Source organism: Peromyscus eremicus, chromosome 16_21, assembly GCF_949786415.1.
Source record: "Peromyscus eremicus chromosome 16_21, PerEre_H2_v1, whole genome shotgun sequence".
NCBI lineage: Eukaryota > Metazoa > Chordata > Mammalia > Rodentia > Cricetidae > Peromyscus > Peromyscus eremicus.
In genome coordinates, this window is record NC_081432.1 from 59498489 (window position 1) to 59568958 (window position 70470).

Consider the following 70470-nt stretch of genomic DNA (forward strand, 5'->3'; position numbering starts at 1 on the left):
ATTACGCCTGGCTGTGGGTGTAACGTCCCCACCTGGGGAATCCATTCCTCACCTGTGTAGTGGGACCAAGAAAACCTGCCCTTCCAAACTGTGTGTTCAAAGCTGGAAGAACAAGAGGTGAACACCATTAAAAAGCTAGAGACTGGGAAGGTGGCTCAGAAAATACCTGCCATACAAGCAGGACCTGAGTTCTAATCCCAATAACCTAAACAAAAAGCCAAGGATGGCGGGGAGACACACAGGCAGATCCTTGAAGATTGTTGGCCAAATGAAGGGGCTTCAGGTCCAATGAGAAACTCCCAAGAAAAAATAAAATTGAAGCCGGGCATGATGCTGGCACATGCCTTCAATCTCAGCCCTTGGGAGGCGTTCAAGGTCAGCCTGGTCTACAAAGAGAGTTCCAGGACAGGCAGGACTACACAGTGAGATCCTGTATCTAAATAAATATAAATAAATAAATAAAGATGGAGGGCTGGTGAGATGGCTCAGCTGATGTGGGGCACTTGCTGCTAAGTCTGACAACCTGAGTTCGATCCTGGGAACATACATACACATGCGCAATTAATTAATTAATTAATTAATCAGTGTTTTAAAAGAAAAATAAAGTGATTGAGGAAAAGATACTCGACATTAACCTCTAGTCTACACACACATACACACACACACACACACACACACACACACACACACACACACGCACACGCACGGGGTAGGGTGAGAATGATCAGGGATACACTTAGCAGTGACCTCTGCCTCACCCCCGCATGTGTACATGCACAAGTGCCCACAGCCACATGCACGCATCAGAAGTTGGGGAGACAGTAAAGTGTGCCATGTAAGCCTGAGGACCTAAACTTTATCCTGAGCGCCTCTGGAGTGGTGGCTTGTGCTAGGGAGGTAGACTCTGTGGGTCTAAGAGTAGAGAAGCCACTCTTTGAATTGAGGTAGAAATGTCTTGATTATTTTCTTTATTTTGTTAGCTTTTTTGAGACGGGATCCTGCTGTGTTACCCAGGCTGGCCTCAAACTCATTGTCAATACCCCTGCCTCAGCCTTAGTGCTGGAATGACAAGTGTGTACCAGACATCACATCTAACTCTAGAAAAAAATTTGTTTGTTTTTTGAGAGAAGGTCTCACTGCGTGGCCCTGGCTGTCCTGAACTCACCATGTAGAGCATGCTGGCCTTGAACACATAAAGATCTGCCTCCTGAATGCTGGGATTAAAGGCATGCAATGCCCCACCCAACTCCTAGCAATGTTTTTATTTGAACACTCAAACAGACTTTGTGATGAGCTCTGTGGGTCAAAAGCAGAAAAGGGCCCACTGAGACTGAGGCCCAGCCTTCCCCAGGAGCTAACTCATCCTTGTCACCGCCACTTTCTTGTTCAGGTCACTTTCTCCATCCCTTCACCTCCTCCAGGCCTGTCAGAACCTATGGTCTGACTACGGAGAGGCTGTAGACACAGCAATCTAGGCAGGGCCTGATGGTCCAGCCTGAATGGGCTCAGAGCTCCCCGATTCTTACAAGGAGGAAGAGAAGGGGATGTGGGCTGGATGTGGTAAACCTCAAAAGGTCACTGGAAGGTCAACCGAGCCAGTCCAGTTGGGGACATGGGAAGGACAGAGCCCACCACAGTGGCCAAAGGGTTAAAAGGAATAGATTTTTCACAAGGCTATTGTATGGGCTACATCATATGCCCAGTACCAGTGAAGGAGTCTCTTCATGTCACTATCAGTCCTTGTCACCCTGCTTCCCAAAGCCAGGGGAACAGAGATGGGGGATAGAGGAAAGACAGGCTTCTGGGAGGTGAGATAGGGAGATGGGGTCCTTCCGAGCCTAGTGATGGTGTGAATGGAGGCTGTAAGTAGCAAGGCCTGCCTTCCTCAGGTCTGAAGATACAACCTCACTTTTCATTTGCCTGGAAGTCACCCCCCTCCGTGGTGTGCATCCTAAGCCTGGCATGATTTCTCTTCTGATTGCTCTCCTGTCAGAGTTGGGGGCAGTACCTAGACTTTACTCTCCCTCTGGCTCACAGGTTCTCTGGGCTCTTCGCCATTAAAGACACAGAATTCTCTTCATGGCTCCGGGCCAGACAGCAGAGCTCTGGGGTAGAGACAACCCCCAAGGGGATGAATTCCAAGGAAGCCTCCAGGCTCTCCTAAGGCCAGGCACTGCTCTGTCACCGATTCATAACCAGCCACCCGCTCATCTTCACACATGCCACCATCTGGGTCTGGGTGACCCAACAGGTAATTATTAACCCTCTGAGAGGTACTGGCCCTTTAAGGCTGCCATGGGAAGAGATGACAAAATCACCCCATTGGACTTTGTGCCTTAGGATGGTGGGGCAACAGGGCCTGGGAGCCCTGTTGAGAAGGGCTGGAGGCCCGCTCCAAGGGCAACTGTACAGTTCTTCATCCTACCGCCTCTACACTGTGGCCCTGCAAAGGAGGGTAACTGTAACCCAGCATGCCAGAGTTCCAGAGCCATGCCCTCTCCCTGGACACCCTCTCTGCCCACTGACTCGGCCATGCTCACACCCTCCCTCCCTCCAACAAGGCTCTCAGCCTGAGCATGTTTCCAGTGCCCACCCATCAGTGTGCAAAAAGGAAAGCTTGTCAAGGAGGGATATCCTAACTGGGCTAAGTACCCAGCCCAGAGCCCCAGGTGCTGGGTCAGCAAAAAAGGGCTCTGGGCTGGTAGAGGCAATGCCAGGTGTGCAGTCTATGAGAGAGCACAAGGACGGCTCAGTTCCCGGGCATCACAGAGTCTCAGCTGTGCCTTGCTCCAGCTTTGAGCCCTGTACACCTGTCTACAGGGAAAGGGCCTCTCGTGGTCAGTCAGTATTGGTGGTTCTGACAAACACAGGAAGCAGGGATGTAGAAGGGATGTAGAAGGGGCATGAGTGGGTCACCAGGCAGGGCTTGACTGAAATGGACTCAAGCTCTCCAAACAAAAGGTCAAGTAAGGATTTGTCAAGGGATTCGGGGGTCACTACCTCTCTAGGAGATCTTCTCTGAAGTCCTGACCTCAGGCTCCAGTGCTTGGGTGCCACCCTGGCATATTCGACATCTCTGGCACCACCTCCACCTTAGAGCCAGATGGACACAGAGTCCGACACTTTGGAGACACATAGCTACCAGCTTTGGAGAGAATAAACGAATGAGCGTCGACTGTTTTTGGATGACCAGGTCTGCACAAGAGGCAGTCCCCGGCCTGAGGCATGGCATGTGGGATTTGTCAAGGGGGATGAAGAGCTTAGCTCTTCATCAAAAAAGTGAATGAATCATCTTATAAAAATAACCTGCCCCCCCCCCCCGGCCTCCTTTGTCCAGATCGCACAGGCCAGTAAGCATCCCACTGTGTGCAGATACTGGAGCGAGTGTCTGGGGGCCACATGGAGGATTAGAAGACTTGGTCTCTGTTTTGGCTGTGATTGAACACAGCTATCTGAAATCATCTGAGAGGATCAGTCAAGATCATATTGACATGCCAAAGATGGGAGTGGGAATATGTAGACAATAAGGTATTCTCAAGGGAGTTCCCAGAGGATGTGAGTTCTCAACTATAGAGCCAGGGCATTAGTCCCATCCATCCACTTATCCACCCAAATATCTACCTAACCATCTATCTATCATCGACAACCCATCCAGCTACCTACCAGTCTACTCATATATCCAACCGTTTATCCTCCCAACCTTCCATCTTCCTACAGATCTTCCCATCCACCAATCTATCCACCCACCCAATCATCAATCCAACCATCCATCTATGCCTATCCCTCCATCCTTCTACCTGTCCAATTATCCATCCATCCACTCATCTATCCATTCATCCATCAACCTACCAACCATCAATCCATCCATCCATCCTCACTCATCCACCTGCCCAACAATCCAAACATACATCTATCTGTCCACCAATTCACCCATCTACCCACTCACCCAATCATTCATTTATCCTTCCAAACACCAAGCCATTCATATACCCATTCATCTATTGGCCTATCCAACCATTCATCTATCTTTTCATCTATATCACCACCCACCCATCCAATCCACCACTCAGCAGATCATATTCACTCATCCATCTGTCTATCAACCCATCCAGCTACCCATACAGCACCCACTCACACACTCATTTACCTTTCCTTCCAACCAACCATCCATATCTTCCATATATCTATCTATCTACTCACTCATCAAGCCAAACTATCCACATCCCAACTATCCACATCTACCTACTCATCCAACCATCCATCCACCTACCCAACCCACTAATCCACTGAACCATTCATGTTTGCATCCACAAACATGCATCCATCCATCTACCCATACCCATCTGGTCATGCATCCATCCACTCATGCACCTATCTACCTAAATAATCCATCTATCCACCCACCCATCAACTCACTCATCCATCCATCCACCCACCCACCCACCCATCCATCCACCCACCCACCCACCCACCCATCCATCCACCCACCCACCCACCCATCCATCCACCCATCCATCCACCCATCCACCCACCCACCCACCCACCCGCCCATCCATCCACCTATCCATCCACCCATCCATCCATCCACCCACCACCCACCCACCCGCCCATCCATCCACCTATCCATCCACCCACCCATCCATCCACCCATGTACCCATCCACCCATCCATTCATCTACCCATCCACCCACCCATCCATCCATCCACCTACCTAGACAGCCAGGCAGGCAGGCAGCCAGCCAGCCAGTGAAACTTTTGACATTTTAAAAAGTCTGACCTGGTAATATGCTGGCAAATGAACATAATCTTTCTCTCGGCTTTCTTTTGGCCTTACTGGGTGGCCAGCATCTAAACTCTGGTGAGCACACAGTCAGATTAATACCTGATAGCTATGTATCTCACAAGTCAGAAATTGTAGTGAGGAGTGTCTCAAGATGGTCTGTCTGACAGGATTTCCCGACCCCAGGCACACCCCAAAATCTCCCAGGACCTCTTCTCCGGGAACCAGAAGGAGGGAGGGAGGGATGGAGGAGCTCGGGTGAGGCAGAAGACACCTGGCAGGCAGACCAGGTTAATGGTGACCTGTTGTTTTTCTAGGCTCTCAGTGACCTCACCTTTGACCAACAATTTCCTGGCACTGGCTCAGTCTGCCAAAGGGGGAGGGGGGCGGCAAAGAGACTCCCAGAGGAAGGTAAACAGCAGGTGAGGCCAAAGGTGGCCCTGGAAGGCAAGGGGCACATTCCAAAAAGTCTCCCAAGCCTGCGGCCTGCAGTAAAGCCCAAAGTCCAGCGGGGAACACACACCTGCCCGGCAGCTGTAGACAATGCCATAAACACTCCATTGTTCCAGGATTACCCACGTCAAGGATGCCTTCCACTGCAGAGAACGCCTCTCCTCCCCAGTCCTCACCCTCAGAGCCCCAAGTGCCCCTTGTATAGCAGGCCTGGAGGCGGCCAAGGAGTCCTACTGGGCAGTACCTTTCCTCTCGGTGTCAGAGTACCTCTGCTCTCGAAGCAACACCACCTGCAGGCAGGGACCACTCTCTCTGCACCCCAGACTCATGCTGTGGAAGAGCAGAGGAAGGGCTGGCAGCCTTGCTGGATTGCCATCCTGCTGGATGCTGCAAAGGGAAGCCGGAATTCCTCAGCGGGCAGTCTGGCTCTACTCTCTCTGCCACTCACAGGTGTCATGGCCTGGGAGTCACTGGAATGGAGGAGCACTTGTGAAGGGCTGCTAAAAGGAGGTAACATTCGTTATTCTAAATACTAGATGTTTCTGCAGGTCACACAAGACCAAGGTCCACTGGAGACTGGAAAACAGAGAACTGGGCTCTCTCTGCTCATCATCACCTTCTTCTGATTACTTATCTTATTAGGTTGGCCTTCTACATGTCAGCTCCTCAGTGTTGGGGGACACAGAGCCCTTAGGGACCTGATGAAAGCTAAGGACATTCACTCATGTACTGCCCAAACTGTAGACTGTCTCGGGGATCAGACAGTTGAAACAGAGAGGGACTGTCACAACCTTTAGATTATGCTTCTCGGGGTTACAGCCCCTAGGGTATATAGCCTAAACTTCCCAAACCAAACCTTACCCAAAATCTTCCAGAGCCCTATCCCCAAGGCCCCACAATACTTATATAGCCTGACCCTTCCCGAAAAAGCCTTTTTTGCTTCCCTGTCCCTTCCCTTATCCATTCTCTGTCATCCATCTCAACTCCTGTCCATAGTTATGTCCTGAGCTGGTGAATTCCATTTTGGTCTTTGGAAGTCAGACAGAATCTTAGAGATCATCTGTACAAATCTCTTTATCTTTTCTCATGAGAACTGTAGATGGCCCAAGGTATGCTGACTCACTTGAAGTCACTGAGATAATCAGAATAGCAGCCAGGTGACCTGACCTGACCCTCATGTGAGTGTGCTGTGGACCTACTGTGCATCCCTACAGGGCCTCACTAGGGACAGGAGGAGCCACGGGAATAAATGAGCTTCAGTTACATTGGCCAAGCACTTTGAAAATCCTTGGAATGAAAAGTGCAAACAGGGTCACCAAGTTCCTGATTACATAAGACATTGCAAAATCACTAGAAGCTCAGCAAAGAGAGGGTTAGAGCATCATTCATTCATTCATTCATTCATTCAACAAATAATTATTAAGCCCCAAGCACTACCCATGGGGACAGTCAAGACAATCACCTAGACAAGCTTCTTGCTTCCAGAACACCACAAAAGGAAGAAAGCTTATCTTTAAACAAATCAAGTCTTGCTAGAGATAAATACTATAAGGAGGGTAACCTAAGAAAACCTGATGTCATTTTTTAAAAAAAGATTTATTATTTCCCCCTACCGTGTGTGTGTGTGTGTGTGTGTGTGTGTGTGTGTGTGTGCCTGTGTGTGTATGTGTGACATGTGTGCAAGTACCCACAGAAGCTGGAAGAGGCATTAGATCCCCTGAAGCTGGAATTACAGGCAGTTCTGGGCTGCCTGATATGGCTGCTGGGAACAGAACTCAGGACTTTTGGAAAAGCAGCCAGGGCTCTTCAGACCCTGATGATACTGTATTGTGGGGAAGGATGTGTTCAAGGAGGGCCTCTTTGAACTCGTTCTAAAAAGTACAATGAAGGTATCATGCAAAAGTGTGGAGGCAGAGTGTTCCAAAAGGAAAGACTAGCAAGTTCAAAGTCCCTAAGGCAGATGTGAAACAGGCCAGCTCCAGGAAGTGCTCACTGGACAAGGGAGTAAATGGGCCCTCGAGAAAGCCGAGGCGAGGGTGAGGGTGGCACTTGCCTGGCCATGGAGCAGGTGAAGGCTGGCTCTGTGGTGAGTGAGAGAGGAACAAATTCTCTGCAAGTTCAGTAAATGCACGGTTGGGGTACTCATTCACTCATTCATGTGTTTAACAAATATTTACTGACCCTCAGTCAATCACCCCAACCAGGTTGGTTTGGTGGCACCGGTGTGTGATGTGGGGATCATAAATTCAAAGCTAACCTGGACTATGTAAAGAGAATATCTCAAACAACAACCCGAAGTTCAGGTTCTCTTGACACCCTGTGGGGAAAGACAGTCTGTCCTGAAATAAAAAGCCCAGTCCTGTCAGAGTCTGCCCCAGCTGCTGTGAGGAGCAAGGGCCAGCCACACCAGAGGGAAGCAAAAAAGCCACGGAGCTCAGGCCAGATGGCCAGATAGCAGCGAGAGAAGGACAAAGCGTGAACTCATCTGCCTGCCTGCCTATCTATCTATCTATCTATCTATCTATCTATCTATCTATCTATCTATGGGGAAGAGTGATAAGACCATGCCTCATGAAGACCAAGACTGGCCTCAAATTCGCTATGGAGCTAAGGATGACCTTAAACTTCTGATCCTCCTGCCTCCACCTCCTGAGAACTGGGATGATAGGAATACGCCATTACCACAACCAGCTTTGGAATTATTTTTGAAGCAGAACAGACCCAGGGACCGCTGGTGGCTTTGCTTATAGAGGACAGAACAAGAAGAGCATTCCCCGTGAAAGGAAAGTTCCCTGTGAAAGCTGCACCCTGCACTACCATGCAGGTGATGGCTGAAGGTGGGGGAGAGCCACAGGGACACCAAATCTGACAAGTTGCCCTGGCAGGAAAGCTCTACATGCCCTTGGTTTACAAAGCCTCTTCTGGGGCTAGAGGCATACATCAATAAGCAAACTACCTACCTCAAAAACATGAGGCCCTGACCTAAGAGCCCCAGCACCCACATGAAAGTTGGGTATGGTCACATGTGACTATAACTGCACCACCTGGGAGAGGGGGATTAGAGACAAATGCACCCCTGGAACACACTGGCCAGTGAGTCTAGCCAATCAGTGATGCTGGGTTCAGTGTGAGATAAAGTGGATGGTCAGATGTGGTAGTGCATGCCTTTAATCCCAGCACTATGGTGGCAGAGTCAGGCAGAGCTCTGAGTTTGGGGTCAGCCTGGTCTACATAGTGAGGTCCAAGCCAGCCAGGGCTACACAGCAAGATGCTTCCTTAAAAAAGGAGGGGTGAGGATGGTTCCATGATTAAGAGGAAGGGTTCAACTCCCAGCACCCACACGGCAGCTCACAACTGTCTGCAACTCTATCCGGGGCTTCTGACACCCTCACACAAGACATACATGCAGGAAAAACACTGATAAACAAAAATAAAAATTCTTAAAAGATAACCTGCAGAGTAACAATCTTGACCTCTGCCCTCCACAACATGAACACACATATGCATCTGTACATGTGCACACCTATGCATATACACACCACTGAAAGAATTCAAAGGATGCTGTAATGAGGAGGAGGGGGAGGAGGACGTGCCAGAGGCGGAGCAGTCTCAGGTAAAGCGACCACAGTGGTTTCCCCTTGGGTTTTGCAGCCTGTGTGCAGCTGGCTGGGCCTCGCCTCTGTTTTGCACAGAAGTCAGTGTGGTCAGGGAGAAGGCCACGGAGGCACTGTTCCCATTCTCCTCAGACTCCCGCCTTCCCGTCTTCTGAACAGCAGATGATCCACACCACTGGATTTTGATATTGTTCATTTTTTAACTCAAAAAAGAATTCTTTTTTCTTGGACGAAAGTCCCAGCTGGGATCATGCGCAAAACTGATTCCCAGCACTACATTCTGAGTAGTCCTAGGCATTAGGCCCTGCGGCCAAGCTTCAGCTAGGCACCTCCAAGTTAGGATAACACAGACCATCTGCCTGTCTGTCAGCAGCCAGAGGGACTCTACTTGCAAAGTCACTTCCTGCAGCCCTACCTCCTGTGAGGGTCCTACCTGTGTAGTTAGTTTTCATGTTAACTTGACACAACCTAGAGACACCCGAGAAGAGGAATGCTCCTTGAAGAATTGCCTAGACCAGCTTGGCCTGTGGGCATGTCGATGGGGCATCATCTTGATTACTAATTGATGGAGGAGGCCCCCCACCTACTGTGGGGAGTGTCAACCCTTGGCAGGGCGGGTGGTCCAGAGCACTATAAGCAAGCATGAGCGGTAGTGCACACCTTTAATCCCAGCACTCAGGAGGCAGAGGCAGGTGGATCTCAGAGTTCGAGGCCAGCCTGGGCTACAGAGTGAGTTCCAGGACAGCCAGGGCTACATAGAGAAATCCTGTCTCCAAAAACCAAAACAACAACAACAAACCTTTCTGTAATTGGTTGTTTTTACTCTTTACTCTTTGGTTCTTTGGGGGGCCCACCACCTAGCCCCCAAATAAATCACACACGGAGGCTTATTCTTTTTCATAATTGCCCAGCCTTAGCTTGGCTTGTTTCTAGCCAGCTTTTCTTAATGCAAATTATCCCATCTACCTTTTGCCTCTGGGCTCTTTCCTTTTAACTCTATTCTCTATTCTCTATATCTTTTCTTTCCTTCTTTCTCCGTGGCTTTCTGTGTAGCTGGGTGGTCGGCCCCTTGAGTCCTCCTCTTTCTCTCGCTCTTTGATCTTTCCTCCGTCTTTTTTCTTCTCCTATTTATTCTCTCTGCCTGCCAGCCCTGCCTATCCTTTCTCCTGCCTAGCTATTGACTGTTTGGCTCTTTATTAGACCATCAGGTGTTTTAGACAGGCACAGTAACACAGCTTCACGGAGTTAAACAAATGCAATGTAAAAGAATGCAACACATCTTTGCATCATTAAACAAATGTTCCCCAGCGTAAACAGACATGACACATCTTCAGCTAACATCCTGCAACACCTTTCCTTCCCTAAGCTGCTTTTGATCACAGTTTGTCTCAACAACAGAAAGCAAAGGAGGGCATCACACAGGAACCTCAGCCTAGGTCTGGGCTTCCACTAGCCCTGGCCTCAGATCTGCTTTTCCCCTAGGGCCCCACCCCACCCCCAACCCCAGACATATCCTTTGTCTGACCCTTGCAGCCAGCACCTCCTTCTCATCCGTCCTTCTTCACCACACACAGCTCCAATGCTGGGGATAGAACTAGGCCCTTACACAGGCCCGCCCAGTGAGAGCTGACCAGTCACCTACCATAGCCACATTTTACTTTTTATTTGAAAACAGTGTCACAATAAGTTGCCAAAGCTGGCATTGAACTCAGTCTATAAACCAGGCGGACCTTGAATTTACAATCCTCCTGAGTCACTGGGATTGCAGGCCTGCCCTCATTAGGTCCAGCAACAGAGGACATTTACTCACAGGACAGAATGAGTGTCTACTATGGAGCGTAGATGCATTGGAGCAAAACAGAGATACATGCATGCTGTGGCTTACACACATGCACACACACATATGCACATGTACACAGAATGTTCCTAGGATAGATATCATTGTAAGGTGATGTGTGACAAAAACTCAAAGATGAAGAAATAGGTCCTGCCGATATCTACGCACAGAACATTCCGGGCCAAGATTGTGCAAAGGTCCTGAGGCAGGAGCAGGTTGGCTGTGTCTGTAGAACACACTGGCGGCTCTTGGACGGGATCACGTAGTGGCCTTGAGGTCATCATTATAAGGGTTTGGCTTTTAATCTCAGGAAAACCAGGAGACATTGCCAGGATTTGACCCAATTGACCCAATGTGACCCTCCCATTCCTCAAGACAGGAAGTGACAGACAGAAAGTGACAGGACAAGGGGGTGGCTACTCTAGGGAAGGAAGTCAGTGAGGTCTGGGGTGGACTGGGCTGGGAGCAGAGGGACAGGGCATGCTCCTCTTTTCTTAGTCTGCCAGCCAGGGCCCAGCCTTCTGAGGTAATCATACCTCCTGCCTCCCCTTTGTGCCCTGGTCCTCTCTCCATCCCCACAGTCCTGCTTGTCAGAAGTCTCCTTCTGCCCTCGGCTCAGCCCACAGAGTGGGATGGCCCTGCTTTCGGAGCTCTCAGAAGATAGTGAGCCGGACAGAAGAACGTCACAGTGGGCCCGGCCAGAGGAGAACAGCAGATTACAGTGTCTGGTCCCAGCAGCTCACCCTGTAATCATCACAGGCTGCAGGTGGACCCTGGACCACACCCCTGCAAGGCCGGCACTTGCTCTCCTCCCCAGCACCGTCCTGACGTCTCACCTCAAGCTGACAAGCTTCCACAAGATGACATTGTGGAAGCTCTGGGCCCTCAAGCCTGTATGAGAGAAGCCTAAAGGGTACCCCCAAGGTGTTGAGGTTCCTAACAGGAAATGATACTGTCCAGAGCACACAGAAGATTTGAACCCAGGACGTGGACCAATCACAGATGCTGCTTCTTCTGGGTCAGGCCTTGGACTCAATCAGTAGGACAAGGCTTTGAAGTCCCTACCTCAAGCCAATAAGAGGAATTGCCATGTGGCAGGGCAATACACATGTAGTTTACCGTTGGATGCTGGCTTCCAGGGGACCTGGAAAATCCTTTCCTATCATGGTGACCTGGATGTCTGAGAGAGGGAGGCTTGGTCAGGACAACGTTTGCCCACCCAGGCAGGCCATGCATCATTGTGCCAGCAGACAGGCAAGCCCCTACCCTCTGTCACCCCACGCCAGCCTGCAAATAATTCCTCCTGTTCTCTAGGAACAAAGGCTCCATGTCAGCTTCCTGGGTGACCTGTCTGTCCGGGAACAGATCTGGCTGCCTTCAGATGTCACGTGCCATGCATGGCTGTGGCCTCCAGCACCTGAGTCATCTGTGACTCATGGCCCTCTACCCTTGGCTCAAGAGGGATGGGCCAAGTGGACTCAGCTCTGAATGGAATGAGACCAGCCTGACGTTCCTGGCACAAGCCTGGCCTTCCCTTCCCCCACAGTCAGACCCAGGACGAGCAGACTTCTCAAAGAGGACACTCACATGAACACACAACTTCCCACAGAGGACCTAGTGCAGGTGTGTACCCATCACAACATGCCCTGTGGCACCTTCCACCCACACCTGTGCTAGAAAAACCCCCCATCCCCAAGTCTTCATAAGTCCTGCCTGCCAGGGTAGGACTGAACTCTGCTATTAACCATGTGATCACACACACACACACACACACACACACACACACACACACACAAACACACACACACTCCCTCTCTCAGCCTCAGTCTCCTCCTCTGATCTGGGACTCACTTGGCTAAGATATCTTCTAGTTCTTAATCTAAATTACATTTATTTATTTACTCTATGTGTGTATGCTTGTGTATCTTGCACGCACATGTGTGCAGTTTTCTCTTTCCACTGTGTGGGTTGCAGGGATCAGACTTAGGTCATCAGGCTTAGTGGCAAATAGTGCCTTTACCCGCTAAGCCATCTCTCTGCCCCTAAGCAGGGATTTTAATAAGATGTTTACACACCTGTAATCTGTCAGGGACAAGAAACCCAGGAGCGTGACGGCAACATGGAAGTGGAGAAAGAAAGATGGGAGCATGGCCCTTCCAGACATCACCACACCTCTAACTACAGTCAGGCTGGGAGCATGGCCCCCAGCCTCAACATCATCACACTTCTAACTACAGTCAGGCTGGGAGCATGTCCCCCAGCCTCAACATCATCACACCTCTAACTACAGTCAGGCTGGGAGCATGTCCCCCAACCCCGACATCACCACACCTCTAACTACAGTCGGGCTAGGAGCATGTCCCCCAACCCCAACATCACCACACCTCTAACTACAGTCAGGCTAGGAGCATGGCCCCCAACCCCAACATCATCACACCTCCAACTACAGTCAGGCTGGGAGCATGGCCCCCAGCCAGGACATCATCACATGGCCCTTCCAGACATCACGGCACCTCTAACCACAGTCAGGCAGCAAAGGGTAAGAGGCTCTGGAAGATGTCTGCCAAGTCCCACTAAAGCAGCCACCTTCACAGAAGGAACACGAAGATGAATTCCCATGGGTACCATCCAACTGGGCTTCTTTGGGGGCAGTTTGACGTGGACTCCCTAAAGATAGGGCTGTGTCTCCCTCAGACTGGGACTCTATGAAGACAGACTGTGTCTCCCTCAGACCAGGGCTCCCTAAGCCAGACTGTATCTCCACTTCAGACTCTCACAGGAACAGCCCCACAGGGACAAAGCTATCCACGGAGCTGCTAACAGCTCTGTGCCATTTCGGGTCTCTTTCATCTTCAGACCCTCTGAGGTGATGTGGGTCACACCTGATATGACTCCGCAGAAGAAAGGCAGGCACAGAGGCCTGAAGAATCAGAGGTTTAGAAGGAGCCTTATAGCTGTGGGTCCTCGGCCCTCACTCTTTCTTGGTCCTGGCCCACTTACCCAGACCCCAGAACTCTTGTCAAGTACCACCTCCTCCATTTCTCAGGAAGGGGTTATGGCTCCTGCCCTCCCAGGGTGGAGGGTGGTTGAGAAAGCTAGCAAGGGAGTGTGTTTCTCCACTCTGCCTCCGTGGTGGTTTCCCAATCCAGTGTGGTTACTGGCGAAGTCAGACTGGCACAGCCAGGCAGGCTCCTGGAGCCTAGAACATTCCCCTCCTGTTGCAGTAGCCTGGAAAACCAAATTGGCCTCTGGAGGCCCTCACTCATGAGGGTCCAGCCCAAGCAGAGTGAGGGCATAGACCCCACAGAGGCAGAGCAGAAAGACAGGTATCACCTTAGAAGAGCAGAGAAAGCTCCAGAGAGGATGGTACCCAGGGGTCTGTATCCTCACCGTGGGGAACTATCAGAGTCCACCTTAGGGTTCACAGTTGCCCCTGTCACCAAGACAGTATCGTCTAGATTTTTCATCTGGCTGTAACCCATGTGAAGTCCACATTCCAGTTGTGACCCCTACAGAGCACGTGTCCACACGCCTCCACAGCAATTTCCTTAGTCTTCTGAGGCTTGCAGAGAATCTTCTGCCCGGTTTTCTTTACCTTAAAAAAAAAGTGTACCGTAAGCCAAGAGTGGTGGCGCACGCCTTTGATTCCAGCACTCGGGAGGCAGAGGCAGGCAGATCTCTGAATTCAAGGCCAGCCTGGTCTACAGAGTGAGTTCAAGGCCAGCCAGGGCTAAAGAAAAATGGGCGCCTGCCCATAATCTCCTCATTCAGGAAGCTGAGGCAGGGGAATCTAGAGTTTGAGGCCAACCTGGACTACAAAAGCAAGCTACCACCTCACAAAGGGGAAGAGGATGGAAGGGGGCAGTGGTAGTTACAAGCTTCTAACTTCCTGACTCGCCAACAGATCCTTGTTTGCAATTTGAAAATCGCTACCCTAGATCAGCAGGCTGGACATATAACCATTATACAGCAGAGAGACTGTGGCCCAGAGAGCAGATCAGAGTTCTCTGAGATCACAGGGCTAGTGGGTTATGGAGGCTCTGCCAGAGCTCAGGAGGCATGGTTCCCAGGAAAGAAGTTCACTTTACGTTTCCAGAGCCAAGGGCTTCTCAAGATGGCCGCCTAGAGAAAGAGGACTGAGGAGTCCGGGGCACTCCGGTCCATGAGGTTTCCTGAAGCTCCCCAGGGCACACCCGGAAGGCAGGTGGAAGCTGCCGGTCTGAGGTGCTGAGGAGGCTCCCAATCTGAGGGAAGAGGCCCGGCCGCTGCCCTCAGAGCTCCCAGTTAGTCTCAGATCTCTGGTGCAGGCGGAAATCGAAGCCATACCCAGAACAGGGGCTACCTATGGTGTCGACACAGGTAACTTCACCACGCAGCAGGGGGAAGGGCAGCAAAGGGCCTGAGAAATTTACCTCAGAGGAAGGCCCAGGCACTCCCACCAGGAGCCAGGAGCGTGCTAGACAAAGTGCAGGATGCACGGTTAAGCTTGAACTTCAGATAAACAATGAACGTTTACTGGGCAGCCTGTGTTTTTATTTGCTATATCTGGCAACTGCCTCCAGGATATCCCCTCTTCGGATCCAGAAGGGCCAGCTGCTTAGGGAACCCTGAGGCCCAGGGAGAACCAAGAGACAGCAGAAGGAACTCAGGTCACGTAGGAGGAAGAAGTTTCTAGATACTCAATATTGATCCAGGGTGTGGTGGGGCAGAATTAAGGTCTCTGGGACTAACCCACAGCCCAGCCTCCATGGAGCAATCATGAGATCTTGGAAGTTCCCCGGTCAAGTAGCTGTCCCCTCTAAAATGGGAGGAAACAGGGCCTGCCATGGGGACAGCCACAGGAGGCTTTTGAATAGATACGTAACGGAGGCTAAGAGTGCACATGGCCACTTTTGCCCCTTCCCAGGACATGAGCCAGTCTTCCTGGGATTTTCCCACAGGGCAACTGCCAAGGGCCAACATACCCCTAGCGTCTGGGATGGGCTGGGAGAAGGACCCCAGTTTCTCCACAGTTGTGGCTCTAGAGGGCCTTGCAGTGTGGAACTGATCTTTCCTCTCCCCATGACTTGCTCTCCCTGAACCCTTCAATTTGTGTTTTTAATGTGGCTGCTGTATCAGGTGGTGCTCAGGGTATGCCCAGGGTGGTCACAGCCGGGAGGAAGGACCCCAAGGATATATGGGCAGTAGACCCCTTCCCTGGTCCCAGAAGGCTCGAGGTAGCCAGGAACCTGCTGGGAGCCACATCCTGGAAGAGACTCGATTGCAGAGCAGGGTCCCCTGTCCCAGGCCCTGATGGCGCCCCATTACTGAGAGGCAAGGGAGAAATGACTCCCACTTTTCCCTGAGCTGCTTCTGCCCTGGCATTTGTCATGTCAACGGGACGAAACATCTAGACCATATGAGCCTTTGCCGGTTCTGTAGGTCAGCGTCCAGGGAGCGAGGACAAAGGTTCCCCCTCACCTCAGTGGCTGACACAGCACAAGCAGCCAGCTCTGGAGCCCTGGACAGAGGGAGCCAGCCAAGGTCCGTTTATTCACTAGCCCATTCACCCATTTATCTCTCCATCTATCTAGTCAACAGATGCCGTATTTACTGAGCCCCCTCTCTCCTGCAGGGCCAAGGATAAAGGCCAGGACTTGACATGTCCTAGGCAAGCACTCTACCACTGAGCTACACAGCCGACACCATTAAACCCCCCTTCATTTGTTTTCCTTCTGTTTGGGGCTTTGATTTGGTTTGGGTTTCTTTTGCAGGTGGGGGTGTGTTTTTGAGACAGGGTCTCGCTCTATCGTCCAAACTAGCCCCAAATGCTTTATATGACCCAGATTGGCCCACAACTCTCAAAACCCTCCTGTCTCAGCCTCCTGAGTGCTGAGATTACAGGCAAGTGCCACCATTCCTGGCTCTGAGCCTATCTATGTTTGTTACCTAATTTAATCCACACCTATACTTAGGAGATAGTTCGTATCATGTCAGTTATACAGAGTGACACAAGGAGACCCAGAGAGGTCTACCAACTGCTCGAGTCACACGGTCAGAAGATGCTATGTGTAGCTCGAATCTGTTCTGCTTCGAATTCTCCCTTACCTCACTCTATATTCATCTGCATGTACCCTCTTGCTAGTCACCCTCTTGGGTCTGGCTGCGTCTGTCTATACATCAGCATTCATCTCTAGAACGGGAGCACTCCTGTCTACGGCTAGTGTTGGGAAGAAGTGATACTGGGTACACAAAATGCTAGGAAATCGATATAATGGCATCAGTTTTACATATGAGAACAGATTCAGAAAGGCAGTTTTGCCTTAAGACAAAATTGGAGTTGTGTTTGTGGATTTGGAACCTCAGGATCCCGAAACAGCAGGCAGGATTTGAACTTGGGCAGTCAGGTGAGCAGGGCTAGAGTGCCTTCCATGTTATCAGCTCAGTCCCTTCCAGATAGAGGGCTATTAATAGCCACGAGGTGTTTATTACTGAGCAGTCAGCAACTCCCAGAGGGCAGCATAGGGTCATGGGACTTGGGCCAGGTCAGCCCCTACCCCACCCCCAGCCCCATGGGGGCTTGTCCCAGTAGCTGGCTTCCAGCTGGGCCCCAGCCTGCCCCTGAGAGTCCTTACCCAACCAGGCAGCCACCCCGTGACTAGGAACAGTGACCCCTGTCACACTTGTGTGCTTGCGAGCTCGTGCGGATGTGCTCATGTGGAAGATCCATGACCAGAAGGCTTGCGGTGGGAGGGAGGACACTTCTGGAGGGTGTCTGCAAGAGACAGACCTTCCCCACAGGCCCTGCCTCAGGGGTTCCGCAGGCCAGACATGCAGGCGACCAAGAGACAAGGCGGACCTGGGAAGGAAACCCAGAAGAGAGAAAGAAGAGGAGCACACACGTTGTATTTCCCTCAGAAGAAATATTCCTGTTCCCTCCCAAGAGATAACCCCTCCTAAAGTCCCAGGGAAAGCCTTCTCCCCAGCCCAGATCTCAAGGCCTTCCCTATACGTGTGCCACAAGCCTGTCCCCAAGCTCCAGCCCCTGAAAGATACAGGAGTCACTTCGGAACAGTCACTTCTGCCGGCCTCTGCTGTCCACCCCAGGAGGTCTGCTAATCCAGGTCACAAAGGATTCTTCCCGGGGCCAGCTGTGTGTGTAAGGGTGGACAGAGGGTGTCTCCTGTCAGGATGGACACTCCTGGAGTGTCTGTTGGGAGAGGAGACCTGCATGTGTCCTGGGCCTGTCTTGTTTGTTCATTAAGTCCATGCACACTCACGCAAGCTCAACTCAGCAGCAGCAGCCATATCAGGAAGACCTGTTCCGTCCTTCCTTCCTCTCCAGGCAACGCTCTCTCTTCTGCCATTCTAGGCTCCAGAGTCCAACCCACCCTGGCTTGGCTTCCTCCCCAGCAGGAGGAAGGCTTCGTATTTGCAAAGATGGCTGTGGAACCCAGTGAGAGTATTTCAGTTGGGGAGAAAAGTGAGAAAAACAAACAACCCAGATGTAATAACGTAGTACTCAGAGGAGAAGAAGAGCATTGTCATGGGATTTGGGACAGTGTAAAGACAGTGTCCACAACAGTCACATGCCACCGCTTCATTCCTTCAGGCTCATGGGGTAAATGTTACTGTGTCTACTTTCTAGATTTATTCCCGGAAACCAAGGCTCAGGGACGTAAATGACCTAGTCAGATCCAAGATTCCAACCTGAATCAGAAATCTCAGTGGGACTTAGAGTGACCTGAATTGGACTCTGGGTAGTGCTAAGTGAGGCTCCTAAGGAAAGGTCCCTGTGGGCTGGCCTTCTCGGCCATCACTTGGGGGACATCCAGGGCCAGGATAGCTAGACCAGCTACACGTGAGGTGGGGAGTAGGGGTATGATCTTCCTACAGGAAGCCTGAGGAGATGACAAATAAGGTCCTCAGACCTTAGAAGGAGGCACGTGCTGGCATCTGCCCGGCTTGGAAGCCAGACGGGGAACCTTCAGGGGAAGTGTAGAGAGATATCACAGCCGCACATGGCTCCTGACGAATGCAGAGAGCCCTGTGGGGACTGTGAGTGTGTGAGAGAAGGAAGGACAGGGCTGCAGACTCTGAAAGGCACCTCTGGAACCAACCTGCAGTGATGCCCAAGGCCATCTTCAGAAGCTGCACAAAGGTCAGGTGGTACTTTCTCCAAACTAGTTTGTATCTTTACTTTCTTTCATCTATCTATCTATCTATCTATCTATCTATCTATCTATCTATCTGTCTGTTGTCTATCTATCTATCTATCTATCTATCTATCTATCTATCTATCTATCTATCGTCTATCTTTCTTGAAACCAGATCTCTCTAAGAAGTTCTGACTGGCCTTGAACTCACTATGTAGACCAGGCTGGCCTTGAACTCAGAGACCAGCCTGCCTCTGCCTCCCACATATAACTTGTATCTTTCTGTTTCTTCTTTTTTGCAGTCCTAGAGATCAAATCCAGGGCCTCACACGGCAGTGTAAACGCTCTACCCCTGAGCCACATCCTCAAACCTTTTTTCCATCTTCATGGTCAAAGAAGTATCTGATGGCAGCTCTTTTTCCTCTCTCCGACTAGCAGTTCTGTGAGATCAGGGAGCATCCTGAAGGCAAGGCGCTTGCCCCACTTCAGTCAGGGAGCCTTTCCTCACAAACAGACCAACTCTCCAAAGCCTTTCAAAGTCTTCACATCCAGCCCGCCCATACTGAGGAGGGAGACCCAGGCCCAGCCTTGCCCCCAAAGATGCTCTTGCCTGATGAACTCCTCAGTTCTAATTCTGTCCCTTCAGAATCACATCTTCTCCCTCACACTGTTGATTCTCCCTCAAGCTGTCTTTGTCTTGTATTCCCCATGTCCAGGAAGTTTATAAATATTTACTGTTTCCTCCCCTGGCTACCCCTAATCCCCATCCTGACAGATAATGTCCTGTGGATGCAACAGAATGATCTCCCTGTGACTGAAGCCAGCTTGGGGTGCCTTCCAAAGGTTACCTCACCCAGCCTTCATCTCTAGACTAGCACAGGCAAAAGTTACTATAGCACATGATTGTCCTCTACCAAGGCTCAGTACACATGGCTGGTATTTGGTAAATGTTGGACCAAATTGTTCTTTTCTCTCCGGACATTCTCATCCTCAGGAAAAGCTGAAGGAGATGAAGTGAGTGGGTCCATGGGCCCAGGAAAAGGGGAGACTCTCAAGGCTTTTGTGGGTTGTGACTGGATAGGGCTCCTTTGGACAAAGGGAAAACGTAAAATGGAGCTCAGTGTAGGGCAGGTCTTAGCCTTGATCGGGTCTTCTGTGGGCCCCTGGTGAAACCCACATTCTTCTGGAAAGATGGCACTAGAACTGAGTTACTGCCTCATTCTCGATATGAGGGCAACACAGATTGAAAAGGCAGGGCTGCCTGACGGGTATTGGGAGACACAGCATAAGGAAAGGAAGAATTCTTGACACATCACCATGATAGTCCTAATAGGCGACATGGGCCCAGGATCACCCAGTTCTGCAGGGATCAACCACCTGCCTTGCAGGAAAAGCTGAGGGAGACGAAGTGAGTGGGTCCATGGGCCCAGGAAAAGGGGAGACTCTCAAGGCTTTTGTTGGTTGTGACTGGATAGGACTCCTTTGGACAAAGGGAAAACGTAAAATGGAGCTCAGTATAGAGCAGGTCTTAGCCTTGATCGGGTCTTCTGTGGGCCCCTTGGAGAATCCGGAGACAGCATTTTTATTATTTTCTCCCCTTTTCTCTGTGGTCTATTTCAAGACTGTTCCTCTTGTCCAAGGCTGCGTGTTGCAACCTCTTGCGTGCTTAGGTTTCCAATCTTCAGCTGACGAGCCCCAGGCCCTGGGGACGCTGCTTGCCTAGCAGAGCCTTACCATGCATAGGGAAGTTGGATTTCGGCCCCGGGTTTGGCCACCGCTGCATCCTCCCTGCGTCCCACTTTTCTTCTGCCTGTTTGTATTCAGTCTAGACGATTCATTTTTATTTGTTGGTGTCCTGCCCTAGCCCGGGGCGGCTGTGGTGGGGTGGGAAGAGCACTGGAATTGGAGTCGAGAAAGATGGCTTAAATTCTCACTAGGCTGTTTACCAGCTGTGTGAAAATCCAGGCAAATTATTTACCTTTTCTGGGCCTCCAGCATCTCCTCTGCTAAGCAATAGTAACAAGCCCCAGTCGCTAGGGTGATTAAAAGGAGACAATAGCTGGCATCAGGGACGGGGTCTCTGCTCCCAGCCCCCACCGCTCTGGTCAGACCCCCACCTATTCATCAAGTCCCCACCAACCTCTCCTGGCATCTCTGCAGATGTACCACCTGCCACAGTCTCAGAATGAAGTTGTCTGTCTTCAGGCTTCATTTCAAAGCTGTGTGTGTGTGTGTGTGTGTGTGTGTTGTGTGTGTATGTGTGTGTGTGTGTAGGGACAAGCAAAGAGAAGAGTGAATTTTAGAGCTACACAGTCCAAAGTGGTAGCCCCAAGCCAGGTATGTATGTATATCAGATGTGGCCACTTAAGATGTAGCCACTACCAATTTTAATATGTGATAAGTATAAAATACATACTGGGGCAGCCAGGTGTGGTGGCGCACACCTTTAATCCCAGCACTTGGGAGGCATAGGCAGGTGGATCTCTGTGAGTTCAAGGCCAGCCTGGTCTGCATAGTGAATTCCAGGACAGCCAAAGCTACATAGTGAGACTATGTAGTGTCTTGAAAAACAAAAACAAAACAAACAAACAAACAAAAAATGCATACCAAGGCCAAGTGTGGTGGCACATGACTTTTATCCCACCACTCAAGGAGGCAGAGGGAGTCAGTTCTCTGTAACTTCAAACACAGCCTGATTTACATACTGAGTTCCAGGCTAGCTGGAGCTACAGAGTGAGACTTTGTCTCAAAAATAGATAGATAGATAGATAGATAGATAGATAGATAGATAGATAGATAGATAGACAGATAATTGATACCCCCAAAATATAGACAACTCTCTCACTAATAATTTTCATTTTGATTAAATATTTAGATGATATTTCACATATATACTGGTAAATAAAGCCTAATGTAAGTATGAATTTTACCTGTTTCTTTTAAAAATCTGACTTCTGAAAAAATTTAAAATGTACAGACTAGAAATATAACTCATGCTTAGAACTCATGAAGCTCTGGTCTTTGATTTCCCAGCACCGGATCAAAACAACAAATAAATTACATGTGACCCATATATTATTTTTATTGGCCGGCACTGTTGTTGACTAAGCAAAAAGGTAGCAGGGAAAGGGGTCCTGGAAAGGAGGTGGGGAGCCAGGCTTGGTGGCACACACCTTTAATCCCAGCACTCGGAATGCTGAGGCAGGCGGATCTCTGTGAGTTCGAGGCCAGCCTGATCTACAAAGCGAGTTCTAGGACAGCCAGGACTACACAGAGAAACCCTGTCTCGAAAGGAGGATGAGGAGGAAGACGAGGAAGAGGGGAGGTGAGATGGCTCAATAAATAAAATGCTTGCCCCACAAGTTCAAGGACCTAAGCTCGGTCCCCAGCACAGAGAGAGGCATGCACCCCGCCAGCCAGTCTAGTGAAATCAGTGAGTTTCAGGTTCAGTGAGAGACCCTATCTCAAAAATAAGGTGGAGAGCAATTAAGGAGGACACCCAACGTCGACCTCTGGCCTCCCCGTGCACATACAATACAAAACAGAAGAGTCCGGAGGCAGAGCGGGTTCGGTTGTTAAGTGCGAGGTCAAAAGATGCCTCACTGAAAAGGGAGTCAGACTTGAAGGTTTGAAATCAAACATATCCTATGTGGGCTAGGGTGTGCCAAAGAGGGGACAGCCTCTGCAAAGGCCACGAGAACTTGAGGAATAGAAAAGTGGAAGCCGCATACTCAAGATGAGTGAGAATCTAGTGAGTCATTGGAAGGCAGGGACAGCTGGGGAGTGCAGGGCCCTTTTTCTCTGGGTCAAATGGAGTCTCTTCAGAGTTTTGAGCTGAAGTGTTATGATCTGGCTCCTCCTTTACCAGGCTCGCTCCGGCTGCTCTGAGAGAACCAGCCCAAGGGAGGCCAGAGAAGAATCTGAGAGGCCGATTTCCAGGTGGATACAAGATCACCTACCTCACTGGGCCTTCCCCAGACATCAACCCACATGGGGTAAGCGATTGGGAAAGGACAGGCACTAAGCCGAAGCTTCCAGAAGGCAAGACCTTGGCTCCAGTCTTCCCTGCATAGTGCATGCCCTGGCTGCTTTCCACGTCACCCCATCGTACTCAGGCGTCCTCCCCCACGGTTGCCGGGCACCTTGGTAAAAACATCTGGAATCAAGATGCCCATTTGCATGCCCTGCTGCTCTTACAAGCACTCCCGGTTTTGTGGCAGCCCCCACTCCCTGCTGGAGTACCACCTCCAGACCTTTGCTCAAGCCTTCTGCCTAGGGTTCAACACCCACTCAGACCCATCTCCAATACGCCTTCCATCCATCCTTTAAGGTGTCCGCAGGCTATGTCATGAGGAAGCGCCTGCACCATGATCCCCCAACCCCAGCTAGAAGCCCCTGGCAATGTCGATGTGTTTTCTTACTTGTGGGAACACAACTCTTTATCTCCCACCACTCACCCTCCACTGATCTTTCTGCTGGTGTATCTTACACACAAGAGTGCCCTAGGGTGTACCACAGCAGCCAACCCTGTGTGTACCCAGTCCTATTTGCATTTTGAAGGAGTAAGGTGCTAGAAGCAGACTGAGACACAGTATCACTGTGTCAAAGACCCAAGCAGGGTCCACCTTGCCCGGGACTAGGGCAGGACAAGAAGGCTGGCCTGGGGACAACAGACTATTGGACTCCTACACTTAGTACACACAAGTAAACTGCACCCTGGAGTCACAGCCCCCCCCCCCCCAAGCTGGACCCACTTCCCTCTCCTGGCCAGCTGCACCCATCAGCTCTCTCCAGTCTCCAGGGAGCAGCTGGGGACATGGCCTGGTCCTTGTCTGACAAGGAGGCTAGATGAGTTCTGCATAGCGCGAGGACCCTTTGCTAAGAAGCCCATCCACCCATCCTCAATACTCTTTGTATTGAGCCAGGAATGGATGGGTCACCCCATATACCCTACCCCGGGGACCGTTTCCCAGACCTAAGACAAATGTCATGCTCCCAAAGGAGGAGGGAAGGTGGGACAGAAGGACCCAAGAGAAGGAGAGACCAAGGAGAGCTTTGAGATCAGAATTCAATTCTTTAATACAAAATGCTTTTTTTTTTTTTTAAGATATATCTGTATTTCTTTGTTGCTGTTTAAAAATAAATATGTACTACGGAATATCTCGGAAAACTGCACTAGAGACAAAGACGTGATGTTAATATCTTTTTCCCCCACAATTATTACGGATAAACAGTAGCACCAATAAATAAATGATAACAAATATTAAAATTAAAAAAGGAGAGAGATTTAGTATGTAGAATTCTCTATTTTTTCTTGTTTTGTTTTTACATATAAAAAACAGAATAGCAATGTCTATTTTATCAGAATCACATATATACATAAACATATATATATATATATTTATATACAAACACAAGTTACCAAATATATATATAGTATGTAAATGTATATTGAAACCTTATTTCAAAGGAATGTGTGGAGGGGACCAGGGAAGGGCAGAGCTGAGTGTTAGCAAAATTAAATCTCTTCTCAGGACAAACTAGTGACTGTCACCGATCCGGGAGAGAGAGATTGGAAACACAGATTTCATACACACACACAAAAAGTACAAATAAAGAGAGAGCGAGAGATACATCTCATAAATAGTTGAAATTAAATATTAACCAAGAATACTGAAAAAAAAACCCTACTCTTTAATTAAATTAACTGTTTTTAATTTCTAATTAAAAAGGACTATTAAATAAGTACCGTATATAAAACACTTTCTCTGTTCTCTGCCTCCGTGAGGGGCTTGCGGGTCCTGCCCCACTGCTCTGTGCCTCGGGAAGGGATGGGGTGGGGGAGGGTGAGCCACTCACACACGGCCAAGTCTCCTGGGGACAGAACTAGTGGTTTCAATGGTCTGAGCACACAAGGTTCCCCTGGGCTGTACCCAGGAAGTGGGGTAGGGAGAGAAGAAGGGGTTCCCAGGAGGAGGAGCCTGGCCAGGCCTCTTCTTCCACCAACGGGTTTTCTCTTAGCCAGGACACCTGTGGGGGGCCTCCTGGGCACCTCGGAGGAGAGAGCTGCAGGCTGGCCAGGCTCCTGATTCTTCCAGGCAGTGCCCAGAGGGCAGCATGTAGCGGGATCCACGAAGCAGGCCAAGTCCTGAGGCTCCCCAGACTCCTGTTGGGACCAGCGTCTTTGTCTCTTTTTCTGCCATCTTTCTGTCCTCTTGACTCGGGGCCAGGGATGGGTTTGTCGTGTTTCTGGAAGTGAGCCAGTGTGCCCCCGTGCCCTGGCCTCGCACATTCCCTGGCAGGCAAAAAAGACGAAAGACCACACCACAGTCTTTCATCCCACTGTCTCCCCTATCAGGATCCGAGTAGGGACATTCTCCTCCCAACTCAAGTCCACAGCAGTCAAACACATCCAGTGAAGACACCAATAACATTAGCAAAGTTAATTTAAAAAAAGAATATATATATTTTATATATATAAAAACATATATATTTATTTATATATATAATATATATATATATATGTGTGTGTGTATGTGGGTGGGTGTGTCTACAGGAATCCCAGAAATAAACTCCCTAATCTTCCGGGCTTGGTGATTTAGCAGCAAGTAAAAGAAAATGTCGAATCCAGTTCCACAAGGGACCGTGCTTGGTCACCTGCCCGGGAATGCTTCTGCCGGAGTCTCGCCCTCCGGACCCAAAGTGCTCCTGGAAGAGTCTCCTCTTCCTTCATGTCAGGCTTTCTGGATTAAGGACTGTTCTGTCAATGGTGACGATGATGGTGTGGTGGTGACATGGTTAGTCGGTCTTTCTGGTGAGAGGTCTGGTTCCCGAAACCCTGAGGGAGGCTCCTTCCTGCAGCCTGGCTCACCGCCTTGGCTTGTCACATCTGTGGGGAGTGGCAAAGAGAGGCAGGGGGTTAGGGCCACAGGAGCCTGGCAGTGAGGCAAGCAGCCTCCCCAGGCCTGGGAGACCCTGGGTCCCTGTAGGCTGGCACTACAGGGGCAGGGTTCTCCCGAGGCGCAGGTGAGACAGAGTCCCGGTGGGGAGGGAGAGAGAGATCCAGCCCTGCCTGCTAAAGATGGCGAACTACGAAGACCAGACAGACATGGAAATACTTGCAAAGCAACACGTGAGCAGTACAAGGACAGCCCCCATGTGACATTCCACAGCGGATGGGTGACAAGATTAGAGGTAGTTAGCTGGGAGAGGGTCTCTGCAGAGGGATTTTCGGTTCTGGCTCCTAGGGGTGGGTTTAGAAAAGTAGACAATGGACAGGAAAAATACCTTGAGCTAGGCCAATGACAGAGGACCGTCCTGGGGATGTGTTCTGCCCAAGGGCAGACAAGTCCTGGAGCTCCAGGAAGGTAGGAAAACATCTAGGCCCCCCACACCTCTCTCGGCCTTAGCTTCCACCTTGAGCTGCCCAGCAGCTGCAGGCCCAGGCATGGGGCCACCTGTCTTTACCACATGTCTAGCTTAGGCTGGGCTCAGACAACTTAGTGGCTTTGCTCCTCTGACTGAAGCAGAGGGGGTTTCTCCTCATGCTCCTGCCCCTAGCTGGGTGCCCCAGGACAGCCTGAGAACAGGGGTCCCACCTAGTCTTGGAAATGCAGTTCCCAGACACAGGCAGTAGTGGACTGGGTCAGGTCTCTGGAAGTCAGGTAACCTCAATTAGCTCCCCAGCTCACTCCAGAAACCTTACAATGCCAAGGTCTTTATCTTCCTTAAAACCCTGTGGGGAGCTGAGCCCTGCTCCCCATCCCTGTTGTTTGGACAAGTCCCTACCACAATACTGACACACTCAGGGTTCTTACAGTGTTTCACAGGAACAACTCCACACCAACACTCGAGGCCAGCTCCCTCATGTCTTTTGAACACCCACAAGACACAAGAATGCAGGCAGAGAAGGGGGACACCCCTAAGAACCCTTGCACTACTTGGGAGCCTGGTCCTCTCTGGGGTCATCCCTTTAAAAGCTCTCTTCCTGGGTGATGCTCATACCCAGGACAGGCCACACTGATATAAACACCTGTCTAGATATCAAGACTATGAGCTGCCAGTCACAGCCCTGTGCTCTTGACCTCCCCACTGAATGTGGTCATATACAACATTCACTCATGAGCTTGACATTTTCCTTGGTTCACAAGGGCAAAGGACAGAAGTACAGACACCTGGGTATCCCAAAGTGTTATGAACCAGGCCCAGGCTTAAGGTGCTCACAGACTCCTGTCAGGGAAGGGGGCCTGGCTCTTTCCTGCAACCACCCTGGAAGCATTTTTGAAATGTGTGGGCTGTTCAGGATTGTCCCTCTTGACCATGACTGATGCAGGACTAAGTTATCTAGTGTCCTCAGATGTACGTAGAGAGAATTTCCCATCCTAAACCAACCGCAGGGCCCCACTTTGAGAGAGGCCCGGTCTGAGGTGGACACAGCATGTCGTCACAAAGTCCTAGTCTGAGGTGGCCACGGCCTGTCCTCAAGGCCTCCCACTCCGGGAGAGACAACCTGTCTTCAAGAAGCCATAGTCTGAAGGGGGACACAGAGGGCAGGAGCTCAGGCTCTAAGCCCAGGAAAAGACACCGGGTGGTGAGAGGCCCGGCTGCCAGGCTCTCGGGGGCAGAGGTGCAGCCAGGGAATGCTATTAGACATCCCACAGCTGAAAGGACTTCCAGATTTCAGCATGTGCACCGAGGGGAGGATTAACAACATCGGCACCGACAGCCTTCACAAGCAGCAGGACCGCAGGCCACAACACACAGCTTGCGTCCACACCATCACATTACGCCACAGCAGCCTGCCCGCTCAGGCAACCAGGGCCATCATCCCAGAGCGGGCCTGCCAGGCCAGACTGGAGCCCCAGGCCCCACACAGCCTCAGGAGCAGAGAAGGTAGCAGTCACCACACAGGCAGCTAGAAGCTGAGCAAGCGGCTGGCCCCTCACAAGCGTGCTCTGTCTCTCTCTCTCTCTCTCTCTCCCATGTCTGCGACGCCCCTCTCTGACTCTCTCGCTTGCCCTCTGGAAACCAACCTGCAAGTACGTTCGTTTAACTCAAGCTGCCTCGCCTTGCAACGCGAGTCTGTGTTTTTGCAGGAACATTTACACGTCTGCGGATCTTGGACAAACAAATGCTTTCTCCGCTCTGAGCAAGGCTCACAGTGACTGCAAAAAGGCAAAAGGAAAGACATCTAAGCTAGAGCATCAGCAGAGAGAGGGAGAAAAAAAAAAACCCATGCAACACCCCCTAACGTGGCCACCATGGCTTCCCCACCCAGCTCGCTGGCCCCTAGGCCCTTTCCACATCCGGGAAAGATCGGAGCGCTCTAAGCAGAAGACAGAGAGAGCGGCAGAAAGACGCGGCACTGGCAGAGCATCTGCCTACAGAAAGAGGAGGGCACAGGCGGGCAGAGTGCGGGGAGAAGGCTGCCATAAGGGGCAGTGCTGCGCCCCACCAAGACACGGGCCTATCTCAGGCCCTAACTGCTGCTGTTCCCAGAACATGTCTTGACTCTTTACCTGCTGGGGACAGTGATGAGTGGCCCATGAGACCACCAGAGGCACCTTCTCCCTGGAAAAGGACCTCTGCCCAGACCCTCCACCAAGGGAGAGGGCCAGCAGAAGGCCAGCCAAATCCAGGAGCACTGTCCACCAGCAAGGCCTCCAGAGCCAGCACAGTCTGCAACCCACAGGAAGTGGCCACCCTCGAAGACCTCGGTGGGACTGGAATAGAGGGCTTTTCCCTCCTGGAGCCTCAAGTCGTGGTGTCAGAGCACTTCCAACAGATGAGAAGAGCGGCCACACAGTGCCTGGCCCACCAGGCTTATCCTCAGAGCACCGTCATCCACTTCCCAACCATCATGCCCGTAACTCACTCCACATCTGCCCTCCGCACCACCCTAACCCTCCAGACGTGTGCAGGAGCCTAGAGCAGTGGAAACCAGCTGGGTGAGAGGGCCCCAATGCCCAGCACCCATGCCAACAATGGCCCCACCACCAATGCCCAGTGAGTGAGAGAAGGACGGTGCCCAGCCAAGCCAGAGTCCCCTCCCTGAGTGCTCCAGACCTACTCACCTTCCACCCACCTCATCCCAACCCTGGTCCAGCAATGCCACCACCAAGTCTACCCGCTGGTGTCATTAGTGGAGTGAGTGAGAGAGAGAGAGGGAGGGAGGGAGGGGGAGACTGAGGCCAGCGGGAGGCCAGGGCAAGAGCCAGAGGGGAGCTGAGGAGGGGAGGCAGGGTTAGGGGACGGCAGGCGCTTGTCTGGAAGCCAGGAAGGCTCCAAGGAACTAGCAGCGGCACCAACGTACACGCTCCAGGACTTAAACCGGGATTTCTTGCGCTTTCGTTTTTGACCCTTTCCCTTTCCTCGAACTGATTTTCTGGAAAATACAAAAATAGAAACAGACAGGAAGAGAACGAGGGGGGGGGGGGGGGAGAGAAGAACAGAGGCACAATGAAGAAGACAGAGGCAAGATCAGGAGGCCCAAGGCCACCCGAGTCACTTCCTGGAGCAGCCTCCAGGAAGGACCACAGGGCTGGGACAACATACGTCCTTCTCCTCACTCTGCCCACCGTCGGGCTTTGGGCGGGCAGCAGAGACTGTGCAAGGCACAGCCTCTAGGTTCACGTGGCCCCTGGCCCCAGGCAGGGCTCAAAGCCACAGGGGCAAGATCTTTGCCCAGCAAGCCAATAAATACAGTTAGACCCTGAAGGTCAGGAGGCGCTGCGAAGGGCTGAGCCGGACTTTAAGGAGAAAGTCGGATTCAAAACCTTATAGCTGGAGAAACATCTGCCTTTGTCTCTAAGTGTGATAGCAGGGGTCCCTCTGGGGACCCCGCCTCACTGTGTCCTTGGTGCGAGGGGACAGTTACTTAGGAGACGGCACAAAAGCCAGGTAGGGCATGGGGGCACCAGCTGCCCAGCAGTCACCTGGGACAGGAGCTGGGTCTGAGTGTCCTCAGAGCCCAGCACTGATGGAGGGGCCGGGGGGATGAAGGACAGTGCAGCATGGGGGTGTGATTAGGGGGCCAGGGCACTTGGCAGACAGTCTTCTCTCCAGCTTGTCAGAGCCTGCCACTAGACCCTCTTCCGAGCCCAGGCGAGCCCTGCCACTCTCCCTGTGGGCAAAGCAGGCATCTAGTGAACAGCTGAGAAGACAGGCTACTGCCTGCCACCCTCCAGGGAACTAGCACTCTCTAGGCCTGCCAGGTCCCCGAAAAGACACGGCAGCCGTCTATCACAGGGGAAGAGACAGGAAGGGACCCGGGGAGTGGGCAAGTCTGTCCTGCTTGGGAGAAAGCCCTAGAAGGATGAAAGGAGAAAGATCTCCACACAGGGATACTCGCCTGGAGCACGCCCTCTCTCTCTCTCACTCATAAACTCCCAGACCATTGCTCTGGCAGACACAGTAGTCCTGGAATCTGGGGACTTAGGGAGAGGCATGAGGACATCAAGTCCCCCAAGTGGTAGGGCAGACAGAAAGGGATGTGGGGGGAAGGGGAGGGAATGGGTGCTCTCTCTCTCGCTCCTTCCCTGCAAGTTCATTTCCCCATCAATGTCAGCCCCCGACCCATCCTTACACAACAAGCAACCGGAAGCCTCAGAAAATGGCCACCACACCACTTTTCCTACCCTACTGAGAGGGCGGAGTCTGCTACCTGCCCCACTCTTGTGGAAAGCACACACACACACCAAGAAATCTCCTGGGACCTTAAGAAACCTGGACATCCACAGTCACCACCAAACAAGGCCAAGGCCACGTCCTCTGATACACAGAAACTGTCCTCCGACACCGGCTCCCTCTCCTTCACTCCACTATGGGTCAAGTGCCCACACCGCCACCCACACTGAAACAGAAGGGACCTGAGCCCCAGGGGACAGCATCTTCTTCAGGGCAAAGAGCAGACTCCAGCTTGGATGTCTTCATCATCCTAGAGCCATAGGCCTGAAGCTGGCTCCATACCACTCTGGTCACCATGTCATCACCAACCCACCCCGCGGCCCGACCCACTGAGGCCATCAGAGCACCCCAGAGAGGAAGCCGAAAGCCCCAAACCAAGACAACGGGACAAAAGTGCTAACATGTGGCCACTTACTTTTCTGGCTTTGTTCTGTCTTTCTTTGGTCTGCAAAGGTAGAGAAAGGAGAAAGAAAACAAAACACAGAGGAATCAAGACGATGATAATAATGGGTGAAATGACAATAAACTGGTAATACAATGTTTATGATTTAGCAAACACTATCTTAATCTTTACGCATCATAACAAAGTTGGTCCCTGTAACACTGTGGTGAGGTACACCAAACTGTCGTGCCCATTTTCTAGATGTGGGGAACACACATGAGGTAAGCACACTGAGGTCAGATGCCCAAGGTCACAGTTCGTCGGAAGGCCGACGTGGGCTAACAAGTGTAACTGGCTCAGCTCTGGGGCAGGCCACGGCCGTGTGCTGCCTGAGGGGGAGGCTCTATCCTCACCTGCATTCACATCTGCTATGCTGTAGGAAGCTCATCTCTCCTATGTGCTGGCTTTGGTGAGGTTTGATCCGCATGATCTGGAGAGGGAGGGAACAGATCACAGAGGTTAGTGACCCAGCCAGCCATACCCATATGGGACACCCCGGGGCTCCTGCCATTCAGCACCCAGGGGTTCTACTGAGCATAGGTGGTGGAGGTAGGGGGATCAAGGCTCTGACAGAAAAGAGCCTTGGGCCACCCCAACTCCCCCAACCCTGCAGGCCTTAAGGAGCACCTGCTCTTGAGGGCAGACAGAGCTGCAAGGGTTGGCCAGGCTGGGAATTCAGGTCCTGGATTCTCACCATCCCAATCCCTTCCCCTCCTTCATCCCTCCCAAGCTTCACCCTAACCCTTACAAGCTACCTAAGAGCTACCCACCCCATGTCACTCAACTCCCTCCCACTCTCCACCCCGTCTGGGCCCAGATCCACCCATCACTATGTAGCTAAAAGACTGGCTTTTAACTCTGCAGTTCCATCCAGCTTCCCAATTGGAGCCCTCAAGCAGGGAAAGCTTTGGGGCTGCTCTCCCAGAGAAGGAGAAGGGCACTTGTTGTAGGCATCAGCCCCTGTTGAGCCGAGGGAGCAAGGTCATCAAAGCGGAGGACATGGTCAAACCGTCGAGAATTCGCAGGGGAGTGCGGAAAGGCGGCCATCTTCTTCCCCATTGTAGAAAAGAACCTCCAACCTCACCTCCTCACCCCCAAGCCCAATTCAGCTCCTCCTATCAAGAGTTTCCCAGGCAGAGGCCCAGACAACCTTCTAATGCCCCTCCATGTCCCACCTTGCCCTCCTGCACCCCGTCCGTCCGTCCCCTACGCCACAGGCACCTACCTGCATGGTGATGTTGCTCTCCGAGGTGGGCACACACTCCAGAGCCTCGTCGTTACAGCAGCCCCCGCACCTCATTAGGGGCACACAGGACGGCTTGAAGATATACTCTATCTCATCAGGGTACTCCTGGAAGATGTCCACCAGGGTCTCAATCGGACGGCAGTAGCTGCGCTTGTAGACGTCCATGAACTTCACCACTGCGTGGGAGGGATAACACATGAGCCTGCTGGTGACACAAAGATGGTCCGCCTCTCTCCCCACCTAGCTTCGCAAGACCGCTCCTCGCGGCTTCCATATCAGGTGAGTTCTAAAAAAAATCTAACTGAAGCACCTCCCTCATTTCTAGGTCCAGGTCCAGGGGAGGTGGCCTGCCATATCTGCCTCCCTTCCTCATTGTAAAACAAAGCAAGTTCCTGAGCCAACTAGGATACCAGAGGGCAGTCTGAGTGTGGGTACACCTGCTTCCTACTTCCATCTCACTGCTATGGCCATAGCACCCACCAGGCCAATAGCCACTCACCAAGTACATGCTGGACCCCACGGGAAGTCCTAAGTCCTACTAAGTACTACCAGGACCTTATTTTATAAATGGGGACCGAGAGGCTCAGACAAACGCCATAATTTGTCCCAAAGGCCACACTGCTGTGAGAGGCAGTCAGAACGGGCTGTGATAGCAAAGCCTTACACACCCACAACATGCACAACCACAGAGGCTTGAGGAGTCACCTCACGGTCGACAGTCCCACCTCCCCAGACTTGAGCCGAAGACAAGCAAGTCGGCAGGTGGCAGCGGGCAGGCACACCATGCAGGCCCTGCCAGCACTCAGAACCCCGCCCAAGAGGGCAAACTGTTTGCATCATGGAAGAAACAAGAGCCGCCTCTGTACAAAGCACTTCTAGAAGCTGACTCGGAGGAAGACAGGGGAGAGACAGCTTCCCAGGCAGCCTGAGGTACTTGTCAGCAGGAAGGGAATTCGGGGCCGAGGGGGCAGGTAGAGAAGCACAGGACTTCTTTGGGACACCAAATGGTGGCTCAGCTGATCCCTCTGGTCACATCCCTAACACTACCCCACAGAAGCCTGCCCCTGAAGTGAGAGAAGAGAGAACAGAAGCCCACGCGGGGCCCAGGCTCTGCCAGCAGCTAGTGTGACCTTGGGCCTGTCCCTCCAGTCTCTGGGCCTCCAACTGGCTATCTGTAGAAGCAGGTTGGCCTGACCTCTAAAGACACTTAAGTGAGCACGAAGGTGGGGTTCCGTCTCTCTTTGCTAGCCCTGAAAACAACTCTTCTTTTCTCATTCCAGGTGACAAAGTTTGGAATGTCACCAAGGCATTTTAAGTGTTCGCTCCAGAGACTACACTGCCCCCCTCCTTCTCAACCTAGGGCCACAGCCAAACCTCCCTTGGCTCTTCGTGGGTTTTTTTTGTTTTTTTTTTCCAGAAAGGTAAAGAAGATGGGACCCAGGAGTGTGATAGGTTGACTGGGGAGAAACTGGGGCATCGAGGGAAAGGTGGGGTGATGTCCACAGATGTCAAACAGGAAAAGGAATGGGGGTAACCTAACTGCCACCCCCTGCCTTGCTCAAGGGTTCTCTTTTCTATCTGGACAAACAAGCACAGAATTCTTGTCTACCCCCAAAGAGTTAACGTACAACACAGCCCCCCAAAAAGTCCATGAGATCAGATCTGAAAAATTCTTTTCAAGCCAAGTCTGTATAGAAGATGACTAACCCAGAATTTTTTTTTTAACTGACCCTTCTTCATCTTGGCTGGGGCAGAGGTGGCCCAGGTCAGTTAGTGACCCCACACAGGAGCAGGTAGCAGAAAGGTATGACCCAAGCAATGACTGGGGATGGGAGCTGCAGGTAAAAGGGATTCTTTCTAAAGGGCCACAGGAGGTGGTGGACATGCCTTGGCCAGGACCCATGGGAGCCTGGCCCCTGCCCCCAAGGAAAGCTGTCCTGCTACTCGGGACATGTGCACACATACACTCCAGCATCAGGCTTTTGTGGTTTTCCTTATTTATGGCAGACAACCTTTTCTGCATCAAACAAAGACCATTTGTCTTGCCTCTCCCAGACCACAGAGCCCACTAGGAAGCAGAAAGGGGTGGGTAGCACTTTGGAAGTAGGGGCCTGTCAGTGGCTGGGGCCAGGGAGCGGCAGAAAGCCAGGCCCTGGGCCAGAGAAAGAGCTCCTGGGGGAGGAGGCAAAACCGGCTGGACATCACCAGCCTTCCTTGGCTGGCTCCAGCAGCCACACTGGATTTGGGTCAGGGAAATTAGCCTAGAGGAAGACCCCAGGGCCTTCCCTGCACAGAGGAAGGACACTGGAGGAGTGGCATCCTGCTGGAGCAGAGGCCACACTCAGTGCTGGGGAGAGCCAGGGCGTCCCCCAGAGAAATGGGAGGATCCCGGTACTCCAAACCACACTGGAACAAAAGGCAGGCGGACTCGGGGTTGGGCAGGGGGGCGGGGCTCCCGAGAGCTACAGCCGGCCCTCTGCTGGTCCTGCGGGGAAGTTCACAGCACCCAGTCTATGGAAGCTGCCATCCTCAGAGAAATGCAAACCCAGGGCTGGGCAGTAACTCGGATGTCCTCCTATCCCGCCTCCAGCTCACACAGGAAGAGTCACAGCCCCCACGGGTGGGCCATGGCTGAGGAGGAAAGTGGCACTAAACGTTTGTCCCCCCCTGGGAGTAGGGGATACAAGGGATACCTCCCTGAACATCTGGAAACCCTGAACATTGTCTTCCTCATCTGTGGCTCACGGCAGCCTTTCCAGGTAAATTTTTACTGGAAAGGGCGTCAGAAAAAGCAACAAGTCCTTGTTTCTAGCAGAAAGCCAAAGAGAAGACGCCTTAAGCAAGGCAAGAGTTAAACCCACAGTATCCGTGAAATCTTGATCCTCATATTCCTGCGCCCCGCCCCACCCCCAAGTCTGAAAAGGAAGAGTGGGACTTATCCACGCACCCTCGAGACAAGGGGAGGGGTCCAATCCAAGAGCATGGGGACTCACCTTCGTGGGCTTTCTGCTCTCCTTCTGTCGTGGGTGCAGCCTGGGACCACTACAGACAAAACAAAGAGTAAAAAGCATTGGCAGGGGCAGGGACAGAGGCAGCCACAGGCGTGCAAAGGCCAAGCCCCTGAATCCCTTGACCCCCTCTCGCCTCTCTCCCAGCCCCCAGCCCCCAGCTTCTCCATGGCTTCTGAACCAAACAGGGAAGAGTCAGGGGCCCCACAGGTCCAGAGCATAACCACTACCCTTGGACTGCCTCAAGTCTGGACCCCTGAAGTTAAAGTCTAACCAGGTGCTGGGGAGCTCACAATTCAGGAGGGAAATACCAGAACCCTGCGTTGTCCAGGCCCCTAGCACCTCTCCATTCTTGCCTCCTGTCTTCTCACTGCCCCTGATTCCCTGGTCCAAAGCCACGGGTAAGCAGAAGGTCAAACAGGAGGACAAATTTGGACTGGGGCAGGAAGGAAGGACTAGGGACGAGCAAAACAACATGGTGACCTTCTCCTGCTGACACGACAAATACCAGGGTGAACTGGTGCTGAAGAGGGAGGGGGTGCAGGGGACCGACCGAAGGGCACCCACTACCCTCCCCCTCCAAACCCTCCCCAGGCCTCAGCAACAGCCCGCCACCGCATGCCCACAGGTTGCTCAAGGGCTGAAAAGCCGGGAGGAAGGCCCTTAAGGGAGTCCCGTTGTCCTCCCGCCCCTCTGCCCAGAGCCTGAATGCAGTTCCAAAGCCTGGCCAGCCCCACCACATCCCCAAGCCTCTCGCCTAGGCAGAGGACTTTGCTCAAATGGAGCCATGAAAGCTTTCTTCTCCTCAGAACTGCCCAGTTCCAAGGGGTCTCTTGCTCCACCCTGGGCCTGAGCCCCCATCCTTCTGAACCCCACCAACTCCTTCCTCCCCTCCCCAGAAGCTGTGGAGGTCAACAAAACGGCCATGTGGACCTGGCAATAGGGAGCAAGGGAAGGCTCCTAGGCCTTCCTGAGGGTCTCCTGGTCCTACCAGCTCCCCAGCCACATGCCCCACACCAACCTGGACCTCCAACTGCCCTGAGAAGGATTCCCATCCTTGGCCTGTCTCTCTCCTCCACCAACAGTGCCCAAATAGCAGTCTCTCCAGGGCCCTCAGCCTCGCCACCAGGGCCAAGGTCAGGGGTGGCCCTTCTCAAGAGCTAGCCTCCCACTGCAGCTCCCTCAGGCAGGCCCTGGATTCTGCTCCTCAGGCCCTCAATTACCAAGCTCAACACCCTCGTGACATTCTCCCTCCGTCCTCTATCTCAGCCACAATGGAGAAAGGAAAAGAAACTTTGAACCCCCTCCCAGATGGGGAGGTTCTAGGCAGGGACTGGCCAGGTGCCCTTCTCTGGGGGCCTCTGAAGGTCATACTGTGGCCAGGCACTCCTGCCCCTCCTCCCCACATGGAGGCCCAGAGCCAAGGCCTTTGTGCCAGGGTCTGAGGAACTCTGGATGGTGGCAGGGACCCCTGCCTGTCTCCTTCCTTCTGCCCCCTCTCCAAGTAGGTTCTCTAGCTGAGTATTAGTGGGAAAGAGCATGAAAGGACCCCTTAATAAGCAAACTGGGTGGGCAAGTTCAGAGTTAAACCACCTGCTCTCTGAGCAGCGGGTTTTGCCAGGACAAAGTGGGGGGGGGGGGGACACTGACAGGCCATCCTGCCAAAGGTGTGGGAAAGGCTAGTTCCAGGCTGCCCCTGTCACAGCAAATATCAAGACATTTTTCCAAAAAGGGGAAAGCGGGGTGATGTCAGTCTACCCTTCACTGACCCCCATAAACGCTGGAGCACAGCTCACTAGAGCGGCTGGAGAGAGGAGAGAAACACACCAACCTCCACCGACTCAAAACTTAGGTTAGCGTTTCCACAAAGAGCCCGAGGGTGGGCCTCAGCACCCCCACGTCTGACAGTCACCGTCCTTTCCCTGGACCCGGGGGTCAGAAACGGTTCTGTGAGCCTTCTCCAAGAGAAGGAAAATATAAAAGGGTGGGAAGGGCTTCTCTACACACCAGGCAGGAAACGGGGAAAACGGGAAGGGGCGTCGGGAAATTCTTCCTAGCGCAAGGCACGGGTAGAAGTTGGGGTCGGAGGAAAAGGGAGTTTCTCCGGGTCACGGAGCTGGGGATACCTCTAGAGGTCACCTTCCTTGCGGAGGGCCGGTGGGGGGGAGGGGCGCCGCTGATCGCCCGGGTCTCCCGGCTCCCGCAGCCGCGGCTCCGGGAACACGAGGCCGGCCAGGCCCGGGCTGATGTAATCGGCTCTGCGCCGCGCGCGCCCGGCCGGGCGGGGGAGGGCGGGCACCGCGCGGGACGCGAGCGGGGACGGGAGGGGGTGGCGCAGCGCAGGTGGCCCAGCAAGCTGGAGGGGTGGGATAGGGTCCCCGCAGCAATCCATCCTAAAACTTTTCCCAAACTCACTGCAAAGGGCCCAAGAGACCCGAGCGGAGTGACAGCAAAGCCCCCTCGGTCGCTAGCTCCCTGCCCCCTCCACGATCTCTGCCCTCCCCCGGTCCAAGGTCCGAGCACCCCCAGGCATGCCCGCTGGGCTCCGGACTCCCGCCCCCGTTGCCCGGACTTCCAGTTCTCCGGGGACCCGCGACCCGGAGCAAACTTCTGCCGCCAGCCACAGCGCAAGCCCAGCCCCCTCGGCCTCCTCCTCTGGCTCCCGCCCTCGGCTGCTCGGCCCAGATCGTACGTGCGGTGACTCTGGTGGGTGGGCAGGGCCCGCGTGGGCGGCGAGACTATCCTGGCGCCCTCCCACCTAGCGCGCACCCCCTCCCCCTCCACGTACGACGACAGAGGGGGACGCCTCGCGCCGGGTGCCCAAGGACCCGCGTGGGGCACGAAGCCCCCACGCGCGCGCTCGCACGCACGCACGTCCCCAAGCGGGAGAGGCGCTCGCCACGGCCCGGCGACACCAGGCGGGCACGACCGCTTACCTTGGCATGGTGGAGGTACAGCAGTAGAGCCAGGGTCCAGTGCACCCAAGAGAGCAGAAAGTTCATGGTTTCGGAGGCCCGTCCGGGGCCGGCGCGGCTCGCGCTCCCTCTCCGGCTCGGACTGCGAGGCAGCCCGCTCTCTTGCGCGCCTTGGCGGGCTCCTCTCCCTTCTGGAACCGAGGCCCGGGCCGGGGCCTGGGGCGCGCGCGCGGCTGGAGCACTGTCTGCGCACACGGCCGCCTCACCCGTCCATGAGCCCGGCTCCCGCGAGCCGAGCGCCCACTGCGGCCCCCTCTCCTCTTCCTTATCTTCCTCCTCTCTCTTCTCGGGCCCCGGCTTCTCCAGGCCCGAGCTAGCACTTCCCCCAGCTCCGATCGGTTTGCCTCCTCCGGCGCAGACCACGGCTACTCCCGAGCGAGAAGAGCCCAGAAGTTGGACGAAAAGTTTCAGTGCAATCCCGCGAGCCCCGACCCCCTCCACCCCGCCTCCGGGCGCGGGCTTCGGCTCCTGCTCGCGGCTCGCCGCCGCGTCCACCGTCGGCAGCCCGCCGGCGAGGAGGTGGGCGCTGGGGCTGGGGGCGGTGTCTGTCTGTCTATCCGTCAGCGCGACTGGTCCGATGCAAGATCCCAAGGGGGAGGGCTCACGCCGCGCTCTGACGGTCACCCCCAAAAGCAGGTCAGTCACTTTGCCCCTGTCCTTCTCTCTGCTCGCTCGCCAGCGCGCTCTCTCTCTGACCGGTCTCTCGCTTCCTCGACTTCCCTCTGGAGCTCTTGCTGCCTCTTTTCTCTGCTGATTTCCAAAATCCGAAGTGATTTGAGGGAGTGAAGGAGCAACCTCCCCAAACCGTTGGCACGATTAAGACGGGAATAAGAAGCAAAAATAAATTAAAGCGCAAAACAATACAGTTTTTAAAACGTTTAAGAAAAAAAAGAGGTTTGAATATCAAATCCCAGCGCGGAGACTCCCTGGCTGGTGAGTCCGCTGAATAGTCTGCCTTGTCGCTGCGTCTCGCGACAGAGCTCCGCTGCCGCCGCTCAGCTCGCCCCCAGCGCCACGGCCTCGCTGCAGCTCGGCTGCCCCAAGCCTCTGCGCTTCTCACCGCTAACAGCGGTGGAAAAAAAAGGGGGTCTGGCCCCGCCCCCAGATGCCACGCCCCAGGCCCGCCCCGGGGGCGAGGCTAGGCTGGGCAGGCACCGCCTTCTAGGAGCCCCTAGGCCACCACTGAGAAGTGGAGAGCTAAAACCCCCACCAGGGTTCACAGCCTGAAAATTATCCGTGCACCCCTTCAGACTGGGTCCAGGGGCACACTGGACACACTGGGTGTTGGGAATCAGGGGAGACACGGGAATGAGGTTATGTGCGGACAGGGTCTGAGAGCAATACCCTTTCCTGGGATTATTGGAGAAGGTGGGGGGAGGGCGGAGAGCTGGCAGGGACCCGTAGGGAGAGGGACACAGATTTGTTGGAATCCCGGAGTGACCCCTGGTCTTCTCCCCCACCTCACATATAACACACACACACACACACACACACACACACACACACACACACACACACACACACACACACACACGAACGCATGCACATTGACACACGCGTCCTCCCTCACGCAGACTGGCTCGCCCAAGTTCACGATCTCCCGGTGGTGGCCGAGCGCCCCCTAGTGACTACATTATGCACTCCTCAACTCCGGCTCAAACCGCGCAGGTCTTGGTCTTGAAGAGGGTGAGAGTTGCCTCCTGAACCTAGCATTCTTTTTGCTTGTTTGTTTTGAGTTGTTGTTGCTGCTTCTGCTGTTGATGTTTTCGAGACAGGGTTTCTCTGTGAAGCCCTGACTGTCCTGGAACTCGCTCTGTAGACCAGGCTGGCCTCAAACTCACAGCCATCCTCCTGCCTCTGCCTCCGGAATGCTGGGATGAGTGTAGGCAGGCCTGCATTCTTTGACCTCCCAAACAGTTGCATTTTTCTGACACCCCCTAACAGTTGCGTGTTTTGACCTCCGAGGCAGAAATCTTGGTTTATTGGGGGGAGGGGGAGGGGCAGGATGCTTGTCCGAGCCTTTGTCAGACATCAGGAGCTAGGGCCCAGGGGTGAATGGGGATCTTCTGGGAAGCTTCCAGGGAAGCTTCGCTGGAGAGAATTTGGCACGGACTTTGCAACCCTGAGAACGGGAAGCTGAGCGGTTCTGGGGTTAGTCAGTGGCCGGGAGGAAGAGGACCTGTGGAAGACCACGTATGCACTGTGGAGTCTGGCAGAGTCCAAAGGGAGAGGCAGCTGGGCAGACAGAGGCCCTTGTTCCTCCTGATCACCACCCCCTAGATGTTGCCCGGGAACTGAGGCCAGAGGGTTGATGGGGGCGGAAGGAGGCCAGGCCTGCGTGGTGATTCAAACCTACCCCAGCATTCAGGAACGTAGGTAGGCCAGCTGCCCAGAGCGGCCACGAGCCCAGGGAGGGATGAGGGTGAAGGCAAAGCTCTATCAGTCCTAGCTCAGGTTCACAGTTCATCTTAGGAACAGAATTTGGGGATATACTCAGTACCCCCTTCTCCCTAGGGCCCTTGGCCTACCTCTCTGCTTACAGACTCACCCTTGTCTTGGCTCTGTACCCTTTCCACAAAGTCCCCCTCTCCAACTCCTTGTGTCTTCCTTAAGAGCTCCCCAAAGCCCCCACCCTTGGTTATAGGAACCAGCCTGGAAAAATTCCTGGTTGGGCTTTGGCCCAGCTGTTCCCAGGCTCCCCTGGGAACAAGAGGGGGCTCTGATACCTGTGGGAAGAGAGGGACCAACCAGTCCCAACCCTCACCCAGATCTGCGGGGCCTCTGAGAATGGGAGCCCAGCAATCTCCCTGTTGGCCCGAAAAGGTTACACCACCATCTTCAATCCTCTGCACACAGTACTGGGGCTTGGTGGGATCCCAAGTTACCTCTTGGGTACCCCGTTTTCCAATGGAGCAATGTTACGGGGCTCCTATGGGGAAAGAAGCTGGCTCCTGCTCACCCTGTCCCATCATGTCCATCGTCTCTGTCCTGGGTGCACCTCCTGGATGGCTCTCTCACAGCAGGGACTTCACTGTTAGTCAATGTTTGCTGACCCAGAGCCCTCCCAGGGATTTCCTCATCTGGTCCATGACCATGCTGCTGAGGCACAGGGAAAGGAAAGACATCGAATGTCTCACTTGCCTGCCTCTACCATCCCAAGAACACCTTGTCAGGGAGCCCCTCATCATGGTATAACAGAGGCTCTGGACACCGAGGACTCCCAATAGCCTGCTCTCCCATCCCGCTCATCACCACCTTCTACAGCACTGGTTCTCAACCCGTGGGTCATGATCCCTTTGGGTTACGTATCAGATATCCTTCACTTCAGATATTTATATTACAATTCACAACTAGCAAAATTGCAGTTATGAAGTAGCAATGAAATAATTTTATGGTTGGGGATCACCACAACATGAGGAACTGTATTAAAGGGTCGCAGCTTTAGGAAGGTTGAGAACCACAGTTCTACTGTCTTGGGAATGGCCATGGCTTACGGAACAAGGACTCATTAAAGGATCCTGAGGTCTAGAGGAAGATGAAGAGGCTTTGGGGAAAGTTAGCTATCTGTCTGTTCACAACTCTAGCCTCCTTCTATCCCGAGCCAGGTGTACATAACGAGGTGGGATAGATACCACCATATAGGCTCCCCGAGGGTCTTATGCTCAGGAGCCAGGGCAGTGATGGTACAGATTGCCCTTTCCAAAGCACTAAGCCACGCTAAGACTGCAACTTGGCCTGAAGGGTTTTAAGTAACCCGTATCAGGGTAGGGATGGGCCGCTCACCTCCACCCTGCATTTTAGAGACACAACTTGAAGCTGAGTCAGAGGAAGGGTCACTTCTGAATTCCATATGAGCTGCACATTATCACCAACTTTCACAATGATGCACTCTGTACACTGATGTGGACCTAGAAAATGTCATGTCCATACTGTCACCAGATGAAAACTGGATGTCTAGAAAGCAGGGGGGAAGAAACAGGTCATGTGCTGTGTCCCTCCGCTCCTGCTCATCCTGGGGGCTCATTTCCCAGAACACACTTCCCGCCATTCATCTTCCCTCCCCAGGTCACACTGCAGGATGAGGGACATCAGAGTGTAATGGGCCTGACAGAAATGAAAGTACTCTAAAAGGATACTTGTGTGTCCCAACCTATTAGACTATTTAACAATGGACCCCAAAAAGTGGGGATTTCCCCCGCCAATCTCATGCTGGCCAGTGCAAATCAAACCAACCAGGATGAATCTTTTCCTGGCATCAGGGAACCAGAGCGAACAATCCACTAGGGAGGAAATTGTCAGAACAGAAATGAAGTCAGGCTGGGCATGGGAATACTTGCCTGTATCCAAACACTTGGGAGGATCAGAAATTAAGGACAGCCGAGGCTTCATGAAGAGACCCCCGTCTCAGACCAGTGGGATGGGGTTGCTCATGTCCGTCCTTCCAAAAGTAACTAAAGGCCAGAAGGTTATGAAAAATGGATCTTAGCATGGCCGCTGGCACCAGCTGCATCAGTTCCTACTTACATTCTGTTTATTACGTTTATTTCATGAGGTGGGTACATTTCACCTTATGTTCAAAATGTTAAAACAAAAGGGGGGGGGGGTTAACTAGCCTGACAGAGATCAGTCTCGCTATCGGACTATTGAAACAATGGACCTTAATGAAATGGGAATTTCCCTACATCTCATGCTAGGAGAAGCAAAGCGCTCCAGTGAGAGTGGAACTTGTCTCCAGGAATGAGACTTCACACGTTTCTAACAACTTGTCAGGCTAACCCCAACAATGCTCACTGGTAGGCGGGACCACACCTTGGCCAGGACTGCTTGGATGTGCACACTTTTGGTCCTCAAAACTTTAATCACACTTCAGGACCTCAAGACAGACTCGTGGGGGGGGGTCACTGGATCTTTGCCCCTCTTCCCAGTGTGGCCATAGTGGCTAAGTCCTTTATCTACTTCTGTGTCTAATCTGACTCTTTTAATTGGCTTATTGAGAATGGGTTGTCAGCTCTGACTTGGGGCACAAGTTGTGACACACACACCCAAATTTGAAAAGATGAGCAGAGTCCTCAGAGGACCACCCCCATATGCTCTGAGAAGACACAAAGACACAAATTGGGGGTACTGTGGAGCCAAGAGTAGCCCAGACAGAATTATGGGAGGTCCCAGCTGAGGGAAGGATGGCATGACCAGCCACATTATAGCTCTGCACTTGGCACATAAGGCCACAGAAGAGAGACGAGGTAGGGGTGGAGAAGCCTGGGACTGACAGCCGGCAGCCTGCAGTGGCCTCAAAGGAAGTAGTGATGGGGCCAGTGGCACAATGGTTGTACTCTGCCCTGACCTGTCACCTGCAATATTCAGGGAAGTTTGGGGTTGTGCAGGTGTGGGCAGATGATCTGGAAGCCTGTGGGTAAGTGGATGGTGCCACTCCTGGGGAGGGGAGCTGGCCGGCCAGACTGCAGTCTGCGTATTTTCTAGAAGAGTTTTCACTGTGATAGAAGAAAGGCCTTCTTTCCTTCTTTCCTCTTCCCCTCGGGTGCCAGCAGGACCCAGATCTACAGGCATAGGATGCTTAACTCTGGAGAGAAGTGAGGTGCTTCACCTATCCCTGGCTCTTGCCTTAGGATCAGTCTCTCCTGCCCCTCCCCTTCCCCCCTCCCCTTCTCCTCTCCTCCCTCCCCTCCCCTCTCCTCCCTCTCCTTCCCCCCTGTCTCCTCTCCTCTCATTTCTCCTCTTTCTCCAAGTCTTTTCACCAAAGCGATAGAGACAAAGAGAAGTTGACAATGAAGGGCCCCTGCCCAGGGCCAGTGTCAAAGTCTGCTGTGTGTCTGCAAGTTTGGACTGGGGGCGTGAGAGGTAATTAATGGTGACCAGTTGGTAAAAGGGCTAGAGAAACAACAGCCAGAGAGGTTAACCCCTCACCGAGAGGACTGAGTCCAGAAAGGGGGTGGAAAGGGAAATCAGCCGGCAGAAGAGCCTGGGATCAGTCCCTCTCTCAGGAAGCATACCTCCCCATCCCATGCCCCCTCCTAGGCCAAGTCTCTACCTCTTTCAGGAATCCCATTTAGCTCCTAGTATGAGCAGCTGTCTTTGATGTTCTATCCCCCAGTACCCTGGGCACGCCCACAGCCTGATACTCCACTCTTTGCCACTCTCCCAATCTCTACCCCCATCTTGTTTACGGTAGCCCCTGTTCATACCCCTCACCCCCACCCAGTCCTGGGTGTCCTCTAATGGGAAGAGGGTCTCGGGGTCCTCCCTGCACCTAAGCCCTGCCTAGGGACTGGATTCAGTTCTAATTGACTGCTTTCCAATGTCCCCTGTACACCCTGCTCTGTGCCAATGCTGCGGGAGAGATGGGGAGCCCTAAGTCACGTAATGGAAAGCAAGGCATTTTGAAGTCCAGTGTACCCAGGTGGCACGCTGCTGTTCACTGTGTGGCCATATGCAGGTCACTCCACCTCTCTGCTCCAAACTCCCTTTGTCTGCAAACTAGGAGTGGAAGTACCTGCCTTGCAGAGTTGCTGTGGACAGACCAAAGGTGGGCAGAGGTCTCTCAGTGTTACCAAGCAAGCAGCCATGCTGGCTGGCGGGCCGTGCTTCCCTCATGGGGTGGCACAGGCAGGGCTTCCCGCATGGGGTGGCGCAGGCAGGCCGCCACGAGCACTTGTTGCGTTCACCCGACAAGCTCTGGTTTGGACGGGACCCTGGTCTTGCACAGTATGGAAGAAGCTTCTTGTCTGGGGAGGACCGAAAGACTAAACTGGTGAAGGCAGGGAACTGTTAGGAGCAGGTGAAGCCTTCCTGGAGAAGGTGACACTTTGAGTTGAGTTTTGAGGGAAAAGCAAGTGTTTCAGGAGTTTAACCATCTGAGTTAACTGGGGATAAAGAAGAGGCAAGGGGGTTCTAGAAATTTCTGTCAGGATGCCTTCCAGGTCCTCCTCTGGGACTGAGTATAAAGACTGGGAGGGTAGGCCTAGCTGAGGATTGCCTTAGGGAACATCCCAGACGGAGAGAGCCCAGGGACAATGCTACTCCTTCAGGGGTGAGCCACGCTGCCTTCCCCGCCCCCTGCCCCTCGCCCCCTGCCCCACCTCTGGAGGGTGAGGCATGGGGGGGCACGACAATATGTCTTCAGAGAATTTAAAAACAGGCTGACAGCAGAGGCAGGTTCAGTCATATATTGAGTGCTGGGGTTATTGTTTGCCCCGGGGGCACCAATCAGGGACAAGCCCAGGGCCACTTGGCTAGACAGAGCACAGAGCAGAGTGACACTTTCTCTGGTTCACACACACCCCCACCCCACCCCCCCACCCCGTCTCCAGAAGAGCTGAGAAACTGCATGCTGTGTGACCTTGGTCCTGTTTGCTGGTCCTCAGCTTCTAGGCAGGATTCCCTAGCTCTGAGTCACGGGGAAACTGTGACAGCTGAGACTGTTCTTTGATACCAAATGTCACATCTTCTAGTGGCCTGTGTCCTTATTGCTCTTGAAGAGACAACTAGCTCAAAGAAATCTAGCACGAATGTAACGGTAACACATGCCCCCCCCCACTCAGCCGCACTGAGCAATGGAGGAGATACACACCCCCAGCACTGAGCAACGGAGGACACACACACACACACACACACACACACACACACACACACACCCCAGTGCTGAGCAATGGAGGAGACACACACCCCTGGGCCCCCAGAAGGCAGGGAACTCCATCTTCTGTCACCTGCTTGGTCCCTTGGGTTTATTTCTGTTTTATTTCTATCTTTTGATCTCACTATGTAGCCCAGGCTGGCTTGGAATTCATAATCCTCCTGCCTCCGTTTTTCAAGTGCTGGGATTACAGGCATTAGCCATGCACACAGCCAACTGGCCCTTGTCTTCTCTGAAGACACTGGCTGGTGACCCCTCACTGTGAGACGCACTCACTGCTTCCCCACTCCATAGCAAGCGATGGCAGGCTGAGAGCAGGTCTTGCCTCACTACTTCCAAGCTGCGAGCCTCAGTTTTCTTACCTGTGGCACGGAAGTGGTGGTGCCCGCCTGCCAGGCTTGTAGAGAGAGGTGGGGAGTTGATGGATATACGCTGAACTTCCCCCTAGAGTGGAGCTCATGCACTTCTCACTTCCCCTCTCCAGCTCCTCTGTTGACCCCTGTCATTGCACACCCCACTGTGATCTGGCCAGAGTCAGACGGGGCTGGGGGATAGATTTACTCCATGCTCAGGTGAGAGAAGGGGAGGGGAGGGGAGGGGAGGGGACGGGAGGGGTACATGTTTATAATCCCAGAATTTTGGAGGACAAAGGAGCTAGAGTTTGAGGTCATCCTACCTACTTATTGCTTTCAAGGCCAGCCTGAGTTACATGAGACCCTGTCACAAAGGAAGCAAATGGAAGGAAGAAAGGGAAGGAGGGAGGGGCAGAGGGATGGAGGGATGGGAGAGGAGAGAAGGAAGGAGGAAATCAACCGATCACATAATGGACACTGGCAATGGTAGCGCTGGGGATGTGTTAACCTAGTTTCTGCTCTAGCCTGTCCATAAAGCAGCCATGTCACCGATGGTCACTGTGTTGGCAGCAATGTGGGTTCCTTCAGGGAAGTTAAGAAAAAGTCAGGGTCCAATGCCCTCTCCCAGCAAGGATGTAGGTGAGAGCCTGGCCCAACAAGAACTTCACAAAGATAAAGCCAGTTAATGACTGCTCCCCAGAGGGGGTTATCCCACTATCCTTCCAGCTTTCCCACACCCAGAAGTGCAGGGAGGGCTGGGTGTGGGGGAACAGGGAGACCTCCCTTAGCTTCCAGAATCTTCCTGGCCTTGTCCCTACTAGATAAAGGGTAAAGCGATTACTCATAGGATATCTGAGCCAGAAAAACGTCAGACTTGCTCTGAGAGCCTTGGGGTCCTCGGAGGCAGTGGCAGGGGTGAGCGTGGGCAGGCACAGCACCCCCAGTTTTATCTCTTTTCCTTTATTGACATTTCATTTGGAATGTCACATGAAGAAACTGCTCATTACTAAAGAAGTTTGAAAACCCTGACTGTGGCCAAGTGAGGCCCAGAGCTGACTGAAGCCAAACAGAAGGCAGACCTAAGCTCCAGGCTTTCTTTCTACCTCTCCAAAAGCCGCCAGGTCACCGGGGCCCAGCAATGAGCCAGGTGCCTTTGGGATGCTGAGGCTTCTGAACCCAAGAGCTGACTGGCTGGCTGGGGAGTTAGTGTGCATTGATTGGGACCATTGAGCAGCTAGGCTCCTCGATCCCTCCCGAAGGCACTCCTCAACCCAAGCAGTCCTCTGTTGAGGCCACAGCTGGTATGACCTACGCCCAGCTCTACGTAGGTACCCCCTAGTCAGTCAGCCTGTCTACATCTCCCTCCACACCAGTCCATTCACTAGGACCCATGTCCTTCCAGAACACAGCTAGATGCATCAGGAGAGGCAAGGGAGGGCACACTTCGTCCCCGGGAGGGAGGGGCACCTTCTCCGCCTTCTGAGAAAGAGGGCTAAAACATTTAGCTCCTGCTGTGTCTTGGGCACATTACACAGAGAGCTGGAGCATCTACTGTGCTAAGCATAACCCTTCGGTTTCCAGATTGCAGGAGAGCCCCCAGGGCTCCTGGAAAGGAACAGAGTAGCCAGGAAGGCATGGGGAGAGGGGTGGGGGACTCAAAGGCAGCTTTTTGCCAATCAGCTGTGATGGAGCACATCAGCTGGATGCCCAACCCACTCTCTGCTCAGAGGTAGAATGCACAGTACTCTGCCCATGGCCTGTCTGAGGCCCCTCTTGGCTCAGGTCTTCTCAGCTCTTGGAAGGACCAGGCTAGGGGTCCCACTTAACTTCCAGATGCAACAACATGGAAAACAGCAGGGACCATCCAAACCCAGTGCCTCCCCGGAGGTGTGTGCACACACAACCACTTTGCATATGCCCCTGGGGCAAGACATCCATCTTTGCTCTCCAGCACCCTCTAGAGGCTGGGAGAGGTGAACTGACAGGTTCCGGGTCAGGTTGAAAGCATGGCCAACTGGGTAAGGATTGAAATTCCAGCCCACGTGGCAGGCCTGTGGACGGTTATGGTAACCAGGACATTCTCCTTTCTCTCCCTCCTCTCTCTTTCCTTGAACGTCTCCCTCCCTCTGTCTGGCCTGATTGCTTGTCCCAGGAGGACTGGCTAACTGCCCTTTTGAGATCGTCACAAGCCTCAGCTTCTAAGAGGCTCCTGAGAGGTGGCGTCTCCCCGCTTCTCATTTTTTTTTTTTTCTTTTTTTGGTTTTTCGAGACAGAGTTTCTCTGAGTAGCTTTGCGCCTTTTCCTGGAACTCACTTGGTAGCCCAGGCTGGCCTCAAACTCACAGAGATCCACCTGGCTCTGCCTCCCGAGTGCTGGGATTAAAGGCATGCGCCACCACCGCCCGGCTCGCTTCTCATTTCTTATTGGAGTACACACTGGGAAGTGGGGGACAAGCCAGAGGAGATGGTCTTCAAATCTCTCATCCCCATGATCCCTTGGGACCTGAGGGGATTTGTGGAAAGCTTCTGGGGGTACAGGCCACATTCCTGCTCAGCTGGGGGACCAGCATTGCAGCTCCAGAGAGTGAGGTGTCCAGCCCCTCCTGCAAGGCCCTGGTGTGACCTGAGGCTCTAAAGGGGACAGAGGTAGACACACTGCCTTCCACCGGTTGCTGATGAAGGCCAGGGAGCCAGTCCTCCCCGACTCACTCCTATCCACCAGTCTTCTCTCCCACTACATCCCTCAGCTGACCATGCTGAAGCCCACAGCACTAATAAACCACATAGCGGGCTAGAGAGATGGCTCAGTGGTTAAGAGCACTGACTGCTCTTCCAGAGGACTCAGGCTCAATTCCCAGCACCCACATGGCAGCTCACAACTGTCTCTGACTTCAAGATCTGACAACCTCACACAGATATACATGCAGGCAAAATACCAACACAAACGAAATAAAAGTGAATAAATTTAAACCACATAGCTACACACACACACACACACATACCCCACCGCCACCCATGGCATGGCCCCATAGAAGAGACAGGAGTGTTCTCAGAAACCCCGCCAGTCCAGGCAAAATGACCTGGGTCACTGCATCCTGCAGTGAGGCTGCTGAGAGGTTGGAGGTGGTACCACCTCTCAGCACTACCCTGGGCAGAACCCTAAGGACGCTGTGGACCTAGTGGGACTTCTAAGCCCTGTCCTTACACTGCCACTGCCCAGGAAGCCAAAGTCTGAGTGTCACCCTGAAGACACCTGTACTCAGAACCAAGACTGGGCAGATAGCTCAGTTTGTAAAGTACTTGCGTAGCATGCATGAAGCCCTGGGTTCCATACCCAGCACTGCATAAAACCATGTGTGGCGAAGCATGTCTGCAGTCCCAGAATTTGAGAGGTAGATAGAGGCTGAAGGACAGGAGTTCAGCATCATCTTTGGCTATATAGTGAGCCAGTTTGAGGCCCATCTGGGCCCAGACACAAAATCAGTCCCTGTTCCTGGCCTGTGCTGGGATGTCCAGCACCACACTGCCCCTCAGTGCTCTCTCTGGGCAGAAGGGCTTGCCTAGACTGACTGTCAGCCCTGCTAGGGTTCCAGGGGACAGCAAGGAAGCAGGAAGCCTTAGACACTGGGCACTGGGGGTTTGGGCTGGCTGCAGAAGATGGAGGTCTATCCAGGAACGACAGCCCGGTCCCACCCTTTAAAGGTGCTATAAAAGATCCCTCGGATCCCAGTGGGCAGGGAAACAGAAGAACAGCCCCTTCTGCCACTGTCTGCTGCCACCAGTCAACAGCAGGAAATGCAGTACGGACTGGAGTCCGACAGGCAGAGACCTCCCAAAGTCCTTGTCTCTGCAGGATTTGTGGGGCGATAGCTGGAGGATGTTTATCTAGACACTTCTAGGCCTGTTCGGAGCCAAGATGAGATGCAAGGCACAGAAGGAGGAGGCAAGGTTAGGTGCCGGTGCCCCAGCTCACCTTTGGGAGAGACGTTAGGCAGGGGCTCTGCCCGCCGGATAGAGCTGAAATAGGGGCAGGAATGCTTCAGGGTAGGTGAGCAGAAGAAGGGTGGGGATCCAACGGGAAGGTTGTTAAGAGAAGCAGTAAGAGTTTGTGGGAAATACAGAGAGGACCCTTCCTGGTGGGGAAGGTGAGAAAGACCCCCACCCTGGGCACCCCCAGTCCCGCTCTTGTACCACAAGGCTTCCTTGGGACAGAGCCTGAGGCTTCACTGGAACAGCAGTGTGAGCCGCAAGCCCAGAGTCACCGTAGAGACAGATGACACTCGCCAGCCCCAACCTCAGTGTGCGGCTGCAAAGGCTGGGCAGGCGTCTACAGTGGAGAGAAAGGAGCAGGGAGAACTACTCCAGGGCTGCTCTGGCCCACCTCATCCTGACAAAGGTGGGGATGTCACCTTGCACCCCAGCCCACAGGACAGACTTTTCAGGTGCTTCAGATGTGGCAATCAATCACCTAACCATGGAGCCTTCTGGGGCAGCTGCAAACCCCATCCTGCATGCTTCACCTGCTGTCACCCCAAGCCTCTAGAGGGCGCTAGAGAGCAGTGCTGAACTTCTTGCCCCCTGGGCATATGCTCATGGCTCTGTGCACAGGCCCCTGGCCCCTGGGAAGGCACACCATCCAGACTGGCCCTCTCAGGACAGAAAAATATGAAGAATGGGTCAGGGCTAAGACAGGAGATTCCTGGGGGGTCAATGGACCAGAAAGTTAGTCTGTACTGTTGGGGACCCCAAAGAGAGATGGGCTTCTGCTAGGGAAAGATTATGTGAGTGTAAAGCCTTACCTGTGGGTCCTATGGGCACAGAAGGAGAGCATTGGTTTGAGCCTCAGGAGTTCCTTCCTGACCTTGGAAGAAAACTTCCTCCAACCCCGCGTAGAACCAGCCTGAGCAGAACAAGGATGAGTGAGTGAACAGGAACCACTTCTTGTCTGTCTGTTTCTTGGTTTGCTTTGAGACAGGGTCTCATGTAGCCCAGGCTGACTTTGAACTCACGATCCTCCTGCATCAACCTCCCAAGTGCTAGAATTCTAGGATCGTACCACCACCATGCGCTAGTGGATCTCTGTTTATTATGTTTGTTTTGTGCAGGGTTGGGGAGGGGACTAAGGCCTTCATCCACAGCAACACTCTACCACTGAGCCACACTCCAGCTCTGTATTCTGTGAATGGTCACAATAGTCATGGCAACTACTGCTTTTAATTGCGTCCCTACCGGGCAGAAGCAGTCTCTCGTGAGTCAGCATGTGTTGTGTGACAGGATTCCCAGGGAGCATGAACAAACGTCTACTCCCCTCAGGTAGGAAGCCAGCAACAGACCAAAGTACGGATACCACCGAAGTACAACCAGGTGAACCAATGAGGTTCATGGGGGTTACTCAGAGGAGTATGGGTGAGGGGTCACAGGAGCAGAAATGATTCAAAGACAGCTGCATTGCCAAAGTTCACCCCAGCGAATGAGGCTCCTGAGAGCTGGAACCTGGAGCTCACTGCACAACCTTCAGGTAGCTCAACAGGTCTGGGCAGTGACTCTTCCAAGTGGCTCACTTGGTCTAGCCTGTTTCCAGGCAACTCAGCTAGCTGCTCGGTCTCTCAGGTAGCTAGTCTGGTCAAAGAATCTTGTAGACAAATCTGCTTGTCTAAGTGTGTTTCTTAGCAGCTCTTATTGCTTATATAAAGAGGCGTGGGGAGGGAGGAGCCTGATGCAGCTGGTCAGTTTCAGGGGAGGGAGGAACCTGATGCAGCTGGTCAGTTTCAGGGGAGGGAGGAGCCTGAGGCAGCTGGTCAGTTTCAGGGCCTTCTGGAGTCTATTAAGTTGGTTGCTTCCTCAATCTTAACAAGCTGCCATGCAGGAGAGAAAGTTTCACCTCTTTTTAGAACACCCTGAGGCTTAACTAGGGAACTGTCCTGCAGGGTGGTGTACATCAAATCAGAGGAAGTAGGTACATAACATCATGATAACCCTGGGAGGTGGGAGACAGTTGTAAGCCAAAGGCTAAGGCAGAGAAAGTAACTTGTCTAAGGTCACGGGTTGAAGAAGCACCATACAGATCTTTCTGGCTCCGAAGGTGGCATTCTTAGCCGCCATGGCTCTGATAAAGAATGAACCATTGTGCTGCAGCTCAGCACCTGTCTGGTGGGCATGAGCTCCTAGATTTGGTCCTCAGTATCTCAAACAACCAAACCACCAACAAACCATACATTCCATTCTATGCTGGAAGAAGCAAACAGACATCAGCACTTTGGTTGAATGTTTTCAAAGTGTCTAGTTGGAGTGCACAGGGTCTCAAACCCCTCATACACACCCCAAAACCAGAAAATGTCACTCAAGTGGTCTTCCCTTACCAGGGTTCACAACATCTTCTGTTTTTTGTTTGTTTGTTTGGTTGGTTGGTTGGTTGATTTTTTGAGACAGGGTTTCTCTGTGTAGCCTTAGAGCCTTTCCTGGAACTTACTCTGTAGCCCAGGCTGGTCTCAAACTCACAGAGATCTGCCTGGCTTTGCCTTCCAAGTGCTGGGATAAAAGGCGTGCGCCACCACCGCCTGGCTCACAACATCTTCTAACAAATAGTTGGGGAGGGGATAGTCCAGGGGCTGGAGAGATGGCTCAGTGGTTAAGAACATTGGCTGCTCTTCCAGAGGATCCCAGTTCAGTTCCCAGCACCCACTTGGTGGCTCACAACCATCTGTAACTCCAGTTGCAGGGGAAGAAACACCCCCTTCATGCTTCCTTGGGCGTCAGGCATACATGGTGGTACACAGATATACATGCAAGCAAAATACCCATATACATATAAACAAATCTTTTTAAAAACATTTCATCATCTGGTGATCAGAAAAACCAATTATGTTCCTGTTGATCCTGTCTATACTGTAACTGTCCCTTTGTTGGTTGACAAGTTAACAACTTTTGGGTCACTAAATGGACATTGGTCAGCTAGCAGTATTTAAGCAGTAACCCCTGCCCTCAAGGGTACATCCTAAGACCCCAGTGGATGTTGAAATCCAGCAGATCCAAGGAGCTTCCTACTGGTGAGTGCCTATAATAAGCTTCATTTAGAAATCAGGCTGAGTGTGATGGGAGACGGCTCAGTCAGTAATGCAGTTGCTAAGTTACAGTTAGACTCCATATAAAAAGCTGACTGTCAGGGGCTCAGCAGTTAAGAGCACAGGCTGCTCTTCCAGAGGACCCCGGTTCAATTCCCAGCACCCCCATGGCCGCTCACGGCAGTCTGTAACTCCAGCTCCAGAAGATCCCACATCCTCACACCAACATACATGCGGACAAGACATCAATGCACATGAAAAAACAGAAGACAGGAAAACCCCTGAGGCCCGATGGCCAGTAGGAAACCTTTTCTCAAAAAACAAGATCGGAACTAGGGAGGTGGCTCAGAATTCAGATTCTTCCCATAACACATGTAAAACTCCCAGCACAATGACAGCTGTCTATAACCCCAGGGCTGGGGGAGGGGTGCAGACCTCTGAAATCCATTGGCCAGACAGCCTAGCTGAATTAATGAGCTCCAGGTTCAGCGAGAGACCCTGTCTCAAAACATAAAGCAAGAGAGCGGTCAAGGAAGACAACCAATGCCTGCTTCTGACCTCCACATGCACATGTGCACACCTGTACATACAACACATACACACACATACATACATAAATACATACATACACGTGACACACATACCACATACATACCATACACACCACACACATATACATACACATCACACATACACACACACACACACACACACACACACACACACACATACACACACACCACATAATACACACACCCCAAAAAATTTTTTTAAAAATTGGTGTTTTCACGCCTTTAATCCCAGCACTCAGGAGGCAGAGGCAGGTGGATCTCTGTGAGTTCCAAGACAGGCAGGACTGTTACACAGAGAAACCTTGTCTCGGAAAAAAATATATATATAAATATATACAATATGTATATATCTATGTATGTATGTATAGTGCTTTCAAAACACACACACAAAGAAATTAGAGTAAGAAATCACCAATAGCTAGCAATAAAATAGAACAATTACATGCTGGTATGCTGTGATGAAAGCCACGTTCTCTCCCCACCCTCCCTGTGCAGTCCCTCTGACTGTGAAGTGAGGACCCATGCCTAGGTGATGAGATGGAGAACACTGAATGCTGTAGATACTCCGACATGGAGCTAGGCTGCTATCGGCCATCTACTACAAGGAGTGTCTTTGAGCTGTGATGAGGATGGCTAACTGAAAGTGAAATGTAGACTCTCAGATAACTGGGGACCACAGTACATGGAGTCACCACCAGATGACCCCCACTGGCTGACACTCGTGTACGTCACTCTCCATCTCCTCCATTCACCTTTGCCTCCATCTGGTCTCGCCGTGTTAAAATTAGCTGGGAATAGCTCAGTTTCTGGTCTTTGTTACCAAGGAATGCTCAATCATACCACAAAGATACATGCTCAACTATGTTCACAGCAGCACTATTTGTAATAGCCAGAACCTGAAAACAACCTAGATGCCCATCAACTGAAGAGTGGATTAAGAAAATGTGGTACATATACACAATGGAGTACTACTCAGCAGAGAAAAACAATGACAGCATGAAATTTGCAGGCAAATGGATGGAACTGGAAAATACCATCCTGAGTGAGGTAACCTAGACCCAGAAGGACAAACATGGTATGTACTCACTCATAAGTAGATACTAGATATAGAGCAAAGGACAATCAGACTGCAACCCACAGAACCATGGAGGCTATATATATAGAGGGGAGGACCCTAGGATGACTGTGGCTTATAATAAGTTTTGGTTTTACTCAATTACTGAGCAAGCCTCAATGAAACATTTCACTATTAAGATAAGAATTTATACTGTATCAAGCTGATAATAGAAAAACTTAATTAATTAATTAAAAAAATTAGCTGGGAATAGATCTAAACCTTGTATTCCTCTTTTAGTGGCTCAACAATGTTGGTGGGGCTCATAAAGTTATGAGCCCCTCAGCGTGTGCTCATGACTAATATCAGCACTTGGGAGGCTGAGGCAGGAGGATCAGGAGTTCAAGGACAGTGCTGGCTACGTAGAGTATAGCCAGCTACACATGACCCTGTTTCAAAAAGACTGAGGGCTCCACCCGGAGAGATCCCTACTCCATGAGGTGACGTGTTTAAAGCACGTGGCTGTGATGACGTGAATTCAGTCCCTGAGATCCACGTGGTGAGAGGAGAGGACCAACCTTCGAAAGCGTCTTCTGAGCTCTGGATGTACGCACTGTGGCAAGCATCCCCCCACACAAAATAAATAAAGTGTAATGAAAAAATAATAAATAAATATAAAATAAAGTGCCTGCTGGCATGGTGTGGGCATCATACATGCTTGGGCTGTGGACAACGTCACATCAGCTTGTCGGGGTGCCACGCAGTGTCCTTTTCCTCCCAACTCCTCAGACCCAGGCCTGGCACTGGCTGTTCTCAGCTCTCCCACCCCACCCTGTGCCAGGACCACAGGTGTTTACCATACCCAGCTTCATTTTTCTGAGTGAAGACACCCTCTCTGACTTGAATGGCTGGCTTCGAACCACAGACAAAATCAATCAATCTCGCCAGCAAAGTTACCAACCGTGAGTCCTCCATGCCTAGGCCAGAGAAATCAACTTGGCTGAAAACATTTTTTATCTTTACTTCTTATTGTGGCTTGACCTCAGACTTAGTGTACACCAAACAAGGAAATCAATCTCATGATTTGGTGCCACACCTTGTTTAAGACCAAAAAAAAAAAAAAAAAAGTTCTATTCTTCCCTACTCCGTTTACTCAGTCTCCCCAGTCACATGGCTTGGCACTAGACAACTTTTGGTTATTTCCACATATTGTTTAGTTCCCAGGGCTGACAAAGCCTTGGTATCATGGAGGACTGGCAATTGGTTTTTGTTTCTGGTTCTTCAGGAGTTTTTCAAGAAGGGTTTCATGTAGTCAAGGCTGGCCTGAAAATATGTAGTTTGTGTGTGTGTGTGTGTGTGTGTATGTATGTGTGTGTGTGTGTGCTATTGCACACTTGTGGAGATCAGAGGACAGCTTTTGGTAGTCTCTCCTTCTACAGTGTGGGACCCAGGGATGGAACTCAGGGCATCCTCAGGCTTGGCAGGCAGCATGTGCGTTTCCTGCTGAGCAATCTCACCAGCCTAGGACTGTTTCAGAGTTTTGGTTGGTTGTTAGAGACAGGATTTCATTATGTAGCCCTTGCTGGCCTGGAACTAGATGTCCTCTATAGCCTCAAACTCACAGAGATCCGCCTGCCTCTGCCTCCCTCCTGCTGGGACTAAGGGCGTGCGCTACCACACCCAGCTTCTTGGACTGTTTCCTACTGCCGTGAGATTCTGAAGGCCACTCATTTGCTCACTTGTGTGCTCGTTGATTCCTGAATGCAGTGAGTGTGTGCTGATCCTGACCACCACCTGTGCTGGAGATGGAGCTATCCCCAAAGATGCAAGCCCAGAGCAGAGCTGGTTCGTTTTTCAGTACAATTATGTTGAGCTAGTAATAGTCAAATTCTCTAATAATAGAGTAAAGACTTCCAGGAAAACATGGCAGTTTGAACACCTGCATCAGCTTCCGTTTCATCCTGAAACCGTGCTAAAGCAGAGGCCTTCTCAGCCTTGTTTCATTTGGTTTGGGTTTGTAGGTGGAAGGGGAGGGGCCTGCTCGGAGCGTGGAGCTGGCCTGGGGAATTCACAACCAAGCAGCCTACAGCCTGTAGTCCTGCAGGTCAAAAGCGGGCAATGCCAGCTCTTCTGAAAGTAAGAGTAAAGAGAATCAATAGTGCTGACATAGAGTCCTGTACTTTTTCCTATTTATTTATTTAGTGTGTGTGTGTGTGTGTGTGTGTGTGTGTGTGTGTGTGTGTGTGTTGTGTATGCATGCACTCTCATAAGTCAAGGTCTCACTATGTAGCCTTGGCTGGCCTGGAACTCACTGTGTAGACCAGGCTGGCCTCAAACTCATAGAGACCCATTAGTCTCTGCCTCTGGAGTGCTGGGATTAAAGGCACCGCCATGCCTAGGCGCTTTTTTTTTTTTTTTCCCTTAACATGGCTGGAGAGACAGCTCTGTGTTTAAGAGCCTGTGCAGAGGACCTGATTTCAGTTCCTAGCACTCACATCGGACAGCTTGAAACCAACTATAACTCCAGCTTCAGGGGATTTGACATTCCCTAGCCTCAGAAGGCTGCACTCAGATACATATACCCTGGCACAGACACACGCATGCATACACATAATCAAAAATAAAAACAAAAAACATTTTTTAAAGAATGCCTAAATGGTTGAGGTGAGTAGTGAGTTAGTGAGGGATCAAAATACATCAAGTCTTCAGGTGGTAGTGCACGCCTTTAATCCCAGCACTTGGGAAGAAGCAGGTAGATCTCTGTGAGTTCAAGGCCAGCCTGGTCTACAGAACTAGTTCCAGGACAGCCAAGGCTACACGAACAAACCCTGTCTTGAAAAACAAAAACAAAAACAACAACAAACAAACAAACAAAAAAACCAAGGTAAGTCTTATAGGATCACTGTGAAATTCAATACTAGTTCTAAGCGTGGCAAGTAGAATTCTAAGACAGTCCCACAAAACCTACCCCTAGTAGCATCCCTTTTTATAAGCTCAGGACTATCGTTTTTATCAATTTATTCCTGAGGTGAGGCTGCTTTATATGGTACAATTGAGTAATAATGTGACCAGGAATGTGGTATTTGCCTTTAACTCCAGCACTCCAGACACGGGCAAGTAGATCTGTGAGTTCAGAGACTGCCTGCTTTCTAAGCGGGCCAGGGTTACACAGTGAGACCAGGGAGAGGCTGTCTGCCCTGGGAAGTCATTGCCGTTGCTGCTTAAAGAGGAGGTAAGAAGTGTGGAGTCTGATGGCGCAGATGCCGCTGCCCTGTTGACTTCTAGATGGAGGGGGCATGTGGAGTCTGATGGTGCAGACGCAGCTGCCCTGTTGACTTCTAGATGGAGGGGGCATGTGGCAGAGATGTAGATGGCTTTTAGGAGCAGCTCTGGCTGGGAGCCAGCAGGAAAACAGCCTGTAGTCACAAAGGACTGCACCCACCTAGGAGAATGAGCTTAAGGGTTGGGGCTGTAGAGAGCACACCTACCACAAACCAGGCCTGGGGTTCGATGCCAGAACAGGTAGAGGAAGGGAAGCTTGGAAGTGGGTGTCCCCTCTGGACCCCCAGACTAAAAGTCTGTCCAGTCCAAACCTTGATGTCAGACTTTGTGAGACCCTGGCCAGAAAGCCTACTTGCAGGATGCCAGACTTCAGGCCCATAGGACTGTTACATGGACTGTCATCTGTTCCATGACAGAAATAACAGACTATGTGAGAAGCCACAGGCACCTGTCATTTTAAAAAGGGTTTTAGTTTATTTATGTGTATATAATACGTGGCTGTCTCATGTGTACGGGTACCCGAGGAGGTTCCCCAGAGTCGTGAGCCATCTGCTGTGGGTGCTGGGAACTGAACTCTGACCCTGTGAAAGGGAGCAAACACTCCTCCAACCCCTGAGCTGTCTCTTTAGCCCCATTTACAACTTTAAAAGTGACTTCTTTTAGGCCAAGCGGTGGTGGCACATGCTTTTAGTCCCAGCACTCAGGAGTCAAAGGCAGCTGGAGCTCTGTGAGTCGGAGGCCAGCCTGGTCTACAGAGCAAGTTCCAGGACAGCTAGGGCTAACAATTTTAAAAAGGTGAGTTTTGTTTTAATTTCCTCCCACATCGCTGAAAAGCTTCCAGAATGGTCTACATGTCTACAGCAGCCCCCCTCGTGGACAGATACCCAGCAAATAGCCTACAAGTAGGCAAAAGTTTTTGACCAAAGGCAAGTTGCTTGGAAAAATTGTCCAGCCTCTGAAGACCATGAAAGAATGCTGATATGTGAGTAAGTTCTTTAAGCAAAACTCCAATCTCATGTCAGGTATGGCAGCATTATCTTGTAATCCAGAACTCTAAAGGCCAGAGTGAGATCCTGTAGAAAGAGCGAGCCTTGGAGTGTGACTCATTGGTTCAGAGCACTTATGGCTTTTTCAGAAGACCAGGGTTTGGTTTCCACACCTACATAGTGGCTCACAACCATTTGTAACCCCAGTTCCAGCAGCTCTGATGTCCTCTTCTGGCCTCCACGGGCACTGCACACATGGTACACATAATACACTCAGGCACACATACACATGCACACACACACACTAAATAAAGGATGAGGGGAGAAGGGATAAGAGGAAAAAAGAATGGAGGAAGGAAAGAAGGGAATGACTGGGAGAAAAAGGAAGAGAAGAGAAAGAGATTGATTGATTCTGGTCAACTTGGTCTCTCCGTGTAGCTCAAGCTGGCCTTAGTGACCATGTAATCCAGGCTGGCCTTGGACTTAACATCTTCCCGCCTCAGCCTTCTGCACACAGCAGCTTACAGAAGCAGTAAGATGAAGGGAACTCACCTCCTGCCCCAAGCACAGCTCCGTCAGACTTCCATCTCCTCTCTCACCATCTCCCACATCCCTGAGCTCTAACCTTGCACTGGTTCTTCCCTCTCGCACCTTCCACGTGGCCACCAGATCCCACTCGTAATGCACCCCATGCACAAACACACAGACGCAAGAGGTTGATGTTGGCTGTCTTCCTTGATCATTTCCCCTGAGCCTGAAGTACACCATTTCTGCTAAACTGACTGCTCAGTAAGCTTCCCATGTCCACTTTGTGTGTGTGTGTGTGTGTGTGTGTGTGTGTGTGTGTGTGTGTGTGTGCTGATTTACAAATGCATGCCTGTATACCCCGTTTTACATGGGTGCTGGCATCCAAACTCAGGTCCTCATGCACACACACACCCAGCACTTAACCCACTGAACCACCATCCCCCCCAACCCAGTCATTGCTTGTTTTTTAGACAGATCTTCACACTGTAGCCTAGATTAGCCTGGAACTTACTATGTAGCCTGAGTTAGCCTAGAACTCAGGACAATCCTCCTGCCTCAGTGCCCCTAGTTCTGGGATGACAGGTGTGAGCTACTACAACTTGCTGCCTTTTGTCATTTTTAGGGCACAATTCTCAATACCAGTGCCAAAGAGGAAGCCAGAGCACCCCAAGGGCTTGGTGGCAGGAGGGGGAGGCTGCTTCCAGATCCCATTCCCCCTACTCGGTTTGTACTGTTCTCCTCACTAAAGTCCCAGGAGGGAACCCACTCACATCCCTCTCTTCCTCTAAACTGCAGTCCACAGCTTCCTGGGCCCCAAGGGGGGAGGCGGGTGATGGAAAGGGAGGAAGGGAGGAAGCTGTGTGTGCAGCTCTGGTGGGGTGTGGGGCTCTCTGGCATCCTGGGGGAGTCTTCCTCCTTAATTGCTGCAGCTCTCCAGCTGTTATCACTAACAAGAAATTAAAAAGCATCCTGCCCCCTGGCCCCTGCCCCTGCCCTCACTGCTCACAAGTGCTCTCTCAGAGGAGCCTCATGCAGGGTGCTGCAGAGACTCACAGACGCCTCCAACTAACCGTTCCTCACCCCCCAAGAAGAGAAGAGGCCAGGGAGTGGGAATGGGCCCCAGCCCTCCACTTCTGCTCCCACCAGGCCCTGGTTTTACATATCCTGCCTCATAATCCCCACAGCTCCTCTGGGCCTCCTAAGATTTGGGGTTCGGGGAAAAGATCCCTGGCAATGCAGATTGAAGATCTTCAACTGCTCTGTCCTCAGTGAGCAACTGAGAAAAGCAAGGAGGTGGGTCGGTCACCGCAGCGAACGGATCTCAGCCCAGAGAAGAGCCTCCCAGAGGCCTGTGGGTCCCTGCTCTAGGAATCGCAGCTCCTTCGCAGCTCCTTCGCTTTGGGTCAGCGCAGTAGCAATGAGGCCCCTGCCCGCCTCTTCAGCCTCCTCTCCCCCTCAGCTAGAACTCCACGGCAAGTGCTCGCTTTCAAATGGACCTGAAGCACCTACACACTGGAAATGGGTAGCATAGCTCGACCTTACCCTCATCTTTCCTCCAAGTTTTCTCAGAAACGACTGTGTTCTACTATGCCCCCTCCCCAGCTCCGCCCACACATACCACGATTCCTGTTAAATCATGTCACCCAGATAAGGGACAAGCCCCTCAGCGAGCCCGAGTTCTTTCACTCTAAATTATGGTGCTGGAGTGAACATCTTGGCTCACACAGTGGAGTGAAAGCATGCCTGTGTGCGTTTGGTGTTGTTCCTGCAAAGTTTAATAGGTAGCATGGAGATTAGTAATATGCAATTTCATTTCAAATTATGCCTAACTTCAGCAGATATTTCTCCAATGATGAGTTACCCGTTGTGTGACCACTGTCTTTTAGACTTTTCTGAAGGTGTTTAGCTGTTAAAATGGGGTTTTCTAGCTCAAAATAACTGGGAATATTGATTCTGGTGTGTGGTGTATGCCTGTAATCCCAGCACTCTGGAGGTAGAAACAGGAGGATCAGGAGTTCAAGGCCATTGTGGGCTAGCCTTGGCTAAGTGTCTCAAAAAAAGAAGACTGGGAAGGTGGCTTAGTCAATAAAGTGCTTGCCACGAAAGCATGAGGACCCAAGTTCAGTTCCCAGAACCCATGCAAAAGCTGGGTGCCCTGGCATGTGACTGTCACCCCACACTGGGGATGCAGACAGGAAGATTCTGAGAACTAGCTGGCCCAGCCAGTCTATCCAAATCAGTGAGCTCCAGATTCTGTGGGAAATCCTTTCTCAAAAATAAGGTGGAGAGCAACTAACTGACAAAGACCTCTGACCTCCACGTACATGGGTGTGTGCGAACACGTACACAGAGAAGGGGGAAGATTTCTACATGAATGCAATGAATGGTTGTGTGTGTGCACGTGCACACAAGCATACACACCCTCACAGTCCCCAAATCTCGTGAGTATTCTGTCCTGGCAAGTCTTATGTAAGTCCATCTTTCCAGAAGTCAGAATCATTTTTGCATCAGAGGGTAAATGAAGCAGGTATCTGCTTGGCAGCCATGCCAGCTGAGGGGAGAGCTTGAAGACCTACCGAGCGAGGGTGTTGTCAGCTCTCCCGACCTGTGAGCAAGAGTTACTGTGGAGCATGGGAGGCTGACATGTGTGCGTGCCCGCTCACTACTCACCAAGGCTCCTGAGTCAGGGCTGAGTTTACATAAGTCAGCTTACGTAAGCATATACCTATCAAGTCTTGGGAAGGTACAAGAGCTGTGTAATAAATAGTTGGGATCATGACTATGAATTTAATTGGGGGTATCTGATATGACAAGACCGATTTAAAAATAATTTAACCATGCTCAAACTTAAGCTTGGGCAGAGTGCCCGTGTGTGCCCAGCCCTGTGGAGGGGCTGCCAGGCAATTAAGAGATGTATGAGCTGTCCCCGCCTTAATGAAGTCTGAAACCAGGTTCTGGAGAGGTGCCGGGACTCTGCCCAAACAAGCTGCCATCTACCATTGCCAGTGACCACCGCTGCCTCTAAAACTCTTCACACACACACACACACACACACACACACACACACACACACACACACACTGCAGAATGGGGCATCCTCTCACTGTCCCCAATGATCTAAAGGAATAATCCTCTCTTTTGGTGGACATTCCTTTGCATGTCACTGGTGTTCGGTCTTGACAGTGTCAAAAGACCCCCTGTGCCCCCCCCTCTACAATCATTTCCCTGCCTCCCCAGTATCTTGGGGGAGAAGTCAATGCCCAGGCCTACTCTCCAAACAACCCAGGGGCGCGGGGGGAGGGGAGATGGGGGGACCACCATCTGCATCTTCTCAGCAGTCATCCCTCCCCCAGGTTTCATCTGAGGTGGGAGGGGGCAGCCGCTGAGTCAGGATATTCCTCACATTCTCTCCCCTCTCCTCTCCCAGGCAGGACCAAATGTCACACACCCTGCCTGAGTGACCAGCCCCACTTCAGTGTCTGGTCTCAGCTCAGTGGCCACTTTCCCCACATGGACTCCTCACACCCAAGGAGGCTCAAGGGGGCGGGGGGGGGGGGGGCTGTCTTTTAAAGCTCTGCTTGATGTCACACTGTCCCTGCTACTCCCCTCCCCTCCCCCACCCTAGTTCCTACTCCCCCAACCACCTCACCAAGAAAGGCCTAGGAGGGCCGAGGGCAACCAGGACCAAACCCCAACTGGGAATACACACACATACCTGTCTGTGGGTAGGGGTAGCGGTGGGGGGGAGATATCTTATCTCTCTAGTGCAATGTCTGGGTACCTCCGCTGTGCAGAGGGAAGCCCCAAGAAAGACTTCTAATCCCACAATCCTGGAGCAGCCTAGTCTGAAGAGAGAGCCCCGCCCTGTCTTCGAGGAGTTCCTGTTGTGGAAATAAATAGGTAGTGGTTGGAACTGTCTGAACCAGGTGGAAAACCTTCCCAAAGCAGGGTGGATGGGCGCGGGCAGAGCACCGTTCTGGAGGCCCAGGGCTGAGCAAGGAAGGCAAGACCTGTGGAGAGGCCAAGGCCAAACCGAAGCCAGCCGTGAAACTGAAGCAAGGCCTGCCTAGGACGGCAGAGTGCGGATAAGCCGTGGACAGGGGACGGAGGACCCTGCTTCTTCCCAACAACGATGCTGCCATCCAAAGTGATAGCAGCCACAGCAGGCCTGCACTTCTTGGCTTGAACTCCCCCTCAATCAGCAGTGTGAGCCCTGAGTGACCTGTGCGACTGAACAGGGTCTGCGATCAGCAGGCTCCCAAACTTGATCTGATGCTGTCCAACCAGAAACTAACATGCTCCTTTGCACTGGGTACCCTGATCCCACAGCCTTCTGTCTACAGCTCCACGGCCTGTTCCTCTCTGGAGAAGCAAGTTAGAGTGAAGCAAAACAGGAGAGCAACAGGAGGGCCCAGCTCCCCACCCCCAGGCCACAGGGCGGTGACTGCCCGGAGCCCTGACTCCCAGCACACCCGGGTCCAGGGCCTGACCCTTGGCAACCCTCAGCAGCCCATTCAGCCCACAAATGGCCTCATCCCTTGGAGAGCCCAGCAGGGTGGTTTCACAACTGTGCGTGTTTGATGGAGCCCTGTTCTTGGAAAGCCAGGGACGGGACAACTCAGTTCTGGGTGTTGGAGAGGCCTGGGCCCCTGGGGTCTGCGGTGGAACAATAAACAACCATAAGCCTGCCTGACGCGTGCATGGAGGGGCACAAGGTTGGGCAGTGTTGTAAGCATGGGGCTGGAGGAACACGGGCGGTCCTTCACCATGAGCTCACCGCACAGCACAACCCCTTCAGGGGGTATCACAGTCCGTTCCCACTAGAGAGGCTGGACCTGAAGCAAGAGGAAGATGCTGAGGACGTTTATCACAGCAGACTGAGAGGGCTCTTAGGGCAGGGCTACCCCATGGTCCATCAGTGCCTCAGCAGCCTGTAGTACAGGTTAGGAATTTAAGTCAGGAGCACAGTGTCCTAGAGACAGGTGAGTTATCCTTTCATAGCTCGGGCCTGGCTAGGTAAGACTGGACCACAGGCCACACCTGCTGGCACAGGCCTGTCAACTCAGGCACTCAGGAGGCTAAGGTGGGAAGATCAAAAGTTCAAGCCCTGCCTGAGCTATAGAGCAAGGTCAAGGTCAGCCTAGACAACTTAGAGCCTATCTCAAAATAAAACGTATTTTTTTTTAAGGGGCGGAGGATGTAACTCGGTGGTAGAGCATTTGCCTAACATGAGTAAGGCCCAATATGTAATCCCTAGTGTGTGTGTGTGTGTGTGTGTGTGTGTGTGTGTGTGTGTGTGTGTTTATATATGAAAGAGAGAGACTGCTAAAGGGTGAGGCAATGTCCTGTGTGCTCTGGGTAATGGGGCATAGATTCAGGGCCTTTTCTGAGAAGGAGTTCTCTCAGAGGAGGAAGGTATGGTCCCCTGCTGATGTAGATGACAGATCTCTGAGGACAGAGCCACCCAGTGCCCATCACAGTGCCTGGCTGTCCAATAGCAGGGCAGGGTGACCACAGAAGGGGGGAGAGGGTTCTAATCAGAGAGAGAGGAGGGATGGCCACCTCTTCAAACTGATCCACAGAGAGAAGCCTCTGACAGAAAGAGTCAAGGCCAATCTCCCTCTCATATACCTGCCACCTGGAACAGCTGAGCCAGGGTACTTTTAAAAGAAAAGGCCAGTCTGGTGGGGATACTGACAGAGAAGATTCAGAGGCAGTGATGTGCCAGGTGTAGGTGCTCACCGGTGTCTGAATGAATGAGCTGGTTAGTTAACTGATGAATGAGGCCAGAATCTGGCTTTCCAACCCCGCTTCTGACTTCTCCAAAGGTCTTAAATATTGCTGCAGATTTCACCTCCAAGGTGCTCCCTGCACTTGCCTGGCCCCTCCACCTCCAACCCCTCAAAGACCTCCGAATACTGCAAGGTTCAAATCACACCTGTCTTGGTCCGCTCTCTCTTGCTGTGATAAGCACCACCACCAAGAGCAATCTGAGGAGGAGAACTCTTTTCGGCTTACAGGTTACAGCCAGGCAAGGGAAGCCTGGGCAGGAACTTGAGGCCAGAGGCTGAAGCAGAAACCATGGAGGAACGCTACTTAGTGGCTTTGCTCACCTGGCTTTCTTATACAGCCCAGGCCCACCTGCCCACTAGGGATCGGGCCAGCTACTGCGGGCTGAATCCTCCACATCAGTCATCAATCAAGACAGTCTCTCCCAGATGTGACCACAGCCAATGTGATGAAGCAGTTCTCCCACTGAGATTCCCTCTTCCCAGGCGACTCCAGTTTGTGTCAAGTTGACGATAAAAAATGAAGTAGCAACAGACTCTCGTGTACGGACGAAATCTATGTCACTAAAACTGCAATCGCAATACATACACATGGACAGGCCTGGCAGGGAGGCTCGGCAGTTAAGAGCACACAGTTCAGTTCCCAGCACGTCATGTCAGGCAGCTCACAACTACTCCAGTCTCTGAGGGCACTCACATGTGTGTGCATATCCACAGACACAAACACAGTTGAATACGTATAAATAATGTTGAAGAGTTGACATTTAATGAGTACAGTTCACTGTAAACCAGGAACTGTGCTGTTGGCTTTACACGTCTAGTTCCATGAAATTCTAAGTAAACACCACTTGCCGTAGGGAAAGAAGAATGTGTACAAGAGAGATGTTGATGAAAATGTTTTTAACTTTAGTTCAATTCCCTGACACACATTCTTCACATTCTCGCACATCTCTGAAATCAGGACGACCCTTGCAACCAATAACAAGAAGACACTGTGTCATAGTTCAGTTAGCAGCCTGTATCGTATTTGGATAAAATGTGGTGGGTGGGATACACCACCAAGGTAAACCCTCTGTGCCTTTTGACCGACAATGGCTGATACATGGAACGTGTATTTTGGTTTCCAAGTTTGGGGGTACAGGGCTACAGAGCCTGTGAATTAACCTGGGAGCTTCCTGGGAAAGAGGCTGTCTTTCCTCCGCAGAGCTCCCCCCCACCCCAAGCCCAGCACACCCAGCCCCAAAGGCCAAGCTGATGAAGGCAGAGGAAACCTTGGGCCTCCAATGAAGCCATTTCCGTTAGAGGAGGAAGCACCCTCAGAGCAGCAGCCCACACGGGGGATGGAGGTGAAAGGGAACAGGAGGGTTGCTCGACTCTTGTCCAGGAACCAACCTCACACCAATGGAAACACACTGGCTCCAGGCAACAGGCCATCGGGACCAGGAGCCAATTGCAAAGCCGTCACCAAGCTGGCCTAGCCTCTTCCAATTAGGCTGTGTTTACCTGCCAAAAACTTGCCCCCCTCGGCCTTGCCCTCTGCCCTCGAGCTGGCCCAGGAGGAAAAGGCAGGGCAAAGGCGGAAAAGACCAGCCCCATTGAAAAGCCGAGGAGACAGAGGTCCTGGAAGGCCTGTCCGTCCCATGCCAGCAGCTACGCTGAGCAGATCCCTGAGCCTGCCCTCTGGGCCCCGTGGGTAGGGGATCTCCAGGGGTAAGGGGTGAGAGTAAGGAGAAGTGACTCGTGCCAGGGACTCTCCTACTTGGTCAGAAGTTGCTACCACCTCCTTCTTTCGCCACTTTTCCCAGGACTCCTCCAGCCAAAGGCCCATCTTCTACTTCCTATACTTTCCGGGACATTTGTCCTGGGGTCCTAGGGGCCATGAACATCCACTGACCACTACAGCAAATGCCTAAGCCCAGCTTGCTGGGGAAGGTCAAAGATAATACCTTGTCCCTCTCAGCCTGATTTGGGGGTGGAGCCTCTTGTTTGTGGGGGAGGGGTCTTTGGGTAGGATTAGGGTCTTCTTTTTCTTGGTTTTTCGAGACAGGTTTTCTCTGTGTAGCTTTGTGACTTTCCTGGATCTCGCTCTGTAGACCAGGCTGGCCTCGAACTCACAGAGCGAGATCTGCCTGGCTCTGCCTCCTGAGTGCTGGGATTAAAGGCCTGTGCCACCACCACCCAGCTTAGGGTTTTCTTTAATGAGGACCAGGACAAGGAGCCCAAGGGCTAGGAAGGGGAGCTTTCATTTGGCCTGGGTAGGGAGGAAAGATAGCCTCTTCTTCATGCTGCCTTGGGCCTTCCTTCCCACTCCTTGGCTTGAGAGGCTAATTAATAGAACCTGCTGGAGTGTGGGTGGGAGCCCCAAAAAACAATGTCCCTCCCCTCGGTGGCCCCCAGGACTATGAAACCAGGCCTCTCCAGAGCCACATAGCTTTGGGCCCTGGGGCCAAAGACTGCCCCTTCTGCCTGTCTAACACTGTGCACCTACAGGTGGATTTTCCAGGGACCTTCCTTTCTTACCTGCCCAGGGACCCAGAGGTGGGCCAGGAGCCAAGGCAGAGTCCCTGGCTCCCAGCCCAGCGTATGCAGCCCATGACTCTCCTAATTGCTACACAGGTTCCAACTCAAATAAGCTGTAAATGAGGAAACTGAGGCCCAGAGAAGCCAAGCAACTTGCTGGGTGTCACTCCCAGGGAGTCTGGCCCTTGAACTTAGAGATGCCACGCTCTTAGACTCTCCTAAAGGATGTAACTCAGGTATGAGATTGAGTCTTGTGGTTACAGCTTTTAATATCATTATTTTTCATTTTTGTTTTTGTTTTCTAGTTACTTGGGGCTTTGTTGGTTTGCTTTTGAGTTTTTTATTTGTCTGTCTGTTTGGTTGGTTTGGTTTTTTTAGACGGGGTCTCACTGTGTAGACCAGGTTGACCTAGAATTCAAAGATCAGCCTGCTCTGACTCCTGAGTTCTGTAACTAAAGGCATGCACTGCCACACTAGCCTTTCCCCCTGGGGATAGTCTCGTGGAGTTCAAGCTAGTATCAAATTCACTGAGTAGCTGAGGATCATCTTGACCCCGGATCCTCCTGACTCTACCTCCCAGCTGTTCACCACTCGCCTGGCTCCTGAGGTGCTGGGGCTGACCCAGGAGTGGGAAGGGGTAGTCTCCATCTTGCTAGGTGTGCTGGCAACTAGTTTATGTCAACTTGACACAAGCTAGAGTTATCTGAAAAGGAGAAGTCTCCATTGAGAAAATGCCTCCATAAGGGCTGTAAGGAATTTTCTTAATTAGTAATTGATGGGAGGGCCCAGCCCACTGTGGGTGGTTCCATCCCTGGGCTGGTGGTCCTGGGTTCTATAAGAAAGCAGATTGAAGAAGCCATGGAGAGCAAGGCAGTAAGCAGCTCCCATCCATGGCCTCTGTATCCGCTCCCACCTCCAGTTCCTGCTCTGTTTGAGTTCCTGTCCTGACTTCCTTCAATAACGAACAGTGATGTAGAAGTGTAAGCCAAATAAACCCTTTCCTCTCGACTTGCTTTATGCTCAAAGCATTTCATTTATCTTTTATCATAACCAAGGAAAAGTATAATTAGCTCAGTTGGTAAAGCATGAGACTCTTAATCTCAGGGTCGTGGGTTCATGCCCCATGTTGGGTGCCAAATAAAGCAATAAATCCATAGGAGTCTGTTTAAGAAATATTAGGGAAATTTATTAAGGTAAATTGAGAAAATACACTCATGAATACAGAACGGAGTAGACAGCTGAAGCTACTCTCTGATCTGACTGGGAGCGAATCCATCTTGCAGATATTTTAAGAGCTCATGTACAATGGCAGGAAGCATCACCTCCTTCAGGCCCTACAGCCCAAGTCATGGGTGGAGTAAATACCACTATACCTACATTACTTCTATTACCATCTGAGGTAGATACCCTCTAACATGCCCATGTTGCAGATGGGAAAGCTGAAGTTCAGGTAAAGGAACTGGCCCAGAATCACCCAACTGTCATAAATGAGCCAAGTCATCATTTGAACCCGGTTCTGGAACAAAGCCAAGAATGAGATGGGTGTTCACAAGGTTTGGTGTGGCAGGGAGGGAGAGCTGCATCCCCTGGACCACATCCGGTCCTCAGGCATGTTTCATCTGGTCTACTCTCAATGCTACACAGAGTCCTTGAAGAGGGCGTAGCAGTTGCCAGCCAGAAGGTAAACAGTGGGGATGGGGGAAGCTTCAGAGCCTTACATTCCAGAAATGCACAACCATTTCAGGCTGAACAGCATGCCTCCCCCACCTCTCAACCCACTTCCCTTGTCCCAGTTACCTGTCTGGCTCCTGTAAACATTTAAGTTAGAAGACCTGGAGTAGAGCCCAGGACACCAAGAGGAATTAGCAGCTAGTAACCATGGGAAGGTTCTTTGAGGTCAGAACACAAAAGGCCTTGAACTTTGAGCTGAAAAATAAGGGCATTGTGTTTGCAATAACTTTATAACTGTAAACTGGACACCACCAGCACTCAGCTGAGAGGGTACAAGCATACACAATCACACATGTGCGCACACACACACATACACACACACACACACTGGGGCTGGGGATAGCCTTAAATTGGTATTAGCTGTGCCCAAAAGATCTCAGGAGAAATAGTGTGTGTGTGTGTGTGTGTGTGTGTGTGTGTGTGTGTGTGTTCACAGATGCACACAGGCTACACCACACATGTAGCGGTCAGAGAACAACCTCAAATGTTGCTCCTTGCTCAGGACAGGGGCTCTTGTTATTTCCCCACTGTGTACGCCACACTAGCTGGCCTTCCAGCTTTCAGAGAGTCTTGTGCCCGCCATCTTCTCATAGGAGCCCTGGGGTTCCAGGCACACTACGCATCAGGTTCTAAGGATTTGAACTCGGGTCCTTACACAAGCACAGAAAGCACCTTCGCACACTGGGCTGTTTCCCAGCCCTAAGAGGAATCTTTGCATGCACTGTCGCTGTCTTGGACATCCCAGCTGCCCCAAGCCTGGCCCAGCAGG

At 52.1% G+C, this 70470-nt stretch overlaps 2 protein-coding genes across 4 annotated transcripts; both read right to left on the reverse strand.

The window, feature by feature from the left end:
* Positions 1–24183: 24183 nt before the first annotated feature.
* On the reverse strand, positions 24184–31471 carry LOC131926419 (vascular endothelial growth factor A-like). Of its 3 annotated transcripts, XM_059281819.1 has the most exons (5): positions 31300–31471; positions 30920–30949; positions 29132–29203; positions 27852–27983; positions 24184–25708 (listed from the first exon to the last, which is right to left on the reverse strand). In XM_059281819.1, the coding sequence occupies exons 1-5, from the start codon at positions 31455–31457 to the stop codon at positions 25687–25689; spliced, it is 414 nt and encodes a 137-aa protein (XP_059137802.1). In that variant the 5' UTR covers positions 31458–31471; the 3' UTR covers positions 24184–25686. The 3 variants fall into 3 exon arrangements, with proteins under 3 accessions (XP_059137802.1, XP_059137803.1, XP_059137804.1); XM_059281820.1 differs by lacking the exon at positions 29132–29203; XM_059281821.1 differs by lacking the exons at positions 27852–27983; positions 29132–29203.
* Positions 31472–32099: 628 nt separating this feature from the next.
* LOC131926418 (vascular endothelial growth factor A-like) lies at positions 32100–38983 on the reverse strand. Its single transcript, XM_059281818.1, has 3 exons — positions 38137–38983; positions 35186–35234; positions 32100–32368 (listed from the first exon to the last, which is right to left on the reverse strand). The coding sequence occupies exons 1-3, from the start codon at positions 38200–38202 to the stop codon at positions 32100–32102; spliced, it is 384 nt and encodes a 127-aa protein (XP_059137801.1). The 5' UTR covers positions 38203–38983.
* Positions 38984–70470: the final 31487 nt, after the last annotated feature.

What these genes read in the sequence shown, in the direction of transcription:
- LOC131926419 (XM_059281819.1), bottom strand. Translation starts at nt 31,457, where the DNA reads ATGGCAGGAGCCCCGGGGTGTCCCATATGGGTATGGCTGGCTGGGTCA. An exon ending in GACAGAACAAAGCCAGAAAA is followed by an intron (nt 29,204 to 30,919) that starts GTAAGTGGCCAC and finishes TGTATTTTCCAG; the next exon opens with AAAATCAGTTCGAGGAAAGG. An exon ending in TTAAACGAACGTACTTGCAG is followed by an intron (nt 25,709 to 27,851) that starts GTTGGTTTCCAG and finishes CACTCCCCACAG; the next exon opens with ATGTGACAAGCCAAGGCGGT.
- LOC131926418 (XM_059281818.1), bottom strand. Translation starts at nt 38,202, where the DNA reads ATGAACTTTCTGCTCTCTTGGGTGCACTGGACCCTGGCTCTACTGCTG. An exon ending in TGTACCTCCACCATGCCAAG is followed by an intron (nt 35,235 to 38,136) that starts GTAAGCGGTCGT and finishes TTTTGTCTGTAG; the next exon opens with TGGTCCCAGGCTGCACCCAC. An exon ending in AGAGCAGAAAGCCCACGAAG is followed by an intron (nt 32,369 to 35,185) that starts GTGAGTCCCCAT and finishes CCTCCCACGCAG; the next exon opens with TGGTGAAGTTCATGGACGTC.